Source organism: Equus caballus, chromosome 7 (assembly GCF_041296265.1).
Source record: "Equus caballus isolate H_3958 breed thoroughbred chromosome 7, TB-T2T, whole genome shotgun sequence".
Lineage (NCBI taxonomy): Eukaryota > Metazoa > Chordata > Mammalia > Perissodactyla > Equidae > Equus > Equus caballus.
This window is the reverse complement of record NC_091690.1, coordinates 32,716,773-32,788,861: the sequence shown is the minus strand read 5'-3', so window position 1 is coordinate 32,788,861 and position 72,089 is coordinate 32,716,773. Positions and strand designations below refer to the sequence as shown.

The 72,089-nt window shown below is 35.9% G+C and overlaps 3 protein-coding genes and 3 pseudogenes across 4 annotated transcripts; 4 read left to right on the top strand and 2 right to left on the bottom strand.

The window, feature by feature from the left end:
- On the top strand, positions 1,736-2,680 carry OR8B1ADP (olfactory receptor family 8 subfamily B member 1AD, pseudogene; annotated as a pseudogene).
- OR8G57P (olfactory receptor family 8 subfamily G member 57, pseudogene) lies at positions 19,698-20,580 on the bottom strand (annotated as a pseudogene).
- Positions 23,898-26,318, bottom strand: OR8G54 (olfactory receptor family 8 subfamily G member 54). Of its 2 annotated transcripts, XM_070272198.1 has the most exons (2): positions 26,309-26,318; positions 23,898-24,823 (listed from the first exon to the last, which is right to left on the bottom strand). In XM_070272198.1, the coding sequence occupies exons 1-2, from the start codon at positions 26,316-26,318 to the stop codon at positions 23,898-23,900; spliced, it is 936 nt and encodes a 311-aa protein (XP_070128299.1). The 2 variants fall into 2 exon arrangements, with proteins under 2 accessions (XP_070128299.1, NP_001378471.1); NM_001391542.1 differs by lacking the exon at positions 26,309-26,318 and having other exon boundaries at positions 23,898-24,833.
- Positions 26,319-41,466: 15,148 nt separating this feature from the next.
- On the top strand, positions 41,467-42,423 carry OR8B1Z (olfactory receptor family 8 subfamily B member 1Z). Its single transcript, NM_001391541.1, has one exon. It carries the CDS (start codon positions 41,467-41,469, stop codon positions 42,421-42,423), a length of 957 nt encoding a protein of 318 aa, NP_001378470.1.
- Positions 56,064-57,001, top strand: OR8B97P (olfactory receptor family 8 subfamily B member 97, pseudogene; annotated as a pseudogene).
- On the top strand, positions 64,518-65,450 carry OR8B1Y (olfactory receptor family 8 subfamily B member 1Y). The gene has a single exon (NM_001391539.1). The coding sequence runs from the start codon at positions 64,518-64,520 to the stop codon at positions 65,448-65,450; it is 933 nt and encodes a 310-aa protein (NP_001378468.1).
- The last annotated feature ends 6,639 nt before the right edge of the window (positions 65,451-72,089 follow it).

Genomic DNA, 72,089 nt, shown 5'->3' with positions numbered 1-72,089 from the left:
TTTTTTCATTTAATCTTCAAAACAACCCAGTGAAATAAGTGCTATTATTAACATCATTATTTTAGAAATTATGAACTTCCATAGAGAGTTTAAATAACATGTCCAAGTTAGTAAATGTAGGAGTAGGAGTCAACGCATGCCCTCTAACTACATAGCCCCATTCTTTTCTAGAATGAGAAGTAATTAATTCTCTCAGTTAAGGAACTATTACATTTAAGGACCCAGCAGGATCGTCAGGTAGAAATTTCTAGCAGATATTTAGAAGTGAAAACTTTATGAGGGAAAAAGTCATTAATTTTTTTTTTTTTTTGAGATAACCCAGGAGAGACAACAACTAAATCGAGTTACTGCAATTTTTGAAAAATTTCAGGTAAAAAAATGAAAAAGACTGTAGGCAGACTCTGGAAATTTTCCATTTAGAATATGGAAAGAAACAGAGGAAGAAGATATATAATAGATTTTTCTTGAGAGATGAAGATGATAGGAAGATGGGTGTTTATTTTTGCCTCTGCCTTAGGGGATATACAAACCCTAGAGTGAAGTGTAAACTAGATTAAAACATTAAGCCCCTAAGGAACTAAAGAGAGATCATGATCCAGAGTGTAAATATAATTCCCTTGTTTCTCTTTTACACATAGAATCTAATCCCTGGGGAAGACAATGAGCAAGCTTCTGCCCCAAGCGCTCTATATTATTAAAACTTAAATTCCATCTTTTCTGTCTTATCAAGTGGCAAATATGATAATAATAAAGACTGTTTATTTTTCTCTACTCCTTGAGAGGGCTCAAAGTCAGAATCAGAAATTATGATTTGTAGTGTAGAAAGATTTCCAGGGCATATATGAAATAAATCTCTGCTGCATTCTTTTGAAAGCAGAAGAAGCAAAGCCCTGGAACCTGAAATTGCCTCTCCAGGACCATGTGGGTACACACCAAGGGTAAGAGAGCACTAGTGTTTTCTGTCCTAAGGAGAGTGAGTTTCTGAATTTTATTTATGTTAATGTCCTTCTTGTTTTGAGATGGAAGTCCAGGGATGTAAGATCTGCTATTTTCTTTCCCATTTTAAGCAGTCCTGAGATTCAAGTGAGACTGCTGGGAGAATGTGTTCAATGGAGATCAGAGAATATTCAGAGATTAGGAGGCTCAGAAAGTGCAGTGTCTCAGTCAGTAAGTTCTCTCTCCATGAACAGACTCACTCTTCTAGATTTATGACTTTTACTCTGTGACATGGGGTAGTAACTTAAATTCTCTTAGACTTTGGTCCCTTAGTTTTGGTTAGAAACAGCTTCTTGGTCCCACTCCACCAAGTCTAATCTGCATTAGAGGCCAGCACCAGGTTACTAGGGTATCTGCCTACAACTTTACTGGTGAGGGGAAGGCTTAAGTGAGTGAAGAAATTGTAAGATGAGAGAAGGATGATTATGTCCTGGTCCATCCTTCTCTCTTATCCCTTGGTTTTCCAGCAGTTACATTTTCAGACGGCAACGATAGCCTTCCCCCAATAAGATAATTTTGTCTTGCCCTTTGCCATATTTAGCCTATGAAGACTCTAGTAAGGGAAAGTCCATGTCACTCAGTATCATGATGGTAACAACATATTCTATGGGTCCAAGTTGGGCTAGTCTGAGGCATACCCAGTGTATACACCCTTGTAGGACAAGATATTGTGTGAAGAGCTGAATTCTTCTTTAATGTAATCTTTTTCTCCTGTGTCCACAGATTCCCTTGGAGAAGAATGGCTCCTGGAAATGGTTCCATGGTGACTGAATTCATTCTGGTGGGATTAACAGACTGATCAGATCTCCAGATTCCCTTGTTCTTCCTGTTTCTAGCAGTGTATAAGGTCACTGTGTGGGGAAATTTGGGCTTGATAACTCTAATTGGGCTGAATTCACACCTGCACACTCCCATGTATTTTTTCCTCTTTAACTTGTCCTTCATAGACCTCTGTTATTCTTCAGTATTTACACCAAAAATGCTGATACATTTCTTATCAAAGAAGAATGTTATCTCTTACATGGGGTGCATGACTCAGCTCTACTTTTTCTGTTTTTTTGGCATTTCTGAAGGCTATATGCTTACATCAATGGCCTATGATCGCTATGTGGCCATCTGTAAACCACTTCTCTATAACATTGCCATGTCCCATAAAGTGTGTTCCAGCCTCATGCTTGGTTCATACTTGATGGCATTTTCTGGTGCTATGGCCCACACAGGATGCATGCTGAGACTGACTTTCTGTGATGCAAACATCATCAACCACTATTTGTGTGACATACTTCCTGTATTCCAGCTCTCCTGCACGAGCACCTATGTCAATGAGCTGGTTGTTTTCATTGTGGTGGGCATCAACATCATTGTGCCCAGTCTCACTATCTTTGTCTCTTATGGTTTCATCCTCTCCAGCATCCTCCACATCAGTTCCACAGAAGGCAGGTCCAAAGCTTTCAGCACCTGCAGTTCCCACATTATTGCTATTTCTCTATTCTTTGGATCAGGTGTGATTATGTACCTCAAACCATCTTCTGCTGGGTCTATGGATGAGGGAAAAATCTCTTCTGTCTTTTATACCAATGTGATTCCCATGATGAACCCTTTAATCTACAGTTTGAGGAACAAAGATGTTAAACTTGCTCTGAGAAAAACCTTGAGCAGGAGAAAGTTTTCATTAGAATCATTGTCTCTGTGCAGGTAGACATAGTACAGGGAGATTCCATGTGTTTATTTACAAATTTTTTAGTAGCAGCCTTCTTAGCCTATTTTTTTTTTCTCACAATGGTATAGGAAATTTGATGCTTCTCTCAATCATTTTCTGCTTTCTTTAGAGTAGTCTGCTTCCTTTCCTCACAATTTCTTCTCCTTTTTCTCATTTTTCTATTTAAAAGTAGCATGAAGGAAGAAATTTATCTGTTTTCTTTCTATTTTCATTATCCACATTCTTTATTTCCCCTAGAAAAAGATGAATCATTCTGCTAATGATCAATAAAGTAACACTAGTGTGACGTCTTTCATTGGGCAATATCATAATTGCTACTTGGAACTTGCCTTTGGAAGCATGAATCAGATAATCTGTACCTACTCTTTTTTTTGCATCCTGTAGTGGACAGGAATATGACCCCTTCAAATGCCGGGGTTTCACAATTATAGCAGATTCCATAATGACCTTCAAATATATCCCACTTTGCAGAGGTAAACACTATGCATTAAACTTCTTTCATTTTACTTGAGAGATTTTATAGTTACCTTTCTACATTCAGAGTAGTACATAATAGATTGTCAATATATATTTGTTACATGGATAGAATAATGACACTCAGACAGGTTAATGATTTACTTAAAATCACAAAGCTTGTTTATGAAAAAATCTAAAATAGAATATTAGACTCCTGATTTCAAGTCTACTACTCTTCTTTTTTTTTTAATTTTCATTGAGGAAGATTGGCCCTGAGCTAACATCTGTGCCAATATTCCTCTAATTTTTGTATATGGGCTTCCTCAACCGCATGGCTTGATGAGCGGTGTGTAGGTCCATGCTCAGGATGTGAACCCCTGAACCCCAGGCCACCAAAGCAGAGCTTGTGACCTTAACTGCTACGCAATTGGGCTGGCCCCATCAAGTTTATTGCTCTTTAGAATATACTTCCTTTCTACTTAGTTTTATTTTTATTTTAGTAAACATGAAATATGAGAAAACATTTCTATTCTGAAAGAACTTTTTCCACACACACACAAAAGAACCTGAAATGTTTTCAGGGCCTTATAATTCAGAGAATGAGAAATGGGAGGAATAATTTCCCAGGGACAAGTTATTAGTTCATGACCCATGGAGACATGTGGCCAATAAAGAAAAGTTCCCTCAGTAGGGGATAAGCAATGAGATTTAAAAAAACACATTTCATTCTGAATTTTTATCCTGTTCTATAGAGTACTGTAACTATCTTTCTGTCTATAAAGTACTGTACTTATCCTCTACTGTTCTTAAAACTTTCATTAAATCTTATAATACATAATGACCACATATTAATAGTGGTTTGAGAATGAAGACCGTTGGTTATGGTCACATTTGTGTGGAAACAGAGACGGGACAATATCTTAAGGAGGTTATATAGTGAGTGGAAGAAGGAATAGAAAATAAATTAATGAGAAAAGAAAGCCCTTTCCATGTCTCTCTTCTCCTTTCTGAAAAAAATCCTACCAATATTATAGAAGTCAACCTTCCAGATAGGATGAAAGCCTAAGTTATTTGATATTAAAAAGTTTTACAGCATTGGTGGACCTGGGAACAACTAAATTATTCCTGTTTTTCATGGCTTCCATATGCTACTCCCATATGGATTTTAAAGTACAAAAACCTCAAATTGGTGCTGGGAGAGCAATGACAATTTGAAAGAAATAGTTGGTGAATAAATTAAATTTAGACAATTTCTTTTCTAGAATTTGATGTTGGATTACTTTTCTTTTGAGAAAACAAGTAGAAAGATAACCACAAAAAGATCCTCAATATGATGTATCATGATAATTTAAACATGATCTAACATAACTGTAATAACATTTACTATTTTACTGTTTTTCTAATCTCCACTCAATATTTAGGTATTTTTCAATTTAGCATAGTTGGATTGTTGGCTTTTGTTCATTTTTTTTGTTTTTTAGATGTTCAGCATTGCTTAAATCTTTGACTTACGGTTTTAAATGACCGCTCATACCTTAGCCCTTAACTCCAATACTAATATTTGAATGTACTATGTGTGACAATGGCTCTTAGAAGTCGTGCTGCAGTTTTCTCTGACTGTCACATCTGTCCCTCTATGTGTTCCTCAGGGAGGAACTTTGAGATAAATGGAGAAGGGGATCCTGGTTCCCATTTCATAAATGATGAAACTAACACACAGAGATTTTCATGACTTGTTCCAAATCACAATTTATAAGTGCTAGAGCTGAGATTAGGACTTGAGTGTTTAGATTCTAAAATATCAGGTTCTTAAAAATTATAGAAAATTTTCCATACATTTAAAAATCAGTGAAACATGAACAATGGTTTCAATGAATAAAAATACCTCTGAACACAAACAAAAGCAAAATTTTCAAATAGGGCAAATGTTCCTAAAGGATATTTCATGTTTCATTGACAACCATTGCCTAATTTAGAATAGATGAATATATTACTGGATATATTCTTATTTCATACTTCTATATACAATGAATGGAAACACATAAGTTTAGTCTATAATGATCATTACTGTTAATAGGTGCTTACTAAGTGCCAGAGTCAACAGTAAATTCTTACTCTCAAGATTGCATTGAATTTTCACATCAATGATATTGGTAGGCAGCAATATGATTAGCCCATTCTGGCAGATTGCTAGCTATTCACCTCTTCTTCCACAGCACACATTTCCCAGTCATTCTTGCAGAAAGATGTAACATGTGACTGAGATTTAGACATTATGAACATCATTCCATGGACATGGTGTGCCCTTTCTACATTCTCTTTGTGCTGGATGCAGATGACCATGAGACCCTACTTAGGTGTAAAGCTCTAAAGAAAAGCCAGAGAGGGAATGCAATAGAGTTAAGAGAGGGAATGGAAGAACAAATGGAACTAGCATCAAGTAGGGGCACTTAGAGTGCTGTGGATGCTGGCAGTAATCTATTTATAGATCTGCATGGTGATTATAAGCTTTTCATTTTATAATAGACATTTGAAGTGTATATTTATAGACTTTTACATATGTATTTATGCTGTTTCACAATAAATTAAAGTTACAGAACTTTGATTATACTTCTACTTAAACTGAGCATTAAACTAATCCATAAGCAAAGACTCAGAATAACAATTCAAGTCTTTGGGAACAGCCTTCCTAGCAGATTGGCTCACACAGAAGCCAGCAGAGGTGGAGTAACATGTGCAAAGTAATCTAGACCTGTCCAGGGCAGAGAGAATCCCTTTACTGCACTCAGTGAAGAATTTCTTCCAGTGTCTGTGAGAGGAGGAAAAAGAATGTAAAATCCTACTTTATAGATTTGTGGTAGGTATAAAACATTATATTTAGTTTAATGGTATAGTAGAGAGGGTGTAGTTCTTATTCCATATAATTTTATTTTCTTAACCCTTTCTGCTTTCTTTATAGAGTCTTTCACTAAAGAGCTTCTGCAGGCATTATTTTTAATAGGTCCATGATAAGAAGAATTTGGAGATATAGAAATATTTAGACATAGAGAAAAGACTGTTCTTCAATCTCCAGAGTGTTATAAAACATAATGATTGAATCAGAGCCTGGTATCACAATTGTAATTGAAGTTTAGGGATGATTCAGCAGTAAGTAACTTTGTGTCAAGTTCCAGAATATTGGGTTAAAGCACTTTATATTTCACCTACGTCTCTGGATAAGCATTGTTCCTGGATAAGAAGACAGGCCTGAATCTGAATACGGAACTCAGGTTGTCTCTGTTTAGTAAAGCAGAGAGTGAATAAGTAGTTGGCCCTTGGTCTTTGCATGTTTGTACTCGTAATGCAATCGTCATGGTTATTAACTTTTCATAAACTGGTTAGAACATGGAGCTTGCTTTTGATTCCAAGTAAATGATTTTTTTTTTAAGATTTTCTTTTTTTCATTTTTCTCCCAAAGCCCCCCCCGGTACATAGTTGTATATTCTTCATTGTGGGTTCTTCTACTTGTGGCGTGTTGGACGCTGCCTCAGCGTGCTTTGATGAGCAGTGCCATGTCCGCACCCAGCATTCGAACCAATGAAACACTGGGCCACCTGCAACAGAACGCATGAACTTAACCACTCAACCACAGGGCCAGCCCCCCAAGTAAATGATTTTGTTTATAAAAGTGATGGTAAAATATCATGATGACATAGTGCTGAAAATAAACATTTTGTTAGCTGTTGCTAGGAATTATAAAGATAAAAGAAACAAAAAACATTAAAAGTAGAAAGGAACTATTATATAAAATAAGGGCCAAAGAAAAAGTTCACTTATCACTAACAATGGGAATAGGAAATGTGAAAAGATTAAGAATACTTTGACAGAATTCTGGCTTGAATCTTTGGATTGGAACTCTCCAACTAGTATAGTCTGCTGAGGCAGAATATATTCTGCTATTCTTAACTTGGACTTGCATTTCACAGGCAAGAACCTTCTGATACCCTCTCACTGAAAAAAAAGAAAAAAGGCTTTTAATTGTTCCCTGTTTCTTTTATATTTTAAACAATTTTATTGAGGTGTGATTGACATGTAAAAAGGTGTACATATTTAATATTATCAACTTGATGAGTTTGGAGATAAGTATTTACTTGTGAAAATATAATCACTATTAAGGCCAAAGACATAGACATTACCTCCAAAAGTTTCCTCCCACCTTTTAATTAGTATTTTATTTTGTAATAAGAGCAATTAAATTTTACTCACTTGACAAATTTTAAGTATGCAATACAGTACTGTTAGCTATAGGCATTATGTTGTATTGTAGATCACCAAAACTTATTGTTGTATAACTGAAACATCGCACCTTTTGACCATCACCTCTCTGCTTTCTTCTCCCCAAAGCCCCGGCAATCACCATCCTGCCTTTACATCAGTGAGTTTGACTATTTTAGATTCTTCATGTAAGTGAGGTCATACAGTATTTGTCTTTCTGTGTGTGGCTTATTTCACTCAGTGTAATCTCCTCTAGTTCCATACATATTGCTACAAATCACATAATTTCTTTTTTAAGGCTGAAAAATACTCCATTGTACGTATATACCACATTTTCTTTATCCATTTATCTGTCAAAGGGCATTTAAGTTATTTCCATACCTTGGATATTGTGAATAATGTTTCAGTGAATATAATTGTGCAAATATCTCTTTGAGATACAGATTTAACTTCCTTGGATATATACCCAGAAGTGGTATTGCTGCTTCATTTTTAATTTTTTGATAAATCTCAATACATTCTTGCATAATGGCTATATGAATTTTACACTCCCATGAACACTGTACAAGCATTCCCTGTCCTGCATATTCTCACCAACAGTTATTATCCTTTGTCATTTTGATTATAACCATTCTAACAAGCATGGGGTGATATCTGATAGTGATTTTGATTTATATTTCCTTGATGATTAATGATATTGAGTATTTTTTCATGTACCTGTTCATCATTTGTGTATCTTTTTGGGAAAATGTCTATTTAGTTCCTCTGCCCAGTTTTTAATTCTGTTTGTTTTCTTGTTATTGAGTTGTATGAGTTCTTCATATATTTATGGTATTAACTCAGTATCAGATATACGGGTTGCAAATATTTTCTCTCATTTTGTAGGTTGCCTTTTCATTTTGTTGATTGTCTCTTTTGCTGTGCAGAAGCTTTTTAGGTTTATGTAGTCCCACTTGTTGATTTTGGCTTTTGTTGCTTGTTCTTTTGGTGTCATTTTCAAAAAATCATGGCTAAGACCAATGTCACAGTTTATTCTCTATCTTTTCTTCTAGGAGTTTTATAGTCTCAAGGTTTATGTTTAAATCTCTAATCCATTTTGAGTTGATTTTTGCATGTGGTGTAATATGAGGGTCCAATTTCATTCTTTTGTATGTCAATATCCAGTTTTCCCAGTACCATTTATTGAAGAGTCTATTATTTCCTCACTTTATATTCTTAATTACTTTATTGTTTAGTTGACCATATATGAATAGATTTATTTGTACGCTCTTTATTCTGTTCCACTGTGTCTGTTTTTAAGCCAGGATCATACTTCTTTTTTTAAAGATTTTTTTTTTTAATTTTTTCCTTTTTCTCCCCAAAGCCCCCTGGTACATAGTTGTATATTCTTCGTTGTGGGTCCTTCTAGTTGTGGCATGTGGGATGCCGCCTCAGCGTGGCCTGATGAGTAGTGCCATGTCCGCGCCCAGGATTCGAACCAACGAAACAGTGGGCCGCCTGCAGCGGAGAGCGCGAACCTAACCACTCAGCCACCGGGCCAGCCCCAAGGATCATACTTCTTTGATTACTCTATCTTTGTAATATACTGTGAAATCAGGAAGTGTGGTTCCTCTAGCGTTGTTGTTCTATCCCAAGTCACTTCAACAATTTTAGGTCTTTTGTGGTACAGTATGAATTCTAGGATTATTTTTCTGTGTCTGTGAAAAATGCCATTGGAATTTTGATAGTAATTGCAAAGGATCTCTTGTTCACTTTGGGTAATATGGAGATTTTTAACAATTTAATTCTTCCTATCCATTTTTCTGTATCTTCTTCCAATTCTTTCACCAATGTTCTATAGGTTTTACTGTACAGATCTTTCAGCTCCTTGGTGAAAATTATTCCTTAGTATTTTACTTTTTTACCTAATATAAATGAGATACTATTACAAATGTTTTCTTAGTTTTTTTCAAACAATTCACTGTTAGTCTAATCTAATTTTCATATGTTGATTTTGTATCTTGCTACTTTACTGAATTCTTTTATTAGTTCTAACATTTCTGGTAGAGTTTTTAGGATTTTCTCTATATAAAGATCATGCCATCTGTAAACAGAGACACATTTACTTCTTCCTTCCTCATTTGGATGCCATTTATATCTTTATTATTCCTAATTGCTCTGGCTAGAATATCCAGTACCATGTTGAATAGAAGTGGCAAGGATGTCTTGAATCAGATCTTAGAGGAAGAGCTTTCAATTTTTCATCATAGAGTAAGATGATAGCTTTGTACTTGTCATAGATGGCTTCATTATGTTGAGGTACATTTCTTTCATACATAATTTGTTGTGAGTTTTTATCACAAATAGATTTTGAATTTTGTCAAATGCTTTTTCTGCATCTGTTGAGATACTCATATGATTTTTTCTCTTTTCAGCGTCACGATTTTCTTTTAGTTTCTTTTAAAGATTTCCATCTTTTTATTGATATTTCCATGTTGTTTACATATTGTTTTTTTAGACTTTGTCCAGATCTTCATTCAGTTCATTCACCCTCTTTAAGACAGATGTTTTAAACTCTTTATCTAGTAGATTTACCATCATGTGTTTTTTCCTGAGACAGTTTCTGTTGATTTATTTTTATTTGAATGGGCCATACTTTGATGTGTTTTTCTATGCCTTGAGGGTTTTTTGTTGAATTTTGGGCATTTTAGTCTAATAATGTGGTGACTCTGGAAATCAGATTCTCCTCCTTCAGAGATTGTTGTCGTGGTGAGGTCAGGGAGTCATAATGAGTCACAAGAATTATGTGTGTGATGTGAGTTCACTAGAGCTTAAATATTGTGACTTCATGATTTAGTGCTTCCAGATTATATTTTCTTTGTACCTTAGAATTATTTGTGAGCACAAGGTATTGGTATTCATCAGATTTTAAAAAGTTATTTGCTAAATATCAGAATATATTAATTATTCAAATACAAATTCTTAGAATCTATGAAATTAAAAGTAAAATAATTAAGCTTTTGAAATAATTTTTACTTAAACACCGCTAAATTTAGCTATATCTATTTTTACCAATTACCTGAGTTTCCATACCTAGGTACTTTCTTCCCTTCCCCTTCCACTCGAATTTGACTTAGTCCTCTTTAAGGTCAGATATGTATTGGCATTTAGAATCTTTATTTTATTCTATTTAACTTTCTGAGTTACACAATATTACAAGCAACTTTATCAAAATGAAGAAGTATTTGAACAGGAAATTTAAAGAAAATCAACCACATTGAAAATCAACTTACACATTACATGAGGAGGAAAATATTGGAGTGTCAGATACCAGGAGATGTGTTTTGTCCCTCCCTGAAGACAACCAGCTAAGGAAGAACTTATATTTTCAAATCTATACAGTGGTTTATTTTCATAAAATCAAGTATTACATTTTTTGTAGGATGAGGGATTTGTTCTTTTTTAAATAAACTATTAATTTAATTTTTTTTCTCTTTCTAAGCATTTCTTTTTTTAACTGAAGTAACATTGCTTTATAACATTATATAAATTTCATTTATATACATCATTATCTTTTGATTTCTGTGTAGCCTACATCATGTTAAATACCCAAAGACTAATCTCCATCAATGACCATAGACCTGTGCCTGGTCATGCCTGCCCCTTCCTCCCACCCTGCTTCCCCTCTGGTAACCACCAATCTATTCACTTTATTTTTGTGTTTTTTTGTTGTTGTTGTTGTTTTAATCTCCTATTTATGAGTGAGATCATATGGTATTTGATGTTTTTTCCCTCTGACTTATTTCACTTAGCATAGCACCCTCGTGGTCCCTCAATGTTTTTGCAAATGACAAGATATCATTCTTTTATAGCTGAGTAGTATTCCATTGGACATACATACCACATCTTCTTTATCTATTCTCCTTTTGATGGGCACTTAGGTTGTTTCCAAGTCTTGGCTATTATGAATAATGCTGCAGTGAACACAAGGGTGCATATATCTTACGCACATGTGTTTTCCTGTTCTTTGGATAAATACCCAGCAGTAGAATAGCTGACTCATATGGTAGTTCTATTCTTAAATTTTTGAGGAATCTCTATACTGTTTCCATAGTGGCTACACCAGTTTGCATTCCCAACAGTGGTACATGAGAACTTCCTTTTCTCTACATCCTCTCTGACAATTGCTATTTCTTGTCTAATTAATTATACCCATTCTGATGGGCATATAGTGTTATCTCATTTAGTTTTGATTTGCATTTCCCTAATAATTAGTGAAGTGGAACATGTTTTCATATGCCAGTTGGCCATCTGTATATCTTCTTTGGAAAACTACAAAACATTATTGAAAGAAATTGAAGAAGACACAAAGAAATAGAAAGATATTTTGTGCTCTTGGATTGGCAGGATTGATATAATTAAAATGTCCATACTTCCTAAAGCAATCTACGGATTCAATGCAATCCTTAGCAAAGTTCCAATGATATTCTTCAGTGACAGAACAAATAATCCTAAAATTAATATGGAACAATAAAAATCCCTGGATAATGAAAGGAATCCTGAGAAAAATAACAAAGCTAGAGGTATCACACTTCCAGACTTCAAAATAGACTACAAGGGTATAGTAATCAACACAGCATAGAAATGGCACAAAAACACACACAGGTCAAGGGAACAGAATCAAGAATGCAATAAACTCACATATCTGTGGACAGCTAATTTTCTACAAGGGGGCCAAGAACATACAATGGAGAAAGGAAAGTCTCTTCAATAAACGGTGTTGGGAAAACTGGACAGCCACATGCACAAGAATAAAAGTAGACCATTATCTTACATCATACACAAAAAGTAACTCAAAATGGATTAAAGACTTGAATATAAGACCTGGAACCATTAAACTTTTAGAATAAAATATAGGCAGTACACTCTTCAACATCGGTCTTAGCAGCATATTTTCAAAAAGTATGTATGACCAGACAAGGGAAAGAAAAGAAAAAATAAACAAATGGGACTACATCAAACTAAAATCTTCTTCACAGCAAAGGAAACCATAAACAAAGCAAAAAGATAACCTAACAATTTGGAGAAGATGTTTGCAAACAATATATCTAATAAGGGATTAATATCCAAAATACACAAAGAACTTATACATCTCAACAACAAAAAAACAAACAGCCCAATTAAAAAACAGGCAAAGGATCTGAACAGACATTTCTGTAAAGAATTTATACAGATCGCCAATAGGCACATGAAAAGATATTCAACATCATTAATTATCAGGGAAATGCAAATCAAAACTATAATGAGATATCACCTCACTCCCTTCGGAATGGCTGTAATTAAAAAGACAGGAAACAATAAGTGTTGGAGAGGATGTGGAGAGAAAGGAACCCTCGTACACTGCTGGTGGGAGTGCAAATTGGTGCAGCCACTGTGGAAAACATTGTGGAGATTCCTCAAAAAATTAAGAATAGATCTATCACATGATCCAGATATTCCACCACTGGGTATTTATCCAAAGAACACAAATGTTTAAAGAAATATGCACCCCTATGTTCATCACAGCATTATTCACAATAGCCAAGACTTGGAAGCAACCTAGATGCGCATGAAGGGAAGAGTGGATGAAGAAGATGTGGTATATATACACAATGGAGTATCACTCAGACGTAAGAAACTATGAAATCTATGGATAGACCTAGACGGTATTATGCTAAGTGAAATAAGAGGGAGAAAGTCAAATACTGTATGATCTTACTCATAGGTACAAGATAAAAAGAATGACAAACACAGAAAAACAGAGATTGGACTGCTGGTTACCAGAAGGGAAGAGGTGGGAGGAAGGTGAAAGGGGTGATTAGGCACATGTGTGTGGTGATGGATTTTACTTAATCTTTGGGTGGTGAACATGATTTAATCTACACAGAACTTGAAATATATAATGATATACTGCTGAAATTTATATAATCTTATAAACCAGTGTTACCGCAATAAAAAAAGAAAAGAAAAGAAAGTTGCCTAAAATTTGTAAAAGAAGGGCCAGCCCAGTAGTGCAGCGGTTAAGTTCAGACATCCCATTTTGGCTGCCCAAAATTTGCTGGTTCGGATCCAGGGTGCAGACCTATGCACCACTTGTCAAGCCATGCTATGGCAGGTGTCCCAGATATAAAGTAGAGGAAGAAGGGGATAGATGTTAGCTCAGGGCCAGCCTTCCTCAGCAAAAAGAGGAGGATTGGCAGCAGATGTTAACTCAGGGCTAATCTTCCTTAAAAAAAAAAAAGAAAAAAAATTTGAAACAGGAGAATGGAGTCAAGAAGTCACATCAGGATGGCAAGCAGCATGAATTAAGACAGGAGCACAGGAATGAACCCAGCATTGTTGAAATATTATAGGAACTACCCTACCCATCATGACATACTGCTTTTTAGCAAATACTATGTTATTAAAATATTACTATATTTTATTTATGCATTATACATTTTATTTTAATCACATTTTGCATTGTTTTTCTTCTTATATACAATGCTGCATTCAAATGTTAAACTCCAGAGAGAGCAACACGGAGTTATCTATGACTAATACAAATATTTGAAAAAGGGGAAGAAATTGCTAATAATTCCTGATTTTCATTCTCCCTTCCTTCCTCAATGATAAATGCCCTGAATCTTAGTCTGGCACAAGACTATATAGATAACCAAGGTATTTAATAGACTCTCTTACAGCTAGGTTTGGCTATATGGCTAAGTCTTTACCAACGGTAAATAGGTGGAGATGAGATCTGGCACTTCTAGGTAGTGTTCTTCAAGTTCAGAGACGTTCCTTTCTTCTTCCCTATATTTATTTATGATGATTGGGTGGTGGAGATGAAGGAAGGATCTGGAGCTATTACCTGAGATCAATAGATAGAATCTACATGTTGTAGTCAGCAGAGCAACAATTTAAAAGATATTTATGTTCCTGATGAACAACTCTTTCAGCCCTGAATCATCTCCTGCTTTAGGTACTATAGTCCATGGAAATATCTACACAGCTGTCTGTGTGTGTGTGAGATGCACAGACAAAAATAATTACAACTAAATTAGAAGATAAAAAATGATTCTTTCTAAAGTTCACTCTAATGGCATACTGAGGATTCTTGAAAATACTAATTGTACATGAAAAACTGTTTTCTTTTAGAAATTAATATATGTTTGTATCAGATTTAATGAAGACAAAGTCTGTATTGGATTATCATCTGAGTGCATCATAGAGCCTAGTGTTAGAACACATTACTCTAGCATGCTCTTTTCAACTACTAAAACATTTGATGGAATGTTTCCTTTTGTAATGGTACTTAAGAAATCCTACATTTATTAGTCAGATATTTGTTAATTGTTTTCTCATTTGTAGTAGGTCTCCTTCCTCAAGGTCCGTTATCACTTTTTGTTGTGGTAGAGCTCCTCTCCACTTGGAAATATACCTGAAATATGTTTTAATATTTTCCAGTTTTATTGAGATATAATTCACATACAGCACTGTATAAGTTTGGAGTATATAGCATACTGATTTAATTTACATATATTGTGAAATGATCACCAAAAGAAGTTTAGTTAACATCCATCGTCTCATATAGATTTGAAAAAAAAGAAAAAGAAAGTTTTTTTTTTTCCTTCAGAAGACAATTCTGAGAATTTACTCTCTTATCAACTTCCAAAGACAGTTATGCACCACATAACAACGACTTGGTCAATGACGGACTACATATATAACAGTGGTCCCAAAAGATTAGGACCCTATAGCCTAGGTATGTAGTAGGCTATACCATCTACGCTTCTGTAAGTACACTCAGTGATGTTCACACGATGATGAAATCACCTAACGATCCATATTTTAAGAATGCATCCCCATCGTTAAGTGACACATGACTGTATACCATACAGTAATGTTCAAAATAGTCATCATATTATACATTACACCCACAGTACTTATTTATCCTATAAGTGGAAGTTTGTACCTTTTGGCCAGTTTTGTGAATTTCCCCTTCCCCCATCCCCCAAATCTGGTAACCAAAAATCTGACTTCATTTTCTATGTTTGTTTTTTTATTCCACACAAAAGTGAGATCATACAGCATTTGTTTTACTCTGTCCGACTTATTTCACTTAGCATAATGGTCTCAAGTTCCATCCATGCTATCACAAATAGCAGGATTATTTTTCAGTTTTATGGCTAAATAATATTTCATTGTATGTATACCACAACTTCTTTTTCATTCACCCATCAATGGAGACTTAGGTTGTTTTTATGTCCTGGTTATGGTAAATAATGCTGCAATGAACATGGGAGTACAAACATCTATTTGACATCGTATTGTTTTCTTCAGATAAATACCCAGAAGTGGAACTGCTGGGTGATGTGGTAGTTCTGTTTTTAGTTTTATGAAGAACTTCCACTCTATTTTCCATAGTGGCTATATCACTTGACAATCCCACCAACAGTGAATAAATGTTCTCTTTTCTGCATATTATCATCAATATTTTATTACAAAATTTTTATTAAAATATTCTAACATTTTAATAGTATGTCCTCCACCAGTTTTCAGAATCACTGGAAACATTATAGACATTTTGAAAAATCTTTCTTAACACTTAACAGTTTTTATACACAAATGCTTGGAAACACAAAAAATTATCATAAATAGTTATTTGTGTCTATCACTCAGTGTGAAAATAATTTACTAGATGTTTGTTTAATACTTAGGGTAACAAAATAAAAATTACACACATAGAGTTTCCAGTTCAAGATGATGATGTAAGAAGATTATAGAAGCACATCCTCCCATGGACATACGAAAGCTACAGCTACATATGGAAAAATTTACTCTAAAAAAGAACCCAAAACTCACTGAGTAACTCCTACATATTGGGTGAATGAGGACATACCCACATTGAAGTCAGTAGAAGAGGATGAGACACCAGCTCAACATTAACTCCATCTGGTTACAGTGACCCACAATCAGTAGGAAACTCAAGACCCTGAGAGATGAAATATTTGAAGCCCATATCTACCATGCCAACTTTTAAGACCTGCATCTGAGAGAAGAGCTCCCAAAACATCCAGCATTGAAAGCAAATGGAGCTTACATCCAAGGCTATAGTGAATTGAGGAAGAGTTCTTAATGGACTCCCATGCACAGACTCATGCACCCCAGGGCTCAGCACAGAAGCAGTTGACTGAAAAGCACCTTGACTTTCTTTGAAGGAGGCTTATTTGCTTATCCTAAAACATTGACCTGAAAGGCAGGCATCTAATTATATACAAGTCGGGGACTATTGAAATATTCTTTGTGGACAGAGGCTGGGAGTTGCTACCATTGTGCAATCCTTCTGCCTCACTCTAGCCAGCTGGTATGTCCTGGGAATGAGCTTGTACACTTGTCTGGCACCCCAATTTTTGCAACTCCTGCCCAGAGGACACTTCTAGTCATCTGGCTCTGATGGACAGTGGGGCTTACATTTGTAGGTACTACAGGACTGTAACCAACAGAGAAACAGTTTTTAACTGGTTACCACCCCCAGGACACAACAAGAGGCAACAGACTGGGGCACCTAGTCTTTTTGTGAAGAAGTCTATTAGTTTACATTCATAGAGGCCGTCTGAGTAGCAGGCTTCTGGTTTGACACACAGCTAGGTGCCTTCTGAAGTGCTCTCCAGGGACAGAGATTTGTGGAAGTCATCTTAGCACACTCCCTCTGCCTCACTCCAACTCACCAGTGTCTCCTGGAAAGGAGCTTGACTCATCTGGCACAAGGGTTTTTGCAGCTGACACCCACGGATCACTTCTAGATCACCTGGCTCTGATGACCAGTAAGACTTGTGCTCATAGTCCCACAGGATTATATAATTTGCATATGTTAAAGGTGCTGCCTGAAAGTCTGGCTCCCAATAAGCATGCAGCTAGTTGGTAATGGAGATCCTCCCCTTTGGGAAACTGACAGGTCTTAGCACAGCCTTAACTACTGGGAGTCACTAAAAATAAAGTAGGTTGCTTGGACAATCACAAAGGTTTGAGAGACAACCAAGAGTTAGGGCAGGATTGTATTAGAAGATTCATCTTCTACACAAGGCCACTCCTTGAAGACTGAGAGAGGTGGTGATATAGAACCTGAAGTGAGTTTGCTCACCCATTGCACAGCAGGCTAATCTCTGACATCGGGTATAATGGAAGAAAGTAGGAATTTTATTATTGTACAGCTCTGAGCAAGGAGAAAGGGCAACAAATGCTGAAATCCCAGACTCCCTGAAAAGCTAAAAGGAAGGGTTTTTATTTAGGGTTTTAGGTAGAGGAAGGGGAACATATGGCCTTGCTGGACAGAGCTTTCCCACCAGCCTGTGTTTGGCCTTGAAACTACTTTCAGAGAGGAGGGAGTCCATGACCTTGCTTGTCAGCAGCTTTTCCACCAGACTGTATCTCTTTGTGGGGAGGGGATAATGAATCCAGGTGCTTGTCCTTGGCTGTGTTTGTCTCCATGGAGGATAGTGGATTCTGGAGCTAGGAAGCCAGGGAGTAAGCAGGGAGTGAATGTTTTGGTTTAATTCCATGTATGCTGGGTTTAATGTGGGGGAACTGATAACAGGGTTGGTATCAGTGGCTTTTTTATTTAATGCATAGATATCAACAAAAAGAATCAAGGAAAAGGAAGAATATGTTCCAAACAAAACAACAAAAAACAAAACCTCAAAAAAGTTAAATGGAGATAAGTGATTTACCTGATAAAGAGTTCAGAAATAATGACAATGATGATCACTGAGCTTGAGAGAAGAATGGATGAACAAAGTGAGAATTTCAACAAAGACATGAAAATATAAGGAGGTACAAAATAGAAGTCACAGAGCTGAAGAATACAATATCTAAAATGAAAAAGGCACTAGAAGAGTTCAACAGCAGACTAGCTGAAGCAGAACAAAGGACCAGAGAACTCAAAGACAGGACAATAGAATTCACTCAACCAGAGCAGCATAAAGAAAAAAGAATGAAAAAGACTGAAGATTACTTAAGGCACTTATGCTACAACATCAACAGGATGGTAAGGTACAATAAAGACATATTATATATTTTCTCCTATATTTGTAAACTGTATAAAACACTACAAGTTACCTTGCAGGTAAATAATACAGGAAACCATCCAAGAATATTGATCAGACAATAATGAATAGGATGGTTTGAACTTGGAGAGACAAAAGGCAATTAAGTACTTAATACATCATGTAAATTCACAGATACAAGATGTTAAATGCCAAGAAGCAGAAAAGCAATAAAATGGGATAAGTGAAGAGATGTTTGAAAGATCAAATTGACATGAATTGATAACTATTTGTAAAATATGGGGCAAAAAAGCATGAACTACATGAAAGTGATACAACTTCTCAGGAATTTTGACTTCCATGAGCAGTTGCCTTATAAATAGCCGTAGAATTACTGGTATAATGATAAGACGGTATTTTGGGGCTGCTTTTATATAAATTGTTTCTATCAAGTATAATAATTTGGGTCTCCATATTGAGAGTATAATTAACATCTAGCTCTGCTCTATTTGCTTTGATTAGCGCATTTGAAGAATTTTGATGATTTCTGTTATATAAAATTAAATAAAGTTGAAATACCATGGAAGATATCCAGAGCATAGCAACACAGTCATAAAATAATTGAAGATATATTATATGTAGAAAGGAATTTTCAGGAAGTCTTTAGACCCACCCACAATTACCTGGGGCTCAAATACCATTTTCAGTGAAATCATGGCTTCAGGTGTCAATAGACTTGATCACTTGTTATGTTTTGGACCCTAAACATTTACTCAAACTAAGTAAAACTTCAATTACTTCATTTTCAAAAAGGGAATAATTTAGGGCTTGCCAGGAAGGAATACATTAAATATGAAATAAAATGACCTGTTTAAAGTTCTTGGCAAAGTGCTTGCTATTTTAGAAAATCTCAGTAACATATGTTGCCACTATCATCTTCATCAAAATCATTATCACGGTTCTTATCGTTATTTGGACTATTATTAAAAAAATAAAATAGAGCTCCTATAAGTCTCAGGAGTCTTTGATTTTATTCTTAGTATTTGTTTCTCCATGTATAGTAATTGTAACATAGGTTCAAAGGAAGTGGGCTGGAGAGGGATTTTGGAGGTGTGTTATATGGAAAAACGTCACTGAATTTCCAAAAAAATTCACATAAAAACAAATAAATTACATATTTCAGCAAACCAAAGTTCTGTTTCTGATATGACCTCATGACCTTAATTCTATCATGAATGTATTCTACTGTCCAGAATTTTCTTGAGGGCAAATTTGACATCGTTATTCCACAGACTGTAGATCACAGGGTTCAACTAGGTATAAAACACAGAGGACACTTTCCCTTGATCCATGGAACTCACAGATGATGGCTGCAGGTACATGAAAGCAGCAGATCCAAAGAAAAGGGGAACAGCTGAGTTGTTGGAACTATATGTGCTGAAGGCTTTGCACATGCCATCAGTGGAGCGAATGTGGAGAATGCTAGAGAGGATGGAGATGTAAGAGGCAAGGATAGTTAAAGCAAGAATCAGGATGTTAAATGCACGCAAGCTCAGAACCAATAATTCATTGATAGTTGCTGGAAGAGGATAGTTCCAAGACTGGAAAGAGATTGCAGAAATTATGGTTAACCACTTTCGTTTTGCAGAAAAGGAGTATGAACATGAAGGCTTTATGGACTGTAAATCAATGATGCCCAAAATATAAACCCCCAATGTGAGGCAGAAGCAGATCTAATAAGACATGATGACGTTGTAAAGCAAGGGGTTACAGATGGCAACATACTGGTCGTATGCTGTTGCAGACAACATGTGACACTCTGCCATATCCAAAATAAGGAAGAAATAGAGCTGAATGATATTCACCAGCATTTTGGGGGTAATGACATAGGACTAGCAGAAATTGATGAAGGGCAAGCTGCTGAGGAAATAGTACATGGGGGGTGTGCAGGTAATAACTGAGCCCAATGAGTGTGGTCATGCCCAGGTTTCCCACCACCATGACTGCGTAAATTCCTAGGAAGAGGAGGTAGAGTGGTAGTTGGAATTCAGCATGTTCTGTTAGCCCAGTGAGGGTGAACTCAGTTACTATGGAATGCTTTCTAGGGTCCATTATCCTCTCATAGAGTTCTAAGTATAAAAAAGAGAAAATGAATGTATTTGAGTGTGTATATGCACATGTGAATGTGTGTGTGAAAGGGAGAGAGAGTAACTCTTTGGAGATCATTATTTTATCCCTCATCAGAGGGGACTCATAATGCAGGTATATCTTGAGTGTCTTCCACTACTCTAGGGCAATCACGCCAGGTGACCCGAGAAGGAATCATAAATTCAAGAAACTTATCATTAAGATATTTCTATTTTTTTAAACACAAATTTATGGATTCTTGAGTCAGTTAATAGGAAAGCTATTACTGTTATTTCTGAAGACTCTGTTTTTTTCATATATTCTATATGTATATGTTCATATCCTGCCTGTCAAATGAGACAATGATTAAATTTTCATCTGACTCAGAAGAAGAGAGCAGCAAACACTTTCTACAATTAATAAACAAAGGATTCATAAATTTGTGAAAAAATTATTTTGGTCTGTGCTATTTTCCTTACTAGAGTTCCTTCTCAAAATACTTGAAGGACTGGGCAACTATCAGTGTTGTTTCACCTGAAATTCTACTCTTCTGTATGTCCTGTGTTCCATTACCCAGCCCTACTACAACACAAGGCAAGAATATAACATACTTATATCTCAACAGCTTTTCCAAGAGTAAAGTATTGTCTTCTTTTGTTTCTTATTTAAATAATCTCAGGGGAGTAACACAATGACTTAAATTTAGGTCATGTATTCCACCACTGTGGCCAGACAAGAAGTAGACTATGAATGGTTTATATTGATTGGACTGCATGGTTACAGTGGTGGAGGTCAGAAAACTACTCTTTTTCTCATAATATGAGAAAGGTTGTGGAACAAAAACACTAGGTGTCTTCTTATCATGTATTTTGTATGTACTGTCTATAACATTTAAAGATGATGAAGATATGGATTAGTAAACACATGCAAATACAATTAGTCAACAATGTGATCTGTTTTCCTAAAAAGACTAATCTATATTTCACTTATATTTGCAAAGAAAATGAGTAGATTCTAGAAAATGGAAATTTGTATCCTTAATTAACACTCAAGCAATAGTTGGATTAGTGTTTTCAATTTGGAGTATGGTACTTTATGTGATATAGAATAACTAGATAATTCAGAAAAATTATCTAGAAATCTTATTGTGAAGAATGGCTGAAATAACTCAGGATATTTAATTAGCAAAGCAAAAAATCATGTGGCACATGACAGTTGTTACCAAATGTCAAGCATATTGCTATGTTTAAGAAGTCTTGGACTCGTATATGTCTTCTTGAGAGTGAAGTAAAACAAACTGCTGGAAAGTATAGGGAGAAATATCTGGTTTTTCATCAAAGAACATCCTAGCAGTCAGACATATCATGATCCTACAGTCATAAATGTTAGAATACAGCCCGAATAGCGACTTAGCAGACATTGTTCAAGGATCTAAGCCCTAGATGGGTGGCTGCATTAAATCATCTTTAATAACACTCCAATTCCAATATTTCATGATTTCATAATTCTAATAGCTCCTGATTTTAAGTTGGTCATGGATTTTAACCTTAACTCCATACTTGCTCCAATCCTCTGAAAAGTGGAAATGTTAATTCTATGTAACATAAAAATTAAATTAAATGATGCCTGCAAGATGCTGACTAGTTCCTGGCTTTTGGTAAGAACTTAATGAATGTCAGTGTTGCTTTAACTGTAATCTATTGAGTTTCTTTCTGTTATATATTTTATTTTCCCAACATTTTCATTCCCAGAATGGCAATCAGAGTTTTAATTTGTTTTCCTCAGTATATCTTATTCTTGTTCCTCTCCATTAATACCCACAATAATACAGAGATTTAGAACTTTTTACTTAATATTAATATCTTATCAATATTTTCCATGGTATCCAAATAAAGTCCAAACCAATTTCTTCATCACTGAACATTTAAATCTGGCAAAAAAGAAAAGTATGCTTCTTTATGTCCCAAAGGGGACATAGGATTCATATGATTTAGCTATTACACAAAAGAGTATTTGGTAGACTCAGTTTTGACTCATCATATTCCCTTAGCTTTTCTCTTCTTCCATTCTGTCTTCTATAAAATCTATTTAATAGTTAAGATCCTTTAATTAAAGACTTTAATAGTGAGAGCCTCAGTTAACAAGATCGTTTTCTATGTGTCCTTGAATATGTTTCTTGTATTCACATTAAGCAATTAATACTGTATTAATTATTTTGAGTTGCTTCTTATTTTTTCTTCTATACTAGACTGTGAATCCAACACAGTGTTTGGCATAGTGCCTTGTATATAGTGAGCCTCAATAAATATGTGTTTAATAAAGTCATTGAAGGAAAGTTAGAGATAAGTTAACAAGGACTCAATACAAGTGAACAAAGCTCTCAGTCTGCCTGAGTTGAAATGAATGAACAAAAGATGTTTGCCATATTTTTATATTACACAGGACAGGGAGATAATAAAGGAACCTGTACTCATCAGGGAGTGTGAAATTAGAATGAGGACAGTTGAAGATGGATAAAGAGCTATGTGCATCTTTATGTGTACTGGGAGGACCTAGAGTAGCAGAACTAGGATTTTAACAGTCAAGGACTGAGATTCAGACATACCTCTCCCTATTCCCAGAGAGTTCAGCATTGTGTTTTTTCTTCTACATTCCTCTGAAGGAAAATACAAACCTGAAAATGCTTAGGGATAGTTCTGAGTACTAACCTTGCAGGCCTCCTTCATGCTAACAGGGTCAAAGACTAAAAGTCTCCTTTGGCAATTATTTTGAGTCACTGATCTTGATCTCATGTGAAGCCAATGATCAAAGCCAGCTAGTCCTCTGCAAAGGTTGGTTGATATGATATGATGATTTTATTAGTAAACAAGGCCAGGGGCACAAAGTATGGAGAATATCAAAGAATACTGACGAGATGGATTTATTTCCTGATTTAAGATAGATGTCTTACTGAAAAAAGTGCCATATTTCATGCATATAAAATATAATAACCCACATGGAGGCCTTTGAACATTTTTTTACAAATGTTTAGAGGTAATATGGAAGGCAGCTGTGCTCACCACTATACCGCTAACACTAGAGGTAGCATGGGTTATTATGGGTAGATAGACTCTGGGCCTTCCCAGAAATGATGCGGTTCTCCATGTGACTGACACTATGAATGCTTTGATATTTTTCTTCCAAGTAATCAAGTAGTAGCAAAAATCTCATTACTTGTGGACATACATTGCTGTCTCTGGACTGTTTCCTTATCAAAACTTCTCGAGGAATTATAAATTTTTGCTAACATAAAATATCTTCTTTCAAAGGAAACTTCTTTTTTCAAGGATTTTATTTAGGACTATCCTGACATCTTTATTCCTCAGGCTGTAGATCAAAGGGTTCAGCATGGCCACCATCACGGTGTAAAACACTGAAGACACTTTCCCTTGGTCCATAGAACTGACTGATGATGGCTGTAAGTACATGAATGCCGCAGAGCCAAAGAAGATAGCAACGGCTGAGATGTGGGAGCTGCATGTGCCAAAGGCTTTGGATCTTCCCTCAGTTGAGTGGATGCGGAGGATGCTGGCAATGATGAAGACATAAGAGACAAGGATGGCCACAGTTGGGGTAAGGATATTAAAGGCACTGAAACACAAAACTACCACCTCATTGATGTAAGTACTGGAGCAGGAGAGCTCCAGTAGTGGAAAAATGTCACAGAAGTAATGGTTAATTATATCAGCCTTGCAGAAAAGTACTCTTAGCATGAAGCCCGTGTGAGCTGTGGCACCCGTCAAGCCAATGATATACACCCCAACTGCCATCCTGAAGCAGATCTGATTAGACATGGTGACATTGTAAAGCAATGGGTTACAGATGGCTACATAGCAATTGTGTGCCATTACAGCCAACATATGACATTCTGATATAACAAAAACAAGAAAGAAATAGAGTTGAGTCATGCATGCAGGGTAAGAGATAACATTCCTCTCTGTTACAAAGTTCACCAGCATTTTGGGTGTGACGATGGAGGACTGGCAAAAATCTATTAAAGACAAGCTGCTGAGGAAATAGTACATGGGGGTGTGCAGGTGAGAACTTAGTCTTATCAGTGTGATCATGCCCAGGTTCCCCACCACCGTGACCACATATATTCCTAGGAAGAGGAAGAAAAGGGGCAACTGGAGTTCCGGCTGTTCTGTTAGTCCAGCGAGGATGAACTCAGTCACTGTGGAATGATTTCCTGCTACCATCTTCCTCTGGGAATTTTACATAGGAAGAGAAGAAGAAAAATTATGGTAGGTATTTATTTTCTCACCACACAATGTAGTGTGAAGCAGAATTCAAGTCTTCAACCAGGTAGCTCCAGTTCTCTGTCTGTCCCTGATCTATGTCAGTGGCCAAAGACCCTGAGATCTCACTAATATTGGACATGCAAATAAATATCAGGTAGAACTATTCCTTTCTTATTCTACACTATTAGAGTGGATCTTAGTAGTGCCCAGTCTGTGACCATCCAAAGAACTTTTCTGTTGACTTTGAGTGTTATAAGAACTTTCCATGACTTGTGTATGTTCCTCTCAACTGTTCTGCGGAGGAAATACTATCATGCTTATTTTACATATTAGTTAACTGAGGCTTAGAGTGGTTGGATATTTGTCCATAGTTAAGCATGTAATAAGGAAACAATCAAGGATATGAGATGAGACCCGTCTATTTCATCTTCCATCTCTTATTTTAGCTCCTCATGTCTGCCCTCCTATCTTTGTCTCTTGTCATGTAAGAATAGACAATAGTGTATCAACAACCAATCCAGAATGGGTTCCCTTGTAGTGAGTATGTTCACTAGTGGTACCTCTTCAAAAATGCAGAAATAGTGGTTCTGGAAATTAACCGGATGGCTAACAATAAGTCTGTCATTCAACTTGAACTCCACATCCAGGAAGGAAATGAGTTTCCTAATGAAGATTCATAAGTGTGAAATATTAAAGTGCAAATTCATTCATTTCAAAAACACTTATGGAGTACTCACCATGTGCCAAGTACTTTGTATGACCTGATGTGGTCTGTGACACTCAGGACTTATGTTCTGATGTTTAAAATAGTTGTAATAAAGTACAATAGATGAACTTTCAAAAAAAATTAGTGATTAAGTGCATTTAATTTCAAAATTATATGCATAAGATAGTACAAGTACGATGTAGCATAGAAATATTCAAAGAAATATTAATGATTGTTTTTATCATTTCAGATCATATAGTAGAACTTGAGTTTTTGCCTTGTATATTTAATTTCTAGTATATAAAAACCATTTAGTGTTTTTTCACAAATAAATTTTAAATGACAAAACATACTTTCCATAAATTAATAAATTATTAACATTTTAGATGTTTTTTTCAGAAAAGATATTAAAAATCTTACAGTAGTTTAGAAGTACAAAGTTCTGAACTCAAGGATAAAATAAGCATAAAAACTAGGATAAATATCTGTCTTAAAAATATGACTGGAGCACATTTTGTATTTTAAACAGTGTACTCAAAATATCCAGAAGTTATATTTAATTATTAGTCCAAATTAATACCTTCCAAATTTCAAAATGATTTTTAGCTATGTTTAGTATAAACATAGCTCATGTGTCTCCAGTGCAGATGATATCCTCAGCCATATTTTCAAAATGCTCAAATTAAACAGGTCAAATGTCATCCCATATATTTGCAGAATTTCACACTTATGCTCATTCACCACATGGGCCATCATTCTTGAAACTGTTTTGGGAAACGGATGTTGTCTTACATCCTCTCCTGTGTTAGTTCACACTGCAGCCTGCCTCTCTGCTCTCATGCTATAATAAGATATCGCCTCATACACATTAGGGTGACTATTATCAAAAAGACAATAACAAGTGTTGGCAAGGATCTGGAAAAATTGGAATGCTCACACAGTGCTGGTGGGAGTTCAAAATGATACAACCACTTAGAAAATCAGTTCAGCAATTCCTCAATGTTAAACATAAAGTTACTTTTGATCCAGGAATTCTACTCCAATGTACATACAAGAATTGAAAAAAAGTCCATATAAAAACTTGTACATGAATCTTTAGAGCAGCAATATTATTCATAACAGTCAAAAGAGTAAAAGCCATCCAAATGTCCATCAAGTGGTGAATGGATAAACAAAGGGTGGTATATCCATATAACAGAATATTATTCTCCAATAAAAATTAATGGACTATTGAGACACGCTGCAGCATAGGTGAACCTGAAAACATTATGCTGAGTAAAGAAACAGACACAAAAGACCATCTATTTTATAATTCCATATATATGAAGTGTCCAGAAAAGGTAAATTCATGGAGAGATAAAGTAGCTTACACTCTTCCAGGGGCAAGGGCAGGGTAGAAAGGGAAGAGACTGTTAATAGGTATAGGGCTTTTTTGGGGGGGAGGGGGGAGGAGTGATGAAACTCTTCTAAAATTAGGATGTGGTAATGATTGTGCAACTCTATGAATATACTAAAAAACACTGATTTGTATACATTTCACAGGTGAGTTTTATGGTATGTGAGCTGCATCTCAAGAAAGCTGTTATAAAAAAGTAAAACAACAAAACCAAAATAATAGTGATAATGTACTGACCATACAAAAAATTCCACCACGATTTGCTAATTCGTCATTGTTCTCTAAGCCTTCCTCATCTAGGCTCTGCCTGGTGTATGCATCTTTATTTGTGCCAAATATGCCAATTAAGTTTTTCTTCAAACAATAAGATCTTTTCCTGCCCACAAATTTGTACTGTATCCACTCAAAAATTAAAACTATCTTTTATAATTTTATTTTTCTAACACATATACAAGAAAAATATAAGCCTTAGTCATGAATTGTTAATAAGTTCCAAACAGAAGGCAGACATATACTCTATTTAAAGCTTTTCTCCTTTGTCGTCAGCAGAGAAAAAAATCAACGCATACAAAAAAAGTAAAGCAAGCAAAGTAAAAGAGACCTGAAATTGCAGTGTCAGAAAATATCCAGCAGACTTAAGCGCAGTGTCTAGTAATTAGCAACTTGCTATCTGATGTCTGCTTCTCTCTTACCCTGGATAATCAGTAAGTTTTTGCCATCTCCTGCAGAAACTAACCACCCCTGCATCTCAGTCAATTCTACACTTTACTATGAGAAATTTAAGAACGTCTAATGTACAAAATTGTCAACTCATTATGAAACCAAACTTGTTGCCAATTTTATAAATCCACAATGGTAGTTTCCCAGTTATGTTTTACAAAATCCTAGTTATTTCTTTTAATTCATCCCCTAATTTTGCCTCACTTGATATTTAACGGGCTGAGTTGCTGTATCCTTCCATATTTCTGACTCTTTACAGTGGCTAACAGACTGTTTTTCCTCTACTTCTGGCGTCTCACAAGACTGACCCACCAAATAATTGTGCCCATAACAAAAGCTCCCTTATCTCTTGCCCAGTCTTTGCAATTTTGATGGCAGGTGTTGGGCTCTTAATCATCACTTGTGACCAGCTCTCCCTGAAATCTGATTCTAACATATGCTCCTAGTTTTTATTACTTCCTGTTCTACCTGGGTGATACAACCTGTCTGTTTGAACACCAGTGAAGTTACATGTGGAGAACTCCAACATGCATCAATGGTTTTATCTTTGTTTGTTCTATCTAAGAGAAGAATGAATCCTGAGAAAAATATCAAAATAGTTTTAAGAAATAAAAAAAGTTTTGCCCTCTTATAAAAGAAATGTTATGATTTATAGGTGGTATAAGATCATTAAAGTATCTCTAGAGTTTTTCCTTTTTTAGTTTTACTAGATGAATAGAGTAAAAGAATGATAAGGCCTAGGTTATCCTGATTTTAATAAAGTATTGGCTGCTTTTCTTGTGATAATCTGTGAACATGATAAAGTTATGTGTGGTAAGTTAAAGCACACAACAATATAGTTATATGAATTCAAGGAACATATAAAGATTAATCATAAAGTGAAAAATGAGTTATTATCTCATAAAACAGTATACTTGGGGGCAAGCCCCATGGCCAAATGGTTAAGTTTGCATGCTTCGCTTTGGTGGCCTAGGGTTTTGCCAGGTCTGATCTTGGATGCAGACCTAGCACCACTCATGAAGCCATGCTGAGGCAACTTCCCACATAGTAGAACTAGAAGGACCTACAAACAGAATACACATCTATATACTTGGGGCTTTGGGGAGAAGAAGGGACAGTAAACAAGTTTGGCAACAGATGTCAGCTCAGGGCCAATCTTTAAAAAAAAAAAAAGATTGGCAAAAATGTTAGCTCAGTGGCAATCTTTAAAAAGAAAAGAAAAGAAACAGTATACTTAGTCTTATCTTGAGAAACATTCTATCAATAAACTGGATGATGCCATAGAAGAAACTATTATGAAATTCATACATAATCTTAACTTAGAAAAGAGTAATGAACATTTGTCTCATGACGAGGATTCAAGAAGATTTTAGTAGGCTCTGAATCTGCACTGATATTAAATAGGAGAATGTAACAGTTGTAAGCATAAAGTTTGTTGTGAGCACTCAGCATAGAGAGATGAATAAGACAAGGCCCTGCTTTTCAGTGTGTTACAATCTAGAAAGAGTGGGGAGGTAGACTAGACAATGTGATAAACATATGTTGTCCAGGTCCTCCAGGAACATGGTGACTAGGATGCTAAACTAGAATAGGGGTCAATGAAGGCTTCCAAAAGAGAACTGAATCTGGAATGATAAGTAGTAATCAGCCAGGTTTACAAAATGTTCAAGACTGAGAAGCATGGGCTTAAGAGCGCTTCACCTTCAAAGGATCTGGAACAAGAGAAAATCACGTAAAAATGCCAATCAATTCATCAAAAAGAACTTAAAATCCGTAATTAGGGGAGCGATAATTGTACAAGAAAAACTGTTTCTGGTGAATTGTGCTTAGTTCTAGGGGCTGCGTTTTAGGATGGCGATTTTCAAATTATAATTATCCAAGAAAACAAGATTTAAATCAAAATAATATACTTTGAGTAGTTATGTGACTAATAACACAAACTGGAATTAGATTTATTGTATGTTACCTCAAAGGATAGAGCTATGGCCAATGAGATACCTGTTTCAGCATCAAAAATCTCTCTAACCATTAAATGTGTCTGAAAATAGTGTGCGTTGACTTGTGAAAAAGATAATTTTCTGAGTTCAAATGTGTTACAGCAAAATATGAGTGATCATTTTCAGATAGATTTAGGAAATCAATGTAATATTGTGAGGAAGCTAGACTTCTTTAATATTCTGAGATTTAAAAATTCTAAAATAGATGGAATTTAGATACTCACCCTTCACTTGGAAACCTTAGCCTGGGTTGTATATACACTTTATACCAAGTACTCTCTAAGGGAAATAGCTCTTGATGATGACGGTAGAGGCTGTTCAAAATAGAAAATCCTGGACTCTCTCTTACTTAGGGGATCAAATGCAGATCTCAATTCCTGAGTCGTTCACATAGATATTATGAATCAAAATCCATGATTTCCTATTGCAGCCTCCTCATAATGCTACCAGAGGCACTTGCCAAAGTGACATTTTTTATCTAGGATTTCAATATACAAGAGGTATCATGAAAACAATATAGATGGAAGCTCCCTCAAGATTTCCTTTCACCAGGGATGAGCTATGGGGGCTTACAAGCAATTACAATTTGCTTTTCTGTTCTTTGTTGATACTCTCGTCATTCCCTTGTGTGCAATATTCTCTCTCAGTGTTGACAGAGGAGACACTCATTAGGTCAACGACTTGAAATTCAAGCCTGGCAGACATTGTTCTAGAAAGTCTTTGTGACAACAACTTCTTATCTGAGTATAGTTTCTGGAATATTTGAAGCCACGATTGCAATTGTTTCTGTTTATTTATGGTTTGAGGAAATAGTTGCTTATATTTAATTATTATTAGTAGTTGTTCTTTATAGTTTTCAAAATGCTTTGTTTTTACGTGTATAAATCATCGTATATAATGATAATAGCCAGGATTTATTGAACACATACCATGTGCCACATGTAATTTTAATCATGTTATATTTACTAACTTATTTAATTCTCACAACATGTTAACGTGGAAGATAATATTAGGTTGAATAGGGTAGCAATTTTGCATGATTCAGCTTAATATTAACATATTTAGTTTAAAAAACAAGGGACACTTGTCTTTGAGGTTCCTCAAGAAACATCTGAGACACTAAAGGTTAAGTAACTTGCCCAAGCTTACCAAGATATTAAGTTGCAGATTAGCTTGTTAATAAAATGATTACATTTGAAATGTTAAATATGTTTTAAAGCATTCAGTCATTTACTCATTCAATAGACATGCAATATATTATATTATGTTTTCATAAAAACTCAGAAATGTAAACTCTATGTTTTTAAATAATGTCTACAGTTGAACTTAATGCATACACCGTTAATAGTCATCAAGACTTACTTTGTGTCAAATAGTTATTTAAGCACTCTCCTGCTTTATACTTATATGGTCATATATACTAGAAGTGTCTTCATTGTACAGATGAGATAATTGAAGCACAGAAAGGTTCATGAAGACATTATAAATGATTAAAACAACAGCAAGTATAAAAAAAGTTTGTGTCTGGCAAACTGAGGTTTGTGGTCACTCTACTTAGAAAAAGCTAAATTTCTGCTATGGCCCAAGATGGGGTAAAATCATTCATTCATTCACTTTCTCATTCAAAATTCCTTCTCTTCCTGTTATGAATAAAGCTTTGTGCTGGGTACTTGGGTTATAATGGTGAGCAAATTAAATAGAGAAGGATTACTGTCTTCTCCTCAGTGTTGTAGCCACTGTCCCTGTGTGGCCATTCACCATCTCTGTTACACTGACATATTTCAAGTAAACAATAGCCACATGTAGCTAATGGCTACTGTATTGGAGAAGGCAGAAATAGAGCATTACCACCATTTCCAAAAATCCTATTGGATAGTGTTGGTTCAGTGGAAGTGGAAGTAAATATGAAAAAAATTCATCAAAAGTAAAATTGTAAAAGTGGTAATTGCTAAGGAATACAGGCCCATTGTGCTATGAGACTCTGTCTTTCATGGTGTCAAGCATCTAAGCATTTTGGATACTTACAGGTGACCACTCTGGTAATAGTCCTGAACCTAGAGGTCATTTCCAAGGTCATGTTAGATCCATCTTGACAGTGAAGTGGAAGAGGTGTGGGGAACTTCTGGTATTCCACACCACTAAACTAAAATATCTTCTTTCACCAAATATTTCTTGTGTATCATTTGATGTAATATTGCTCGAGCCCTCTACATTCTGGTCATTTATGTGGTCCCAAACTTCACCATCTTGGCAATCTCCCCTTTAAAATGTGCTGTCCATTCTGGGAAGATGGTGGCAGAGGAAGACTCTGAACTCACCTCCTCCAATGAACACAAGAAATATGCAACTACCTGCAGAACGATTTCCTCTGAAAGAGGTCAAGGCAACTGGATGAAAAGAACCCCCACAACAAGGGGCAACACTGATAAGATTGGAAGAGGTATAAATATACCCCTGCTGAGGAAAAAAAAATAGCCTAGCCACTGCTCTTCATGAGTGGGAGTAATCTCAAAGGTACAAAGTTTTTCCCAGAGGAGCAGAGGAATCTGAGCAAGGGATCTATACCGCAATAAGCATCCCAGCCTTTAGATTCAGTACAACCTAGAGGAGATCCCATTATATGTGGCTTTGCTAGATTTGAAAACCAACAGCAAATACTCCCAGAAAAACTGCTGTAGTTTAGAGAAAGAAAAATCTGCTCTTAAAAGGCCCACACAGAGATACACTCATTCCAGTCACCAACATAAAAACACCAGAAGGAAATGTGTATCATCCATTGCTAACCTACTAAGCTCTGAGTGGATCTCAGAGAAACAGGAGGTAGCTGGACCCATCCCCCCAGGGACTGAGACTTTGGTGGTGGCCACTATTGTGACCTAGTTCAGTGGTGCTGACACAGACACTGGCAGATGCCATTGGAGTCTTTCCCCTAGCTTGTTAGTGCAGGAAGTTGACTACTCCACTACATCCCTGAATCAGTCAAGCATAGCCAGGGCAGGCAGACCACCCAAGGTACTGGCCCCATCCACCAGTAAGCACATAGGGAAATAGAGGCCCATGTAGGAGGCGTGTGTGAGATCTCTTCAGCAGTGCATGTGGGTCCACCTTGGTGGGGTGTGCATTCAGGGCAGGCCTGCATTGGCAGGGTGGGTGGGTCCACAATGTTAGAACATGTTGGCCACAGCACACTTGTGCTTCTGACTATCTCAAACAGCCAGACAAGGGATCTGCCTCACTTTCCTATGCCTAAAATGATGTGTGTTGCATGCCTGGGACTGGCCCAACCCATCTTCAGTTCTGAGAGAGCCAACAGCAATTATGTGCCACAGGGGCTGCAACAGAGTTCTGTAGCAATTGTGAGATCTAGAACCTAGCAACCAGCTCTGCTGGAGGCCTGAGTCATTTAATAGCAAAATAGCAGTAAGTCTGTGCTATCAGATCTTGCAGCAAACTGTGCTGGGGTTTTGCCCCGACCGAAAGAATGACATTAGAAGCTACACATTGTCAAGCCTTGCAACCAGCCTGCCTGGGGGCAAGTTGACTCTACCCATGTGCTTGCAGCAAGAATAGCCCTACCAAAACAGAAGGGCACACACAGCCTACATGAGGGACACCCCTTTAGAATTTGGAAGAGATGAATCACATTGCAGGGCCTCACAAGGCCTCTCTTGCATAGGCCACATTTCCAAGTTTGAGAGATGTAGCTGATCTACCTAATACATAGCTATAAGCACAGAGAAGTATGAAAAATGATCAGACAAAGGAATATGTTCCAAATAAGGGAAGAGGACAAATCCTAAAAAAAAATCTAAGTGAAAAAGAGGTAAATATTCTACCTGATGAAGAGTGCAAACCAATGCACATAAAGATGCTCAATGACCTTGGGAGAATAATAGATGAACACAGTGTGAACTTAAACAAAGAACTGGAAAATATATATATAAAAAAGAACAATCAGTACTGAAGAATACAATAATAGAAATGAAAAATTCACTAGAGTGTATCAATAGCAGAGTAGGTCATATACAAGAATGGATCAGTGAGCTGAATGAAAGACTAGAGGAAATCACTCAAGCGGAACAGAATAAAAAGAAAAGAATTTAAAAGAATGTGGAAAGCTTAAGGGACAGCTGGGACAAAATCAAGAGTACTAACATCTGTATAATAGGTGTCCCAGAAAGAGAAGAGGAAGGAAAAGGCACAGAAAACCTATTTAAGGAAATAATAGCTGAAAAGTTCCCTAACCTAAGGAAGGAAACAGACATCTGGACACAGGAAGCACAGACAGAACCAAACAAGATGAACCCAAAGAGGCTCACATCAAAACATTCCATAATAAAATATCCAGAATTAAACATAAAGAGATAATCCTAAAAGCTGCAAGAGAAAGGATATGAGTTATCCACAAAGGAAAACCCACAAGCCTATCTGGTGATTTTTCAGCAGAAAGCTTAAAGACTGGAAGGGAGTGGCATAATATATTCAAAGTGCTGAAAAGAAAAAAACCTACAGCCAAGAATATGCTACTTGGCAAGATTATCATTCAGAATGGATGGTGAAATAAAGAGGTTTTCAAAATAGCAACAACTAAAGCAGATCATCACCACTAAACCAGTCTTAGAAGAAATGTTAAAGGGATTTATTTAAGTGGAAAAGAAAAGTCAACAAATAGAAATATGAAAATTATCAAAGAAAAAATATCAGGGGCAAAGGCAAATATACAGGAAAGGTAGATCAACCACCAATAAAGCTAGTAAGAAGTTCAAAAGACAAAAGTACTAAAATTATCCATATATTTGATAAAAGATAAAGGGATACACAAAAATGAAATAGGTAAAATATATCAAAAACATAAAACCTGGTCAGCAGAATACAAGCCTAGAGCTGTTAGTAAGAAGTCAAATTTAAGAGACCATCAACTAAATGGAGATTGCTATTTATATGAGCTATTATATTTGAACCTTATGGTAACCACAAAGAAAAAAACCTATAATAAATAGAAAGAAATAAAGAGAAAGAAATCCAAACATTACATTAATAAAAGCCATCAAACCATAAGGGATCAGTGCAAGAGAAGAAAGGAACAGAGAGGAATTATAAAGACATCCCCGAAAAAAGTAACAAAATGGCAATAAGTATGTATTTATTGATAGATACTTTAAATACGAAAGTACTAAATGCTCCATCAAAAGACACAGGGTTGCCCAATGAATTAAAAAACCAAAGAACCCCAAGACCCATATATATGCTGCAAACAAGAGACACACTTAAGACAAAATGACACTCACAAACTGAAAGTGAAAGGATAGAATAAGATATTCTATGCAAATGGCAATACAAAGAAAGCTGGGGTAGTGATACTTACATCAGAAAAACATCAACTTTAAAACAAAAGCTATAACAAGAGACAAAGAAGGGTATTATATAATGATAAAGGCAATAATTAAAACAGAGTAGTAATAAAGCAATTATCAACAGACACGAAAGGAAAAATTGACAGTAACATAATAATTGTAGGTGACTTTAACACTCTACTTGGACCAACGGATAGATCATCAAAATGGAAAATCAGTTAGGAAACATTGGCCTTAAATGACGCATTAGATCAGATGGACTCAATAGGTACACACAGAACATTTCATTCAAAAACTGCATAGATCATATTTGTTTCATATGCACATGGAATATTGACAGGGATAGATTACATACTAGGCCACAAAAATGCCTCCATAAATTTAAGAAGATTGATAAATTATAGTATCTTTTCTGACCACAATAGTATGAAACTAGAAATCAATTACAAGATGAAAACACACAAAGATGGAGATTAAACATACTGCTACTGAACACCTATTAGGTCAATGAAGAAATCAAAGGAGAAAAACAAAACCCAGAGACAAATAAAAATGAAAATACCACATACCAATATTTATGGGATACAGCAAAAGTGGTACTAAAAGGGAAGTATGTAGCATTACAGGCCTACCTCATAAAAACAAGAAAAATCTCAACTAAACAATCTAACTGTACACCAAAAGGAACTGGAAAAAGAACAAACAAAGGCCCAAATCAGTAGTAAGAAGGAAATTACAAAAACCAGAGTGAAAAGTAAATGAAATAGAGACTAAAGACAATAGAAGAAAATGAACGAAACTAAGAGCTGGTTCTTTGAAAAGATAAACAAAATTGACAAACCTTTAGCTAGATTAACATGAAAAACAGAGAGAAGACTCAAATAAAATGACAAATGATAGAGGAGACATTACAATGGAAACCACAGAAATACAAAGGGGATATAAGAGAATACCACAAAAAACTATACACCAACAAATTGGATAATCCAGAAGAAATGGATAAATTCTTAGAATCATACAACCTTCCAAAATTGAGTCAAGAAAAGAATAGAGAATCTGAATAGATCAATCACTAGTAATGAGATCAAAACTGCTATCAAAAACCTACCCCCCCCAAAAAATCCTGGACCAAATGGATTCACCTGTGAATTCTACCAAACATTCAAAGAATGTTTACTGGCTATCCTTCTCAAACTCTTCCAAAAAATTCAAGAGGAAGGGATACTTCCTAACTCATCCTATGAGAGCAACATTACCGAGATACCAAAATCAGAAAAGGATAATACACACACCCACACATTACAGGCCAATATCACAGATGAACATAGCTGTAAATATCCTAAACAAAATAGTATCAAATAGAATACAACAATACATCAAGAAGATCATACAACATGATCAAGTGTGATTTATTCCATAGGTGTAGGCCATATATGACTAACCCACAGCTAACATCATAATCATTGGTGAAAAACTGAAAGCTATACCTTTAAGAACAGGATAAAGACAAGAATCCTCACTTTGTTCACTCTGACTTTACATAGTATTGGGAGTCCTTGTCAGAGCAATCAGGCAAGAAAAGAAATAAAAGTAATCAAAATTGGAAACAAAATTGTCACTATTGGCACTTGACATGATATTATATATAGAACCCCAAAGAATATATAAAACATTATTAGAAAAAGTAAATGAATACAGTAACGTAGCAGGATGCAAAAGCAACATAGAAAAATCTGTTGTGTTTCTATACAGTAACAAAAAATACCAGAAACAGAAATTAAGAAAACAATCTCATTTTTTATAAAAACAAAAGGAATACAATATGTAGGAATAAATTTAACCAAGGAGATGAAAGACATATATACTGAAAACTATAAAACATTATTGAAAGAAATTCAAGAAGATATAAAGGGATGGAAAGATATTCCATGCTCATGGATTGGAAGAATTAACATAGTTAAAATGTCCTTACTTCCTAAAGCAATCTACAGGTTCAGTGCAATCCCTATCACAGTCCCAATGACATTTCTCACAGATATAGCAAAGAATCCTAAAATTGATATGAAACTACAAAAGAACTTGGATAGCAGAAGCGATTGTGAGAGAAAAGAACAAAGCTGGATGTATCACACTCTCAGTTTTCAAAATAGACTACAAAGCTATAGTAATCAAAACAGCATGGTACTAGCACAAAAACAGACACAGATCAATGGAACAGAATCAAGAACCCAGAAATAAACCGACTCAACTATGGACAGCTAATTTTTGGCAAGGGATCCAACAACATACAATGGAGAAAGGAGCATCTCTTCAGTAAATGGTCTTGGGAAGACCGGACAGTCACATAAGAAAGAGTGAAAATAGACCATTATTTTATGCCATAAAAAATAAATCAAAAGGGATTAGAGGATTGAATGTAAGACCTAAATAATAAAACTTCCAGAAGAAAACATAGGCAGTGCGCTCTTTGAAATTTGTCTTGGCAATACCCTTTTGAATATCCAGGATAGGAAAAATAAACAATTGGACTAGGTCAAACTAAAAGGCTTCTTTACAGCAAAGGAAACCATCAACAACAGCAAAAAAGGCAACCTGACAAGTGGGAGACAATATTTTCAAATCATATATCCAACATGGGGTTAATATCCAAAATATAGAAAGAACTCATACGTCTCAACAGCAACAAAGAAAACAATTTGAACAGACTTTTCACCAAAGATGATATACAAATGGCTAACAGACACATGAAAAGATGTTCGTCACTAATTATTAGGGAATTGAAAATCAAAACTACAATGAGATATCACCACATACATCAGAATGGCTATAATTGAGAAGACAAGAAATAACAAGCATTGGAGAGGATGTTGAGAAAAGGGAACCATCACACACTGCTGGTAGGAATTTTAACTGGTGCAGCCACTATAGAAAAAAATATGAAGAGTCCTCAAAAAATTAACAATAGAACTATCATATGATCCAGCTATTCCACTTCTCAGTATATATCCAAAGAACATGAAAATATGAATGTGTAAAGATATATGCATCTCTATGTTCATTACAGCATTATTCACAATAGCAAGACTTAGAAACAAACTAAGTGCCCATTGACGTATGAATGGATAAAGATGTGGTACACATATGTGACAGAATACTAGTCAACCATAAAAAAGACGAAATCTTGCCATTTGCAACAACATGGATGGATCTTGATATTACGCTAAGCAAAATAAATCACATAGAGAAATCAAACAGTATATGATTTCACTAATAAGTTGGAGATAAAAACTACAACAACAATGACAATAAGCAAACACATAAACACATAGACCAGAGGCAAAGAGGGCAGGGAGGAGGGTGAAGGAGAAAGAGGTCATATATATAAGTTGATGGATGGCAATTAGTATTTGGGTGGGGAATATCATGTAGTCTATACAGAAATCAAAATATAATGACATTCACCTGAAATTTACATAATGTTTTAAACTAATGTTACCTTAACGGAAAAAAAAGAAATATGGAAATATTTAGGAATAGAGAAAAACTGTGCTTCAATGATCAGAGGTATTATAAAACATAATGATTGAATCAAAACCAGGTATCAAAATTGTAATTCCAGTTTAGAGAAGATGCAGCAACAAGTAACATTGTGTTGAGTTCCATAATATTGGGTTAGAGTATCTTATTTCACCTTCCTGGATAAGCATTGTTCCTGCAAATCTGGATAGACCTGAGTCTGAAGATGGAAGTTGGGCTGTCTCATATAAGTAAAGTGGAGAGTGAATAAGTAGTTGACTACAAAGTAGTCTTTGCATGTATATATTCATAGTACAATTATTTTTGGATTTGTCTTTCTATAAATAGGTCACAGTAATAGGAAGTTGCCGTGATTTGGAAGTTTTTCAGCCTTTGTTTTCTTTGAATATTTCTGTTCTTTTCTCATTCTCTTTTACAACTTGAGTTTCTATAATCTAGATATTGATCCACTTGATAGTGTCCAATAAGGCTCTTAAGTTTTACTCATCATTTTTCTTTCTTTTCTTTGTTTTGCCTCTCTGATTGAACAATTTTCAGTGAACTTTTTTCAAATTCAATGATCCTTTCTTGTGTTAGATACTGTTTTCTGTTGAGCCCCTCTACTAAATTTTTGAGTTCAGTTTTTGTATTCTTCAGCGCCATGGTCCCTATTTACTATTTTTAAGTTTTCTGTCTCTTTGTTGACATTTTCACTTGGTTGTTGTATTGTTCTCTGAGTGCAACGAGCATCAATATGATAGTTGATTTGAGTTCTCTCTCAAGTAAATCACTTATTTCCATTGCATTATGGTCACTTTGTGGAGATCTCTCTTGTTCCTTTTTAGAAAATATTTTGGTGTGTCTTTTTTGTCATGAACTTTGCATTGGTGTCTGCACATTAGACAAGACAGCCAAATGTCCTAATATTCATGGAATGACCTTGTGCTGGATCAGACCCCCAACAGCAACCCTGGCTAGAGACTCTGGAGGCCTCTCAACTTTGTGTTAGTCCAAACCGCTTTCTTTGTTGTTAGTGGCTCCCCGAGGCATCCAGAGTGTACCAGGTCCCATCAGTGCTCTAAAATAAGCAAGACTAAAACCAGTTCCTCAGGCAGCCCCGATGTAAGTTGGGTCGTTTGTGCCTGGTGTACCTTTCTCTTTCACTAGGGAGAAGCTGGAAGAAAGGAGTTTTCAACTGCCAGCTCTGTGCAGAGTCAGGAGGTGGGACTATGATGACTTCCAGTCCAACCACCATCTTGGTTCTGCCTCACACTAGGCAGATAAAATATGATGTATCTTGTGTCCTTCAGCTTTCTGAGATAGGCTATCCTATAGCCAGTCTTCTGGACATCCCCTCAAAATGTTGGGTCATTAGACATATGGTGCAACTCTTTTCTTTCCCAGGGAGAAGCTAGGAAATGAATGGCTTTGTTCCAATCAGAAGGTGCTGTGCAAGGATATGTATTAAGACCACAGGATGTCTTCAGTTTGTCTAACAATTTCAAAATGATGGGTTCATGCTTGAACTGAATACAAAATCCCCTTAACTAATATCTGGATTTATTACAAAGGGAATCTGTACATGAATCATTTTTGAATCAGTGTGTTTATGAGAGTAGGAGAGTCTAGGGCTTCCTCTTGTGCCATATTGCTGAAGAGGAAATTTGAGTTTAGTTTTAGCTCTTCCTTGGGGTATGTATAATCCCTACAGTGAAGGGGAAAGGTAGGTAAAATTTTGGGTCCCTAAGGAACTAAAGACAGGTTGTAATCCTGTATGTAATCACAGTCCCCTAGTGCCCTATTACACCTAGAAACTGTTCCTGGGGGAAGAGACTGAGCAAGTTTTTGCTCCATTTATGACTGAGTGTATTATATCATTACACCCACATTCAATCTTGTGTCTTTCCAAGAAGCAAAAATGATAATGATAAAGATTTTTTATTTTTGTCTGCTGCTTGAGAGGACTGAAAGTCATAATCATAAATTGTAATCTGTAGTTCTGAAAGATTTCCAGGGTAAGTCAGAAATAAAGTGTGGGCTGCATCCTTTTAGAATCAAGGGAACCAAACCCAAGAGCCTGAAGCTAGCCTTCCAGGACCACAGGAGTAAAACAACGAAAAGGAAGCACCAAGTTTTTATGGCCTAAGAAGGGTGAATTTTTGAATTCCATTTATGTTAAGGTGATTCTTTTTGAGATGGAAGATCAAGGATCTAAACATGCTACTTTCTTTCCCGTTTTTGCAGTCCTGAGACTCAAGTGAAATTGGTAAAAGTATTTCTCCAGGGGGCGCAGGGGTGATCCAGAAAGATAGGGAGTCTCAAGGGATGCCTTATATCAGTCAGTAAGTTCCCTCTCCATGGATGGAACACTCATCCTACTAGATTTATGATTTTTACTCTGTTGAATGGGGAAATAACTTAACCTCTCTTAGACTCTGGTCCTGTAGTTTTGGATTAGAAAGATTGCTTTCACTTTTACCCCATCAAGTTTAACCTGTGTTAGAGGGCAGCACCAGGTATCTAGGGTTGTTGCCTCCAATTTTACTGGAGGAGAGGATTCAAGTGAATGAAGAAATGTTGACACAAGAGAAGGATGATTATGACCAAGTAGAAACTTCTCCCCTTTCCTTTGGTTTTCCCAACAGTCATTATTGTATGGAAGCAGAAGCCTGCATGCTCTAGGCCAAGTTTTGGTGTACTTTGATTTATTTAGTTTGTAAATATTCTGATAAGGGAAAGTCTTTCTAACTCATTCTCATGACAATGGTAAAGCAAATTCTGTGGCTCAATGTTGAACTATTCTCATACCCTCCACTCTTGTGATAGGAGATATTGTGAGAGGCATTGATTTGTTCTCTATGTGACTTTTTCCTCTTGTGCCCACAGCTTCCTTTAGAGAAGAATGGCTTCTGGAAATCGTTCCTTCATGACAGAATTCACTCTATTGGGATTAACAGATCAACCATATCTTCAACTTCCCCTGTTCTTCCTGTTTCTAGTAATGTATATATTCACTGCATTGGGAAACTTGGGTATGATGATTTTAATTGGGCTGAATTCAAACCTACACACCCCAATGTACTTTTTCCTTTTTAATTTGTCCTTCATAGATTTCTTTTATTCATCTGTTTTTACACCCAAAATGCTAGTTAACTTCATATCTAAGGAGAATATTATCTCCTACATGGGGTGCATGACACAGCTTTACTTTTTCTGCTTTTTTGGTATTTCTGAATGCTATGTGCTGACATCAATGGCCTATGATCGCTATGTGGCCATCCGTAAACCACTTTTGTATAGCGTTGTCATGTCCCATAAAGTGTGTTCCAGCCTTATGCTTGGTTCATACTTGATGGCATTTTCTGGTGCCATGGCCCACATTGGATGTATGCTGACACTGACGTTCTGTGATGCAAATACCATCAACCATTATTTCTGTGACATCTTCCCTCTGCTCCAGCTCTCGTGCACGAGCACCTACGTCAATGAGCTGGAAGTTTTCATTGTGGTGGGCATCAATGTCATTGTGCCCAGTGTCACCATTTTTGTCTCTTATGGTTTCATCCTCTCCAGCATCCTTCACATCAGTTCCACAGAGGGCAGGTCCAAAGCATTCGGTACCTGCAGTTCCCACATAATTGCCATTTCTATCTTCTTTGGATCAGGTGCATTTATGTATCTCAAGCCATCTTCTGCTGCATCTATGAATGAAGGAAAAATATCTTCTGTCTTTTATACCAATACGGTTCCCTTGATGAATCCGTTAATTTATAGCCTGAGAAATAAAGATGTTAAACTTGCTCTGAGAAAGACTCAGGATAAAGTTTTGATCAGATTCAGTATCTGTCTTTGCACGTAGTTACAGGACAGAGAGATTCTGTATGTTTGATTAAAATATTTTTAGCGGATGCATTTTTATCCTACCATTCCTTTAAGATGTTAAAGCAAATTTGAGTCTTCTCTCATAGTTTATAAAGTAGATCTTTTTTTTCTCCTCACCATTTCCATAATATCCTCTCCACCTTTCTTCCTGTTTAGTAATGACATTAAGTAAGAATAAATTGTTTCCTTTTTTTTTCATTGTGACTTTGAACTTCATTTTTCTGTAGAAAAAGATGAAAGGTATTCAATTTATCAAAATTACGTCACACTAGAGCAACATTGTATCATTGAGAGTGTGCTTATCTGTGTCATTGGGGGTGTGCTTATCTGCTGCTTTCTATTAGAAGCATGGATCAGGGGCCGGCCCTGTGGCTGAGTGGTTAAGTTTATGCGCTCTGCTTCTGTGTCCCAGAGCTTTGCCGGTTCGGATCCTGGGCAGGGACATGGCACTGCTCATTAGGCCATGTTGAGGCGGAACCCCACATACCACAACTAGAAGGACCCACAACTAAAATATACAGCTATGTACTAGGGGGATTTGGGGAGAAAAAGCAGAAAAAAAAGAAGATTGGCAACAGTTGTTAGCTCAGGTGCCAATCGTTAAAAGAAAACAAAAGAAGCATGAATCAGATACTCTGTTTCTAATTCTTTCTTTCTATTCCCCAACTGGCAAGAATACGTCTTCTTTAAATGCCAGGGATTGAAGATTCTGTAAACACTATCAAATATAATCCATTTTGTTACCCTAGACATTATGTATCATTCTTCTTTTAGAAAAGAGTTGTCTTTTTTATCTTTGTACAGTCAAATCAGCACATAAATGGTTGTCAATATATATTATTGTATGGATAGGAAAGTGAAACTCGGAGTGGTTAATTATTTAAAGTCACACAGCTTCAGAAACAAAAAATAAAAAATCATATCCTTTCGTTTTCAAGTAAACTACTCTTCGTAGTATACTTTGTGTCTGCTTTATTCTATTACTTTTGTTTCAGTAATCACAGAATGTTAGAAAACATTGCTAATTTGAAAGTTGATTTTGCTTTGTTCCAGAATGATACATGAATTTCTCCCAGGGTGGGCATCACTTTTTTTTGTTTTTTGTTTAGGAAAACAGTTTAAGAGTTCTTTTTGTTGGGAAAGTGGAGGCCTTTGGGCTAGTATATTTGGCAGATTATTGGATCAAATAAAGAGGTTAATTTTTCTGCAAAAATGTTCGTTATTCAGAGAACAGGGCATGGGAGAGAAAGGAGCTCAGAAACATGTCATTCAGTAGGACTCAACAGACACCTAAATAATAAATAAGAGGTCTCTGTGTGGGGAGTGGTCTTTAAGGTTAGAAACCACATTTCAATCTGAATTTCTATCTTGTTCTATAGAGTATTGTAAATATATCCCCTGATCTTTAAACTTTGAAAAAACTATGATACGCAACATCTGTACATCAGTAGTGTTCTGGTGAATGAATGTAGAAAACTTGTAGCCACATTTGGGGAGCCAGGTAGAGAGAAGGCAGCAGCTACAGCAGATAAAATAGTGAGGGGTAATTGGAACTCAAGTTAAAAGAAGGAATTTAGAAGGGAAAATCAACAATAATGAAAGTCTTTGCCTATGACTCTCCTTTCTGGAAGATCCTAGAAATATTACGTAAATCACGGAATTTCTCTAGATAATGAAAGCATAATTTATTTGATATTAAAAAAGTTAAACAATAGGGCTGGAGGAGCTTGGAACAATTAAATCACTCCTGTTTTTGTTGACTTCCATATGCTACTCTCATATGGATTTTTGAGGGACAAAACCCTCAAATTACAGCTGGTAAAGCAATGGCAACTAAAGGAAACATTTGGTGAATAAACTAAATTGTGAGAATATCTTTTCTGGAAAGGATGTTTTATTATTACCTTTTTGGAAAATAAGGCCAAAACAAGTTACTCTAAAAAATCTCAATTTGATGTATCAAGTAACAATTAAATATTGTCTAAGATGCCTTTAATAGTATTAACTATTAATGCTTTTCCTGGTCTCCACTCAATATTTAGCTATTTTCAAATATAGTATAACTGGTTTCTTGGCTTCTTTGTTTGTCTTTTAGTTGTTTGACACCCCTTAATCTTTGTATTAGGGTTTTAATTGATCACACTTATTCTATCTCCTGACTGAAACGTCAACATGCTTCATTTTAACTTTACAAGTTCTGCTTATAGAAAATAGTTGATATTGGTTGGAGTATTCCTTTATTTATTTATTAATTACTTATTTATTTTTGGTGAGGATAGTTGACCCTGAGCTAACATCCGTTGCCAATATTCCTTTCACTTGAAGAAGATTGTCACTGAGACAACATCTGTGCCAATCTTCCTCTATTTTTATTGTAGGCTCCACAGCATGGCTTGATAAGCAGTGTGTAGGTCTGCACCTGGGATCTGAAACTGCAAATCCCAGGCCACTGATGCAGAGCATGTGAACTTCCTATGCCACTGGGCCAGCCCCATATTATTTTTTGGTTTTCTCTTACTTGCTCTTCCTCTTGAAAAGGTAGTCTTCCTTATTGAAATAAATATGTGGATACCAGTAAAGAAATAAATAGTATCTGTGCTATTTAGAATTCTTTGTATACCTTGCAGAGCTGCGCCCACTCTATTATATATTTTATCACAACATGAAGTGTCCCAAAGAGTGGCTTACATCTGCTCACTAATCTTTCATTTCATGAGCCTCAACATTCAAATGAAATATCTTTCATTTACAGAGAAGATAAATTTTCTTTAAAATTAATTGCTGTCTTCAGTTAACTAGAAAAAGTTAAGAAAAATAGATTAAATACAGTTTGTAATAATTAAGACTGATAACATTTTAAAAGAGGCAACCTAGCTGATAGTTTAAGCAAATTAAGCACTTTTTAATCAGCAATAAGCACTATGTGTCCACCTTTTAAAATTTTTTCAAAAGGTAAGGAATCAATTCAAGATATTTTATATGCACAGTATATTTATCCTTGGTAGGTTTTTTCTTTTGTGTTATGTGAATGGCATTCACATGTTATGAGGCTAATTATGATTCCGCTAAAACTGTCGCAGCTGAGAGTGAAGCAGGTGAGTGTCGGTTTGGCCTGTGCCTGTACAGAGCTGCTTCTAAGTCAGAATGAAATCTTCAAGTTTCTGGGCTTAACAGAAAGCAGTCCTCCTAGTTAAGGCCCAGAAAAAAAGTTCTTTGATTACAGCCTGAATTTGTGTAATGTAAACTTTCTCTGAGGGAGCTGCTGTTGTTGCTTAGGATCAGATTTGGAATGAGCATGATCAGGGTGCACCGTGGTTCAGGACTCATGATAACTAGAAGCATAGGGGTCTTGAGTTCTATATCTCTTTCATTTCTGGACCCCAAACTTTATTGAATCATATTCCCCACTCCTATTTACACTGCCTCCTTCCACAGACACACACACATGCACACACACAGTGAGTTCGTGTCTTATATTTTATAAAATCCTTGCCTAACATCAATTACATGGTATTCAATCCACTTTTCATCTTTGCCAGAACAATCAGGTAGGTTGTTCCTGGTTGCAGCCTCCAAAGAGGCAGGGCTGTGAAGAAAGTACTCTCTGAATCTGACCAGAGAATATGGCTATTGCTTCACTCATTCATTTTCTTATGTTAAAAAAAAATACTTTTCTTTTCTTTTTTTTTTAACCTGTTAAGTCCCTGGCAATGTGTGGCAATGTGATGTATATGAAAAACAAAAATGGCAGTGTAAGAGACTGATATAATGGTAGATTTTCAAAGGGAACATAATAGAATTACATCCTGTATGTGGATAGATTCTAAAATTGGTCCTATAATGTCACATTACTCCTGAAAATTGCCTATGTCAGCAAATGTCCATGCTGGGTACAGATATGGTATTTTTCCCAAAGCATGGGAGACAGTTGATTTTTCTCTCAAAGATTAGGAATTTCACTGTGTATTCCTCTGAGCACCAGATGAAGTAGTTGGTTTACATGCAGAATTTGTCACATAAATATCCACTACAGACAGTAGAGTCTCAGTGAGTGTGGGAAGACTTAAATTCTGAGACAGAGACTCCCAGCATCTCAGTGAGTGGGAGGGGTGGTGAAATCATCTGGGGTGTTTAAAGTCTTTCTGTGACATCAAGTTGAAAAGATCCACGTAAAAAATCGAGACACGCACAGGATTTTACCTTAACTCTTAGGATGAGTGTTGTGTTGCAGTTTTCTCTGCACTGTCACACCTATCCCTCTACGTGTTCCTCAGGGAAGAACTGAGCGGTACATGAGGAAGGGGATCTTAAGTCCCATCTCATAGATGATGAAATTAATGCTCAGTGATGTTCGTGCTTTGTTTCAAATCACAATTTATAAATTATTGAGCTGAAACTAGAACTTGGGTGTTTTAATTCTAAACCTGTTAGCATTTTCAAAAATATATTATTATGCAAATTCCCCATACTGTGAAAAATCAGTGAAATTTGAACAATCGTTCAAGTGAATGAAAAAGTCTTAAAACCCAAATAAGAGCAAAATACTCAAATAAGAAAAGTGTCCAGAACGTTTCTTTCAAATTCACATTTGACAGATCTATTGCCTAATTTTGAATGTGTGAATAGATTCTTATTTGATACAGGCCTAAATGAGAAATGGAAACACATAAGGGTAGTCTATAGTAATCAGTATTATTAGATGTTTACTAAGTCTCAGGTTCAGCAGTAAGTTCTCACATTCAATATCTTATTTAATGTTCACATCCAAGAAATTTCATAGGCACAAATACAGACATACCTCAGAGATATTGCAGGTTCAGTTTCAGATCATTTCAGTAAAGCAAATAATACAATAAGGGGAGTAACACAAATTTTTTGGTTTCCCAGGGCACTTAAAAGTAATGTTTACAGTATACCGTAGTCTATCAAGTGTGCAATAGTATTATGTCTAAAAAAGAACAATGTAACATACTTTAATTTGAAAATGCTTTATGGGTCGGCCCCGTGGCACAGCAGTTAAGTTCACACATTCCACTTCTCAGCAGCCTGGGGTCCACCGGTTCGGATCCCGGGTGTGGACATTGCACTGCTTAACAAAAAGCCATGCTGTGGTAGGCGTCCCACATATAAAACAGAGAAAGATGGGCATGGATATTAGCTCAAGGCCAGTCTTCCTCAGCAAAAACAGGAGGATTGGCAGTAGTTATTTCAGAGCTAATCTTCCACCAAAAAAATAAAAATAAAAAAATAATAAAAAACTAAAAATGCTTTGCTGCTAAAAAATAATAACCATCCTCTGAGCCTTCAGTAAGTAGTAATCTTTTCACTGGTGGAGGGTCTTGCTTTGATTTTGATGGTTTCTGATTGATCAGGGTAGTGATGCTAAAAGTTGGGGTGGCTGTGCCAAATTCTTATAAAAAGACACTGACGAAGTTTACCCCATTGATTAATTTTTCCAGTCATGAATGATTTCTGTGTTGCATGTGGTGCTGTTTGATACCATTTTACCCGCAGTAGAACTTCTTTGAAAATTGGAATCAGTCCTCTTAAACATGTTACTGCTTTATCAATAAGTTTTTGTAATATTCCAGATTGTTTGTTGTCATTTAAACACCCTTCACAGCATCTTCACCAGGAGTAGATTCCATCTGAAGAAACCACTTTCTTTTCTCTTTCGTAAGAAGGAAACCCTCATTCATTAAATTTTTATCATGAGATTGTGGCAATTCAGTGAGATCTTCAGGATCCACTTCTAATTCTAGTTTGCCTGCTACTTCCACCACATATGCAGTTACGTCCTCCACTGAAGTCTTGAACCGCTCAAAGTCATACTTGAGGGCTGGAATCAACTTCTTCCAAATGCCTGTTAATGTTGATATTTTGAACTTTCCCCATGAATCATGACTGTTCTTAATGGCATCCTATGGTGAATCCTTTCCAGAAGGTTTTCATCTTACTTTTCCCAGATCCATCAGAGGAATCACTATCTATGGCAACTATAGTCTTATGAAATGTATTTCTTAAATAGTAAGAGTTGAAAATCGAAAGTAAGCCATGATCCATGGTTTGCAGAATGAATGGTGTGTTAGCAGGCATGAAAAGAATAATCGCATTGTGCATTTCCATCAGAGCTCATTGGTGGCTATGTGCATTGACAATAAGCAGTGATATTTTGAAAGGAATTCTTTTTTTCTGAGCAGTGTTTCCTAGCAGTGGGCATTAAAATATTCATTAAGATATGTTGTAAACAGATATGCTGTCATCTCTGCTTTGTTTTCCCACCTATAGAGAAGAAGCAGGGTAAATTTAGCAAAATTCTTAAAGGTCCTAGGATTTTCAGAAAGGCAAGAGAGCACTGGCTTCCACTTCAAGTCATCAACTGCCTTAGCCCCTAAGAAGAGAGTCTACCTGTCCTTTGAAGCTTTGAAGCCAGGCATTGAATTCTTCTCTCTGGCTATGAAAGTCCTCGATGGTGTCTTCTTCCAATGTAAGGCTGTTTCATCTACATTGAAAATCTGCTCCTTGGTATAGCCACATTCATTGATTATTTTAACTAGATCTCCTGGATAACTTGCTGTAGCTTCTACAGCAGCATTTCAGTGCTTCACCTTACACTTTTATGTTATGGAGATGGCTTCTTTCTTTAAACTTCATCACAACCTCTCCTAACTTCAAACCTTTCTTCTGCAGCTTCCTCACCTCTCTTAGCCTGCATAAAATTTCAGAGAATTAGAGCTTTGCCTTGGATTAGGCTTTGGCTTAAGGGAATGTTGCTGCCCATTTGATCTTCTATCCAGGCCACTAAAACTTTCTCCACATCAGAAATTAGGCTGTTTCACTTTCTTATCATTTGTATGTTCACTAGAGTAGCACTTTTAATTTCCTTCAAGAAGTTTTCCTTTGCATTCACAGCTTGGCTAATTTTTTGGCACAAGAGAACTAGCTTTCAGCCAATCTCAGCTTTCAACACATCTTATTCGCTAAGCTTAATCATTTCTAGCCTTTGATTTAAAATGAGTGACTTGTGACTCTTTCTTAACACTAAAAGGAATGTAGTGTTATTAAGTGGCCTGATTTCAATATTTTTGTATCTCGGAAAAGGAAGGCCCAAGGAGAGGGAGAGAGACGGGAGATGAATGGTTGATGGCAGAGTCAGTACACACACAATACTTATTGATTAAGTTCACTATCTTTTATGGGAATGTTTTGTAGGGCCCAATATTACAATACAACATTACAATAGTAACATGAAAAATCACTGATCACAGGTCACCATAACAAATATAATAATAATAAAAAACGTTTGAATTATTGTGACACAGATGTGTCACAGAGACACAACATGAGCAAATGCTGTTAAAAAGAAATGATGATCATAGACTTGCTCTACACAGGGGTGCCACAAACCTTTAATTTGTAAAAATCACAATTATCTGTGAAGCACAATACAGCAAAACACAATAAAATGAGTATGCCTGTATGATTAGCTCATTGTGGTAGAGATTGCTGTCTGTTCACCTATTATTCCAGAGCATACATTTCCTAGTCTTTCTTGCAATGAGGCACAGCATGTGTTCGAATTCTAGACATGATGGACACCATTCCAGTGTACTTTTAATTCCACTCAAAGAACTCCTTTTAGCATCTCTTGTAAGGGAGTTCTACTGGGGATGAATTCCCTAAGTTTTTGGTTGTTAGGGAAATTCTTTGTATTGCCTTCATTTCTGAAGAACAGCTTTGCTATCTATAGAATTTTTGGTTGACAGTTTTTTTCTTTCAATATTTTGAATATATCCTGTATTGCCTTTATTTCTGAGGAACAGCTTTGCTATTATAGAATTTGGAGTTGACAGTTTTTTTCTTTCAATATTTTGAATATATCCTCCCATTCTCTCTCACCTTGAAAATTTTCTGTGGAGAAATCTGAGCATTGTCTCATGGGGGTTCCCTTAATTGTAACTTGTCTCTTTTTTCTTGCTACTTTCAATATTCTTTCTTTGACTTTTGACGATTTAATTATAATGTGTCTTGATATAACCCTGTTTGACCTCAATCTATTTGAGGTCTTTTGGGCTCATGGATCTGGATGTCCATTTCTTTCCCAAGGTTTGGGAAGTTTTCATCTATTATTGCTTTTAATATACTTTATGTCCCTTTCTCATTCTCTTTTCCTTCTGGCATTCCCATAATGTAGATATTGTTTCTTTTGATTGTGTCCATAATTCTTATAGGCTTTTTTAACCCATCTTTATTCTTTTTTGTTTCTTTGTTTCTCTGCTTCAATAATTTCAAATATTCTGTTTCCTAGAATACTGTTTCTTTCTCCCGCATGGTCAAGTCTTCTGTTGAAGCTCTATATTGAATTATTCCGTTCAGTTCAGTCATTGTATTTTTCAGCTCTAGAATTTTCATGTGTTTTGTTTTTAAGGTTTCTTTTACTTTGTTGAGCATCTCATTGCTTTTTTTTATATGCTGTTTTGTAATTTTATTTAGTTTTCTGACTGTGTGTTCTTGTATTTCATTAAACTTCTTTAAGAGGATTATTCTGAATTATTTGTCTTACACTTCATAGATCTCCATTTCTTTAGGGTCAATTATTGTAGCTTTATTAGTTATTTTTGGTGGTGTCATGTTTGCACGATTTTTTGTGATCCTTGATTGCTTACATTGATGTCTGTGCAGTAGAATAAAAGTCTCCTTTTCCAGATTTTACAGGTTTGCTTTGGCAGACACAGTTATTCACAATTCCACTCAGTTTGGGGTTCTAGATGTCCCAGCTGGTAATGTCCTTGGGCAAGTAGGCTTGCTACTATGGTCTATTTTGGGATGAGGGCACTGCCTGAGCAATGAGGTTGTGTTGGGGTGGGTGCTTCTGGCTGAGAAGAGATGGATAGGACTGCTGGCTCAGTCCCTGCCAAAGAGAGATTATAGGATGACTTCTGCAGCTTCTTGGGTTCTCTGGTCAGGCTTTTTAGGTGATGGGTACTGGGTACTATACTTAGCAGTAGGTGGAACTATGAATAAGCTCAGTTGTCCTGGCGGGGCAACAGAACAGGCTCCAAAGCCTGAACAGCTTGTTGCTTGGTACCCAAATCAGGAAAGACTATGCACTGAATTCTCTGGTCAGATGGGGGGTCTCTGGTTTTGCTCTGCAGACAGACAAAGCCATGGGCTGTGCTCTCCCTTCAAGTGCCACTGTAAGCAGGGCTGTAGGATGGACTATGAAGATTCCTGTGTTCTCTGGTTAGGTTTGCTGGTTTGAGCAGGTTGATGGCTGTATTCAGCTGTGGGTCGGGCTACAAATTAGTCTCCTCATCCAGGAGGGAACCCCATATAGACCACAAAGCTGGCAAGGCTGTTGTTTGGGGATAAAATTAGGCAGATCTGTGCACCAAACTCTTTGGCCAAATGAGGTCACTGGCTTGTCTCCATAGGCTGAGCATTTTGCTCAAGTGCTGCTGGGCCAAGCAGTTTCCTTGGTGCTTCAGCCAGGTTTCCTGGTTGGGCAGGGCCAAGAGTTGTGCCCAGCAATGGATGGGAATATAGATTAGCTCCCATGCCTGAATGGAGTGGGAGAATCAGCTCTAAGGACCAAAAGGCTATTTTTTTGTAGCATTGACTCAAGCCAACCTGTGCTCCAAGTTCCCTGGTCTAACAGGCCATGGTCTTTGCTCTGTTGATGATCACTTCTGTCTCCTGGGCTCTCTGCTTGAGTATTTTTTGGCTATAACTTTCCAGGTGTTCTAGCCAGATGTTCTGTTTGACAGGGCCAAGAGCTACACTTACTTATGAGCAGGATTATGATTTAACTCCCCTGCCTGGGCAGAGTGCAGACCAGGTTCCAGGCATTTTGTTTGAAGCTACAAATCAAACAGATCTGCACTCCCCCAATTTCGCTGTCCATACTGTACTGTCTTTGCTCTGCAGATGAGCATAGCTGCTGATTGGGATTACTACTTGGGCACTGAAGGGAGTAATTCAGACTGCCAACATCCAAGTGCTGGTTATTGCATGTCCCTCCCCGCTTCTCTATCGCAATCAGATACCCACTGGTAAAGCCCACAGATTCCACTGAATACCTTCTTTTTCTTTTATATAAGTTCTATAGAAATTTTCTTTGGGGTTACCATGAGGCTTATACAAAATATTTTATAGTTATAACAATCTCTCTTAAGTTGTTAACAAATTTATTTGCTTATAAAATCTCTATGCTTTTATTTTCCTCTATACTTTACTATTTTTATCACAATTACATCCATTTGTATTCTGTATCATTACATATTTTAGTTATAGTTATTTTTAATATTTTTATCTTTTGATTTTTATTAGCACTGAAAGACAGTTACCCATCACAATTACAATTATATAGTATTCTGTACTTTTATATGTGTTTACTTTTATCAACTCATTTTATGCTTTGCTAAGCTAATATGTTATTGTTTAGTATCCCTCTATTTTCAACTGAAGCAGTCCCTTTAGCTGTTTTGGAAGGCAAGTGTAACAAAGATGAAGTCCTTTAGTTTTCTTTTTTTTGTCTAAAATAATCCTTATTTATCCATTTTTGCAGGACAGTTTTGCCAGTTATGATAGTTTTGGTTGACCATTTTTTCCCCACACTTTGAATATATCATCCCACTCTTTTCTGGCCTGCAAAATTTCTGCTGAAAAATCCACTGACATTCTCATGGTGGTTCCATTTGAGTAATAAGTTGCTTTTCTTTTGCTGCTTTAGAAATTGTCTTTGATTTTGGTAATTTCTTTATAATGTGTCTCACTGTGGATTTCTTTGGGGTGATCTTATCTAGAATCTGTTTTTTTTTAATTGGCATCTGAGCCAACAACTGTTGCCAATCTTCTTTTTTTTCTGCTTTTTCTCCCCAAATCCCCCCAGTTCATAGTTGTATATTTCAGTTGTGAGTCCTTCTAGTTGTGGCATGAGGGATGCCACCTCAGCATGGCCTGATGAGCAGTGCCATGTCTGTGCCCAGAATCTGAAGCAGTGAAACCCTGGGCCACCAAAATGGAGTGTGCGAACCCAACCACTGGGCCATGGGGCTGGCCCCTAGAATCTATTTTGCTTCCTGGATCTGTATGTCCATTTCCTTCCACAGATTTGGGAATTGCTCAGTTTTTGTTCTTTGAATAAGCTTTCTGTTCCATTCTCACTCCCTTCTCTATTGGGACTCTTAACGTGAATATAGTGATCCACCATCATGTCCAATGAGTCCTTTAGGCTTTCTTCACTATTTTTTATTTTTTTATATAGTGCTCCTCCTACTGAATAATTTTCAATGAACCTTCTTCAAATTATATGAGTCTTTCTTTTGTTTGATCTAGTCTGCTGTTGATCCACTCTAGTGATTTTTTTCCTTTCAATTGTATTCTTCAGATCCATAAACTTTGTTTTAATATTTTAAGCTTTCTGTCCATTTGTTGAAATTTGCACTTTGTTCATATATTTTTCTCTGACTACAATGGGCATTTTTATGACAGTTAATTAAAATTTTCTGTCAAGGAAATTATATATTTCATATCAATAGGGTCTGTTTGTGGAGATTTAAGAATTACATTTTAGAAATTATTTCCCTATTTCTTCATTTTTCTTGATCCTTTGTGATGTTGCCTGCACATTATACAAAACACCTGTTCTAATATTCATATTGTATTGGGGAATACTCACACCTGTAAGTCTGGCCAGAGACTGTGAGGGCCTCTCAACCTTTGTATTAGTCCAATCTTTTTTTTTTTATTCTTAGTGCCCCTGAGACATGCAGAGCACACAAGACCCCATTATTGCCCAAAACAAGTAGACTGAAACCAGTTCCTCAGGCAGGCTAAGTTAGGTCATTGCATGCATGGTGTAACTTTTCCCCTGATATTGGAATAAAGTGGAATAAGTAAGGAGAAGTGGGAAGAAATATGTTGTTAAGTGCTAGCTCTCTTCTGAGCCAGGGGGAGAAATGTGGTGACCTCCATCCCAAACCACCATAATGGTTCTCTCTCACCTTGGGCAGCTAAAGTATCCCATGTCCTGTGTCCCATCAGCTTTCTGAGACAGGCCATAAGAAGCCAGTCTTCTGGACAGTCCCAAGAAAATTTGGATCATTGGATGAATTGTGCGCCCACATCTCTCCCCAAGGAGAAGCTAGAATTGGGGAGTATTGTGCCATTTGTCAGTATTTGTGCAAGGATATGTATTATGCAAGAGGCTATCTTAAATTTCCCTAACAGCTTAAATTTTATGAGTTTCATGCTTAAATTGGGTGCAAGACCCTCTTAACTTATATCTGGGTATCTTACAAAAGGAATATGTACATGAATTATTTTTAAATCAGTGTGTTTATGAAGGGTAGAAGAGTCTAGGATCTCCTCTTTTGCCATCTTCCAGAATGGAAAATGGAGTCTTCCTTGAGGTATGTATAATCTCTCCAGTGAAGAGAAAGCTAAAGTAAAAAAGAAAAAAACAGTCTCTAAGGAACCAAAGAAAGATTATGGCTTGCGTGTAAATAAACCTCCCTTAGTTCCCCTAAAAACTATCCCTTCAGGAAGAGACTGAGCAAGCTTCTATCCTGTTTATAACTGAGTACAATATATTATTAAACTCACATTAAATCTTCTGTGACTTACCAAGTGGCAAAAATTATAAGAATAAAACTTTACTTTTCTCTGTTTCTTGAGGAGGCTGAAGTCATAATCAGAAATTCTGATTTGTAGTTCTGAAAGATTTCTGGTGCATACCCAAAATTAAATGTGGGATGCATCTTCTTAGAATTAAATGAACCAAAGCCTCAGAGTCTGAAATTGCCCTTGTGGAACAAATTGCAGAAATTGCCCTATCAGAACAGTTATAAGGAAGCACCAAAATTTTCTGGCCTATGGCGGGTGAGTTTCTGAATTCCATTTATATTAACCCCCTGGATGTTTGAGATGAAAGTCCAAGCATCTAAGACATGCCACTTTCTTTACCATTTTTGAGTCCTGATATTCATGTAAAATTGGCAGCAGAATCTGTTAAGAGTGTGCAGGGAAAATTCAGAGACCTTATTGGGCTCAAAGAATGCATTATATCAGTCAGTTCCATCACAGTACTCTGACTCTTCTACATTTATAACTTTCACTCTGTGGCTTGAAGCAGTAACTTAGCCTCCCTTAGGCTCTACTCCCTTAGTTTTGGATTAGAAACAATGTTTTACTTCCCACCTCAACAAGTCTAATGTGCATTTAGAGGCCAGCATCAGGTAGTTACTGTCGCTGTCTCCAATTTCACTGGTGATGAGAGGGTTCAAGTAAATGAGAAATATTGACATGAGAGAAGGACCATTCTGTCCCAGCTCATATTTCTTCTTATCCTTTGGTATTCCATAAGTCCTTGTTTTCATATAGAATCAATGACCTTCACACTGTAGACTAAGTTTTGATGCTTTTTGCTAAATTTAGCTTGTAAAGACTCTCTGTCTCAATCAGTTTCAAGATAATAGTAGAGGAGATTCAACGGGTCAAAACTGGGGTAGTCTCAGACTTTCCCAGGGCATATTCCACCTCTATGTATGTAGGAAAACCTGAGTTGTCCTCTATGTAACTTTTTTCTCTTGTGTCCACAGATTCCCTTAGAGAAGAATGTCTCCTGAAAGTGGTTCCTTCATGACTGAATTCATTCTGTTGGGATTAACAGAACAACTAAATTTCCAATGGCCCCAGTTCTTCCTATTTCTAATAGAGGATATAGTCACTGTGTTGGGAAAGTTAGGCTTGACAACTGATTGTGTTGAATTCACACATACACACCCTCATGTAATTTATCCTGTTTAATTTGTCTTTCATAGATTATTATTCTTCTGTTTTTACACACAAAGTGCTGATTAACTTCATATCGAGGAAGAATATTATCTCTTACACGGGGTGCATGACAAAGCTTACTTTTTGTGTGTTGTTGTGGGGTTTTTGGGTATTTTTGAATGCTATCTCCTGACACCAATTGCTTATGATCATTATGTGGTCATCTTTACTTTACTTTTGCATAAAATATCTGTGACTCTAAGGTGTGTTCCAGTTTCATTCTTTGCTCACATTTGATGACATTTTCTTGTGCCACAACTCACAACAATTGCATGCTGAGGTTAAGTTTTTGTTATGCAAACACCATTAACCATTATGATCACCCCTATGCTGCAGTGCTCCTGCATGAGCACCTTCGTCAATGAGCTTGATGTTTTCATTGTGGTGGGTATCATCGTGCCCAGTCTCACCACATTTATCTCTCATGTTTTTATCCTCTCCAGTATCTTATCTTCCATCTCAGCTCCACTGAGGTATGTCCAAAGCATCCAGCATCTGCAGATAGAACATAATTGCTATTTCTCTGTTCTCTGGTTCAGATATAATTATGTTTCTCAAAGCATCTTCTTCTGTGTCTATGGATGAGGGAAAAGTCTCTTCTGTGTTACACATCAGTACAGTTCCCTTGAAACCACTCAATTTATAGCTTGAGGAACAAAGACATTAAACTCATGTGGAGAAACACACTAAATAGGAGTCAGTTTTTTTTTCAGAAATAGTATATAGCTATGCATGTACTTTTATATCTCACCCACCTGAATAAGCATTGCTCCTAGAAATGAGGATAGATCTGAGTCTCAAGGTGGAAGTCAGCTCTACTCAATAAAGTGGAGAGGGATGAAGTAGTTGACCATTATTTATAATGCAATGGTTATGGGTTTTATGTGTGTCTATATAGGTCACATACTTGGGCAGTTGCCACGAATTCAGAATAAATTATTTTATGTATTAAAGTGATGATGAAATGTGATGATGAAAATGTAATGAAAATGAACAGTTTGGCAGTTATTGCAAGGAATTATAAAGATAACAGAAACAAAAATTACTAGAAATATAAATAGATAATTCTATAAAGTAAGGGCCAAGGACAAGTGTTCACTCACCACTGATATTAGAATTAGGAAACGCATAAAGATGAACATTAATTTGTCAGAGTTCTTACTTGAATCTATGGATTGAATTTCCATATTAGTAAAGACTACTGAGCCAGTGATTCAATGGTATTTTTACATTTGTTCTGGCATTATTCAGGCAAGGAACTTCTGTTATCCAGTCACTAAAATAAATAAATAAATAAATAAACATTTAACTAGTCTCTAAATTTCTAAAACCCTCCCTACTATCCAAGGAGAGCTCATGTTATAGGTATTTTCATCAATGAATTCATCTTTGATTATCAAAACTGAAGTTTGGAATTGTAGCTCATTATAGAAACTGTTAGGGGTGATATAGTTCTAAGTACTAGGTAAGCAACTGTGGATTGAATGTACAGAGGAAAATATTGTCTTTCACAACTCAGAATATTTGTTTTGAAGTAGATAATATTTTGAGCTTTGAGCCATTAAATTTATCCTGCTTGGAATTACTACCTCCTATTTTTCCCTATCTTATTACCTACTGGCCTCACCTTCTCAAGAGCTTTTTTTATTTTGTCTCCTTAAGCCTTAGTAAGTGTTCCCTTCTCTGGCTTGCATTCCATTGGCGTTTGTTTTTTACTATATCAGGTATCAAGTTGTATTATAAGTTCTTTTTACATTCATTTGTCAATCTAGTAGTAAAATGAGACTGGAAGTGGATTTTTTTCCCTTAAAAATTAGTGGATCTTTGCATAGAGTACAGACTCAAAATGTGTGGGTAAGACAAAACCATTAGTTTTAATGCCACCAACTGTGTTTCAGGCATAAAGAAGAAAATGGAGCTAAGTAAAACTTCACACTTCCTCATCACTCTAAGAAGGGTAAATATATGCTGACTGAGGAGGTGAGTGTACCGACCTAGCAAACTAAGAGTCTCAAGAAACTGGCCTTTTGTTGTCTCTTCAGAGAGAAAACCTACTGCTATCAGCTAGTCCTGAAAGATACAAGAATTGCTGTCTTAGATACCTTGGAGGCTGATGTCCACTTTGATTCTTATGGGGCCAGCTAGATAAGTTCTGACCCATGTGCAGAGTTGCCAAACATTCAGGTGATAACATGACCATGCACAAGCTGTATATATATATATATATATATATACACACACACACACACACATATGCACAAAACCAATTGGTATGCTTATATTTCAAAAATAATATTTTTATCTAAAATCAAACTAATCAATTATAATATAAATGTTTATCCAGTTTTATATTCAAGTCACATGAGCTTCCATAAATTTGTATTTGATTGAAGAGCCATAGGCTTCGTTTTGAAGAATGTTTGGGACATCTCTACTTAGCAAACATTGGTATATCATACTGAAGTATAAAATCTTTAAGGATACATCATTACTTTGGTTAGTTGTTATATTCTCAGTTTCTAGTACCTCATGGGTGCACAGCTAATATTATTTGAATAAATTGGTGGCTGAGCTATATGTATGCTGCTGCTATGTAGTCACAGCGTGTCACAGGAGTCTCTTGGATGGGATTAGTTTAGCTCAGGTTTAATATGGTGGCATTCTGATTTAGTCATTTCAGATTATTTTTCTTTTCACCATAGAATTATTTGAGAGCTTTAAGTAGGTACTGAGATTCATTGGATCTAAAACAGGAGTTCTTCCCTTAAAATTAGAATATACTGTTTTATTCAACTAGATAAGCATTAGTAAAAACCTTAGAAGCTATGCAATAAAAATATTTTTAAAAATAACTTTTGAATTTAGAGTTTTACTCCAACACCACTAAATTTTGCTATATCTTTTTTACCACTAAAATGAATGTCCAACTATACATGAATATTTAATTTTACACTTCTCTCCCTACTCAGCTTTGATTTAGAACTATTGTTAGTATTTTAGTGAATAAACTTATGACCAGATCTGTATTCACATTAAGAATCTTTTTTTTTAAATTTAACTTTTAGAAACACAAACTTAGAAGTAACTTCATCAAAATTGATAGGAAATTGAACAAGAAATTAAAAATAATTTAATCATACTTTCCTTTCTTCTTCTTCTTAAATCTGCAGTGGAGTCTCATGTAAAAACTGTAGTAGAAAAATAAATTGTTACATCAAGTGAACCCCTGTAAGAGTATCAATAGATTTTTCAGGAGAAATTTTTCAGATGAGAATGGAGTGACATGATGTATTCAAAGTGCTTAAATAAACAAGAAAAACCTCACATTAAACATCCGTTTATGACAAAAAACCTCAATAAAGTGAGTCGAGAGGGAACACACTATGACATAACACATACCTATGTGACAAACCTACTGCTGAAATTGTACTCAACAGTTAAAGCCTCAAAGTTTTTCCTCTATAATCAGGAATAGGACAAGAACACCCATTCTTGTCACTTTTATTCAACAGAGGTAGAAGTCATAGCCACAAAAATTAGGCAAGACAAAGGAAAGGAGGAAGTAAAACTGTCATCATTCATAGGTGACATGATATTATATATAGAAAACCCTAAAGACTCCACAAGAAAACCTTTCAGGAATAAATGAATTTCGTAACTTTAAGATATAAAATTAATCTAAGGAAATTGGTCATATTTCTATACACTAATAATGAATTAACAGAAAGAGAATTTAAGAAAACAATCTCAACGAGATTTCTAGGAAGATGGTGGCATAGGACGACTCTGAGCTCACCTCCTTCCACAGACAAAACAAATTTACAACTATCCTTGGGAAAATTAACCCTGAGAGAGAACCAGAAACTGGATAAAAGGAACTCAAGCTTAACAGAAAAAAAAAGAATTACAAAGAATGAAGACAGTCTAAGGTACCTCTAGCACTACATCAAGCTTACTAACATCTGTATTACAGGTGTCTCAGAAGGATAAGACAGAGACAATGGGGCAGAGATTCTATTTGAAGAAATAATACCTGACAACTTTCCTAACTTAAGGAAGGAAACAGACACCCAATTACAGGAAGCACAGAGAACACCAAACAAGACAAACACAAAGAGGGCAACATCAAGACACACCCTAATTAAAAAGTAAAGAATTAAAGAGAGAATCTAAATGTTGCCAGAGAAATGCTACAAGTTACGTACAAAGGAAGCCCTATAAAGTTATCAGCTGTCTTCTCAGCGGAAACTTTAAAGGCTAGAAGGGAGTAGCACAATATATTTAAAGTGCTGAAAGGAAAAAGACTTACAGCCAAGGATACTCTACCCAGCAAGGTTATCATTTAGAATGGAAGGAGAGATAAAAAGTTATCCAGACAAGCAAAAACTAGAGTTTATCATTAATAAACCACCCTTATAAGAAATGATAAAACTACTGATTTAAGTTGAAAAGCCTACAAATAGGAATAACAAAATTATCAAAAGCAACACTGATACAGGCAAAGGTAGCGTATTCAACCACCTATGAAGCTAATATGAAGGTCAAAAGAAAAAAGTGCTAAAATTATGTATTTCCATGATAAGAAATTAGCAGATACATGCAAACACAAAAAGATGTTAAATATGATATCAAAAACAAAACACAGGGGAAGGGGATTCAAAGAGTAGAGCTTTTGGCAAGATGCCAAATTTAGGAGAACATCAATTTAATATAAATTGCTATTTACATAAGTTATTGCATATCAACCTCATGGTAATCCTAACCCAGAAACCCATAATAAGTAACCCCAAAATTGAGATACTGGAACCCAAACATAGTACTAAAGAAAGCCATCAAACCTCAGGGAAGAGAGCAAGGGAAAAAGAAAGGAACAGAGAAGAACTACTAAAATTCCCAGAAAAAAAGTAACAAAATAGTCATAAGTACATATTCATAGCTACTTTAAATGTCAATGTACTAAATGCTCCAATCAAAAGACATAGGGTGACTAACTGGATAAAAAAAAATAAGACCCATATAAATGCTGCATACAAGAGGCACACCTCAAAACTAAAGACACTCACAAACTGAAAGTGAAGGGATAGAGAAAGATATTCCATGCAAATGGGAATGAAAAGAAAGCTGAGGTAGCAATACTTGTATCAGATGAAATAGACTTTAAAACATAAACTTTAACAAGAGACAAAGAAGGGCACTACATAATGATAAAGGGAACAATCCCATGAGAGGCTATAATGCTTGTAAATATCTATGCACCCAACATAGTAGCTCTGAAATATATAAAGCAATTATTAACAGATAGGAAAGGAGAAATAGATAGTAACAAAGCAATAGTAGGGGATTTAGCACTCACTTTATATCAATGGATAGATTATCCAAACAGAAGATAAATAAGGAAACATTGGCCTTAAATGACATATGAGATAAGATGGACTTAGTAGATATATACAGAACATTCTATCCAAAAGCAGCAGAATACACGTTCTTTTTGAATGCACATGGAGCATTCATTCCAGGATATATCACATATTAGGCCATAAAACAAGTCTTAATAAATTTAAGAAGATTGAAATAATACCACGCAACTTTTCCTACCACAACAGTATGAAACTAGAAATCAACTACAGGAAAAAAACTGCAAAAACCACAAATATGGGAAGATTAAGCAAAATGTTACTTAATAACTATTGGGTCAATGAAGAATTTCAAGGAGAAACAAGAAAAAATTCCTGGAGACAAATGAAAATACGACATGCCAAAATTTATAGAATACAGCAAAAGAAGGACTAAGAGAGAAGTTTATAGCATTACATGCCTCCCTCAACAAACAAGAAAAGTCTCAAAGAAACAATCTAAAAATGTACCTAAAGGAACTGGAAGAATAAGAACAAACAAAGCCTCAAATCAGTAGGAAGAAGGAAATGATAAAAATCAGAGTGGAAATAAATGAAATAGAGACTTAAAAAATGGAAAAAATAAATGAAATGAATGAAATGAAGAGCTGGTTCTTGGAAAAGATAAAGTTGAAGAACCTTTAGCTAGACTCACTAAGAGAAAAAGAGAGAAAGATCAAATAAATAAAATCAGAAATGAAAGAGGAGAAATTACAATGAAATTTCCAAAAATGCAGTTGTTCATTGCCTTTACACAGAGTATTTTCATGGCTTTGATTTTTTCAGAAATTTCAAATTATAACAAATTTCAAGGAAAGGAAAGAGCAGCTCTTAAACATGGCCACTTGGTTTTGAGCAAAGGATGGGAGTTAAATGCAATGGTCACATAAGTCATGGTTTGGCAGGCCCTCTGTTTCTCTCTTTACTCAGATCCCAGGAGAAAAATACAATCAAGCTAGCCAATTCTTAATCATAACTCTCATTTGAAGCCTTATAGTCAGACTTTCTTTAAAATGGGAAACTTTGGCTTTTACAGAATGCCCATGAGAGAGCCTAATGTCTCTTTTTTAATATCACAAGCGCTTGTGGAGTTTTCTTGAGGGCTTTCTAACCTCAATTCATGTAATTAACTATTTTCTCTTCACCTTGGATCCTTTTCCAAAATGCTGCATCCTAAATTTCCCTTTTTCTAACCAATTTTATGAGTACAGCAGTTTCAATATCACATGTGATATACTGGGAAGATATTAAATACAGATCTTAGGTATAGATCTTAAACCAAAGATATAGAGAGTGAAGAAAAAGTTGCAAAGTGAAACCTAAAATTAAAATTTCAGAAGGCATTATCTTTGAGTGCCTGCTATAATCTATATGTTTGTGTCCTCCTCAAAGTCATGTGTTGAAACCTAATCCTCAATGTGTTAGTAGATGAGGACATTGGAAGTTGATTAGGTCATGAGAGTGAAGCCCTCATTAGTAGGATCAGTGTCCTAACTATAGAGTTCCCTTGTCTCTTCCGCCATGTAAGGACATAGCAAAAATATGGCAGTCTATGCACAAGGGCACTGAATCTTTCAGTGCCTTGAAACGGGACTTTGTTTTTGTCTCTTCCTTGGGGGACGCACAATCCCAACAGTGAAGAGAAAACTTGGGTAAAATTTTGGGTCCCTAAGGTACTGAAAACAGTTTCTGGTCCTGAACGTAAATACAATCCCCTTAGTTCCCTATTACACCTAGAAACTGGTCCTTTGGGAAGAGAATGAGTAAACTTCTGCCCTGTTGATAACTGAGTGATTATATCATTATTCACACATTAAATCTTCCGTGACTAACCAAGTGTCACAAATAGTTACAATAAAAACTGTTTCTTTTTCTCTGCTCTTTGAGAGAACTGAAAGTCATAATCAGAAATTATGATTTGTAGTTCTGAAAGATTTCCAAGGCATATAAGAAATTAAGTCTGGATGTATCCTCTTAGAATCAAAAGAATCAAAGCCTCAGAGCCTGAAATTGTCCTTCCAAGACAACATAGGTCATAATAGTGACGAGCAAACACTGACGTTTTCTGGCTTAAGGAGGGTGAGTTTCTGAATTCCACTTATATCGATGTCTTCCCTGTTTGAGATGGAATACTGAACATCTAAGATATGCCATTTTCTCACCCATTTTTGCAGTCCTGAGACTCAAGTGAAGCTGGCAGAAAAATCTATTAGAGAGGAGGAGCAGGAAATGGTCAGAGACATTAAGAGGCTCAGAGGGTACAATTCTTCAGTCAGTAGGTTTATTCTCCAATGGAACTCTCACTTTTGTAAATTTATGGCTCTTACTCTGTCACGTGGGGAAGTAATCTCTCATAGAATCTTGTCCCTTAGTTTTGGATTAGAAACAATGTTCTTGGTTCCCACCCCATCAAGTCTAGTCTGCATTTGAGGCCAATATCAGTAGCTAATGTCTTGATCTCTAATTTTACTAGCAAAAGGAGGGGTCAAGAGAATGAAAAAATGTTGAGGTGAGAGAAAAATGATTCCCTCTAGATCCATCTTTCTTTTCTTTTATCCTTTGGTTCTTACAACAGTTACATTTGCATATGGCAGAAGTTCCCTTCACTCTGTAGGCCAAGTGTTGATTTTCTTTGCTACCCAGGTAATAAGGACTCCATAAAGAAAAGTCAATGTCCACTCAGTTTCATGATGATTGTAAAGCAATTCTAAGGGTGCAGGTTGGTTTAGTCTCAGACATTCCCCGTGCATACACCACACTTGTGAGAGAAGATACCGCAGAAAAGCTGTTTTTCCTCTATGTCACTTTTTTCTTCTTTGCTCACAGATACCCTTAGAGAAGAATGGCTCACGGAAATGGCTCTTTCATTACTCAATTCATTTTGGTGGGATTAACAGATCGACCAGATCTCCAACTCCCTCTGTTCTTTCTATTTCTAATAATGTATATGGTTACTGTGTTGGGAAATATGGGTTTGATAACTTTAATTGGGCTGAATTCACATTTGCACACCCCTATGTACTTTTTCCTCTTTAATTTGTCCTTCATAGATGTCTGTTACTCTTCTGTGTTTACACCCAAAATGTTGGTTAACTTCATATCAAAGAAGAATATTATCTCCTACATAGGATGCATGACCCAGCTTTACTTTTTCTGTTTTTTTATTATTTCTGAATGCTATGTGCTGACAGCAATGGCCTATGATCGCTATGTGGCCATCTGTAAACCACTTTTGTATAACGTTGCCATGTCCCCTAAAGTGTGTTCCAACCTCATGCTTGGTTCATACTTTATGGCATTTTCTGGTGCCATGGCCCACACTGGATGCATGCTAAGAGTGACCTTCTGTGATGCAAACACCATCAACCATTATTTGTGTGACATCTTCCCTCTGCTCCAGCTCTCCTGCACGAGCACCTACATCAATGAGCTGGAAGTTTTCATTGTGGTGGGCATCAACATCATTGTGCCCAGTGTCACTATCTTTGTCTCTTACGGTTTCATCCTCTCCAGCATCCTCCACATCAGTTCCACAGAGGGCAAGTCCAAAGCATTTGGTACCTGCAGTTCCCACATTATTGCTGTTTCTCTCTTCTTTGGATCAGCTGCATTTATGTATCTCAAACCATCTTCTGCTGTGTCTATGGATGAGGGAAAAGTCTCTTCTGTCTTTTACACCAATACAGTTCCCTTGATGAATCCCTTAATTTATAGTTTGAGGAACAAAGATGTTAAAATTGCTCTGAGAAAAACTCTCAGCATGAGAAATTTTTGATCAGAAACTGTACCTGTCTGTGAATTTAGTTATAAGACAGGGAGATTCTGTGTGTTTAAAATATTTTTAGTGACAGACTTCTTATCTTTTTCTTTCTTAGCATTGTGATGGAAATTTGAGTCTTTATATCTAAGTCTTCTTTTTTCTTCACCAATTGCACAGTATCTTCTCTACCTTTTCCTTATTTATTAACAACACTAAGTAAGAAATACGTTGCCTCTGTCTTTTTGTTGTCAGGTTGATCTTTTTCCACTGGGAAAAGATGAATGGCCTCCAAATGACTGAATTAGGTAAGACTAGAATGAAATTGTATTATTAGGCAGGTTCTTATCTGCTGCTTTCTATTAGAAGCATGAATCAGATACTCTGTTTCTCCTGTTATCTTTCCATTCTCTGATTGGCAAGAAAATGTCCTTTAAATGTCAGAGATTAAAAGTTAGTAATGACTATCAGTTATAATTCATTCTGTACCTATAAACACTTTGTATCAGCGTTTTTGCTAAATGCCTTTTTATATCAAAGTGGCAGATAACAGATTCTCAAAATATATGCTTTGCATGGATGGAAATTTGAATGTCAGAGTGGTTAATGATTTACATAAAGTCACACAGCTTCAAAAGACAAAGTTTAGTTTAGACTAAACTCTTAGCCTCAAATAGAGAGGTTACTTTTTCTGCAAAATGAAAAAACTGATTTGGAATGTTTGCAAGTATTTGTATTTTATAGAACAGAGCGTGAGAGATAAGGAGTCCACAAACATGCCATTAAATCAGGACTCCAGAAGACATATGGTCAATAAATAAGATATCCTCATGTAGGAAGTGATCATGATGATTAGGAACTTCATTTAATACTGAAATTGTATCCTCTTCTGTAGAGTATTATGAATATATTTCACTGTCCTTAAATCTTTGATAAAACTGTATGCACAAGGATCATACATTAGTAGTGATTTTGAGAATGAAGGTGAAAAAACTGTGGCCCCATTTGAGGAACTGGGTAGAGAGAGAGCAGCAGCTAAAAGAGATAGAATAGTGAGAGGTAATTGAAACTCAAATTAGGAAGAATTTATGAAATAAGTGGTTGGATATTGAAAGCCCCTTCTTATGACTGTCTACTTTCTGAAAGGCTCTAGAAATGTTGTGAAGTTCACAGAATTTCTCCAGAAAGACTGAAAGTTTAAGTTATTTGATGTTGAAAAAAGTTAAACTGACAGGCTGAGGACAGGCTGAGAACAATTAAATCAATCCTGGTTTTGTTGGCTTCCATATGCTACTTGCGTACAGATTTTTAGGTACAAAATCTACAAATTGCAGCTGGGAGAGCAACGACAGCTTCAAAGAAATATTTGGTGAGTGAATCAAATTGTGGCATATCTTTACTGGAAAGGATGTTGGATTTTTTTTATATAAACAAAAAATGGTATTCAAAATTCTCACTGTTATGTATCTGTGACAGTGTGAATTTTTTCTAAGATACCTGCAATAATATTCATTATTTAATACTTTCCTAATCTCTACTCAGTATTTAGCTATTTTGAAATCTATCGGAGTGGTTTTTGGCTTATTTTGTCTTTTTTAGATGTTTCACATTACTAAATCCTTGACTTATGGTTTTAAAAGATTAAATATATTTCATCCTTTAACATCAATATTAGCATGTTTCTTTTTAACTTTACATGTTCTATTTATATATATTATATAAAATAGTTGATCTTGGTTGCAGTTTCCTTTGCTTTGTTTTGCTTTTTTTACTTACTATTACTTTCAATAAACTTGTATTCCTCATGTGAAGAACTGTATGTCTAAACAAGTAAATATATCTGAGCCATTTGGAAACCTATGTAGACATTGTAGAGGTGCATCCACTGTGTTATGAATTTTATCAAGATTTGAAGTCTCCCAGGAGTGGGTTAAACTTGGTCACTAGTTTTTCATTTCATGACCCTAAAAATTCACATGAAATCTCTTCATTTTCAGAAAAGATAAACTGTCTTTAAAATAATTTTTTATCTTTGACTAATTTGAAAAAAGTAATAAAAATTGTTTAAATACAATTATAATAATTAAGAATTGTAACTTTTCAAAAGTGACAAACTGGGGCCGGCTGGTGGCCCAGCAGTTAGGTTCACACATTCTGCTTCTCAGCGGCCCAGGGTTCGCCAGTTTGGATCCCGGGTGCAGGCACTGCTTGGCAAAAGCCATGCTGTGGTAGGCATCCCATTTATAAAGGAGAGGAAGATGGGCATGGATGTTAGCTCAGGGTCAGTCTTCCTCAGCAAAAAGAGGAGGATTGGCAGTAGTTAGCTGAGGGCTAATCTTCCTCAAAAATAAAAAAATAAAAGAGGCAAACTAGTTTAGCAGCTTAAGCACTTTTTACTTAGCAATAAACACTACATATCTATCTATTTTGACTTCTTTCAAAATGAGCAATCAAGTCGGGGTACTTTACATGCACAGCAAGGTTATCCTTAGTAGTTTTGTTCTTTTGTGTTATGTGAATGACACTGACAAGTTTTGAGAGAAAGTATGATTCTGTTAAAATTATCACAGCTGAAAGTCAAGTAGGTAAACCAAGGGAGTCATCTATTCCTGGGTACTGGGACAGAGCTGGTTCTAAGTCAACATGAAAGCTTCTAGTTTCTAGGCTTAACAGAAAACGGTCTTTTTAGTTAAGGCCCAGAAAACAAGTTCCCTTATTACATCATGCATTTGTTTAGTGTAAACTTTCTCTGAAGGAGCTGCAACTGTTGCTCAGGATCAGGTTTGGAATGAGCATGATCAGGATGCACTGTGTTTAAGGACTGAGGAACGCCAGAAGTAAAAGTGGTTTTGGTTCTATATCTCTTTAATTCCCAAACTCCCAACTTTACTGAACTCCGTCCTCTACTCTCTCTTACATTGCCTCCCTACACACACAAAAATGCCCACACACAGTGTGTCCAGTCTTGTGACTTATGAGATCATTGGCTAACATCGATTGCATGGCATGTGACCCAGTTTGAATCTTTGCAAGTATACACAGGTAGATAGTTCCTGGTTCCTGCTCCAGAGTAACAGGGCTGAAGTGGAAATACTTACTAAATCTAGCAAGAGGAAATGACTGTTCCTTCAATTATTCATTTTTTTATGTAAAAAAAATACTTCTTTTTACTCATTAAGTTCTTGGCAGTGTGTGGCAATGTTCTGTATGTGAGAAACATACATATTTAAGAGACTGATGACAACGTAGATTTTCATAACGCAACATAGAAGAGTTGCATCATTCACACGGATAGATTCTAAAATTGGTTTTGTATAGTAACATTACTCCTGAAAATTGGTTATGTCAGGACTTGTCCACATTGGGAACAGACATGGTATTTTTCCCTATGTCTGGCACAATTAGTTTTTCTCTTGAGCATTGGGGCACTTCACTGTATACTCAGCCCGGCATTACATGAATTCCTTTAAAAACAAGAACTATTATAAAACATAGTTATTGAATAAGAACCAGGTATCACAATTATAATAGAAGTTCATAGATGATACAGCACTAAATAATTATCTGTTAATTCCTGGAATACTAGGATAGGACATTTTGTATCTTACGTTCCTGGATAAGCATTGCTCCTGAAGATCAGGATAGATCTGAGTCTGAAGCAATATTTGGTTAAGTAAAGTGGAGCGTGGATAAATAGTTCACTCTTGGCCTTTGTATGTATGTACTCATAATGCACTTATTATAGGTGTTGTCTTTCTGTAAATAGATAACAATATTGGAAAGCAACCATGAATTCAGAATAAATTATTTGGTTTATAAAAGTGACGGTGAAATGTGATGATGAAAACATGGTGAAAATGAAAATTTGGTAGTTTTTGCTAGGAATGATAAAAGTAAAAGAAACACAAAATACTGGAACTAGAAAGGGACAATTATATAAAATAGTGGACAAAGAAAAAAGCTTACTTGCCACTGACATGGTGATGAGAAAATGTGAAGAAATTACCTTTACTTTGATAGAATTCAGTCCGGAATCTATGGATTGAAGTTTCCCACTGGTAAAGCTTGGTGAAGCTGATTCAACGGTATTTTTTAATTTGCTCTTGCATTATTCACACAATAACCTTCTAATATCCTCTGAACAAAAACAACAAAACAGCACTTATCCTCTAAATTTTTAAAACCCTGCCTAATCTCAAAAGAAAACTCACATTATAGATATTTTCATCAATAAATTGTGATCTTTCTTATTGAAATTCAAGTGTAGTATTTTATCTTATTAATAAAGTTGTTAAATGTGATAGAATTCAAAGTGCTTTATAATCAACTGTGGGTTAAACTGTAGAGAGTGAAAAAATGTCTTTCATATCTCAGAAAATTGGTTTTGTATTTGATGTAATTTTGATATTTTACCCATTTTTTTCTCCTGCCTTGATCCACTACCTTCTCATTTTCCCTACCTATTACCCACTCATCTCACCTTCTCAGAAGCATTTTCTGATTTCCAAAGATTTGGCAAGGGTTTCCTTCTTTGCCTTGCATGCTGTTGGTGTTTATAGCATGTATCATATTTATTTATAAATGCTTTTTATGTTTGCCAATCTCAATAAAGAAGTGAAAGTAGAAGCAGTTTTGTTCCCTGGTAAAATGAGTCAGTTTTTGCATAGAGCACAATCGAAAAGTATGGATAAAACAAAACCATGTTTTAATGCCACCCCCTGTGTTCTAGGCATAGGGAAGAAAATGGAATTAAGACTTTACACCTTCTCTTCACTGTAAGCGATGTAGATATATGCTCACTGAGCATGGTAAGTGGAGTTGACCTAGCAGTCTGAGGGGCTCAAGGAACTGGTATTTTCTTGTCTGTTCAGGGAGGAAATCTACTGAAAACTACTATAAGCAAGTCTTGGCAGATTTGAATCTTATTATCTTCGATACCCTGGAGATATATGTCCAATTTGACTCTTATGGGACCAGCTAGATATAGCCCTGACCCTTGCAGAGAGTTGCCAGACATTTGGGGGCTCACATCTCCGTTCATGAGTCATATATACATATATACATATATATATATATATATATATATATATATATGCATATACAAGAGTCCCACCTAATCTGCAGTTTCACTTTCCATGATTTCTGTTACCTGTGGTCAACTGCCATCTAAAAATAGCAAATGGGAAATTCCAGAAATAAACAATTCATAAGTTTTAAATTGCAGGCTGTTCTGAGTGATGAAATCTTGCGCTGTCCTTCCCCATCTTGCCTGTAAAGTGAATCATCCCTTTGTCCAGCATATCCATATTGTGTGCATTACCCTCCCATCAGTCACTTAGTAGCTGCCTTGGTTATCAGATCAGCTGTCTTATTTGTTTTCAAGTAACCCTTATTGTACATAACAAGGGCCCCAAAGTGCAGGAGTAGTGATGCTGGCAATTCAGATATGTAAAAAAAAATCAATAAAGTGCTTCCTTTAAGTGAAAAGGTGAACATTTTTAACTTAAGAAAATAAAAAAAATATTATGCTGAAGTTGCTAAGATCTATGGTGAGAACAAATCATCTATTGTGAAATACTGAAGAAGAAAAAAGAAATTGATGCTACTTTGTCTTGTTGCACCTCAAACTGCAAAAGTTACAGCCACAGTGCGTGATAAGTGTTTAGTTAAGATAGAATTTCATACTCTGGTTTCAGTCATCCACTGGGGGTCTTCAAATATATCTCCATGGATAAGGGCGGGACTACTGTACATGCATTAATATAAATGTTTATAAAATCATTTGAATTTTAGAAACTATGCAATAAAAATCTTATCTTTTGAATTAGTTTTACTTAAATACCATTAAATTTAGAATTATCTATTTTTATCAATAAACTGAGTTTCTATATCTAGGTCATTGCTTAATTTCATCCTTTTCCCCTACTCAACTTTGACTTAGAACTTTTGGCAATATTTTAATTGATGACTTTAAGGCTAGATCTGTATCCACGTTTAGAATTTTTTAAAGGAATTTTCTGAGATACACTAGGTTACAAATGTTTTATTCAAATAAAGAGGAAAGTGAACAGGAAATTTAAAAATAAATAAATATTGGAGAGCCATGTCCCCTTAGTGGGGAATATTTCAACAGATATGTTGTGTTCATCCATGAACCTCACCAGTTTTATGACCACAAATTTTCTCTCATTTTAAAATAAAAACATTTTATTTAAATAGTAGTTCTCAAGCAAACACTTCAAATAGAATATTTTAGAGCAAATCAAGTTAAATTTGCATTTTAAGAGGCAGCCTCATAGCCATACCCTGACTCCATGGCATCTAAAAAGGAGAAGCAATCTAAAGAGAAGAAAAACACATGTCAAGAAACGTGTTAAATATTGAGCATACAAAGATAAATCAGACATGGACCCTAATTCATTGAGAAAGTCAAGTTTAAAGTGGATTTTTGCAAAAATATACTTTTATGAAAGAGTAATTGCCAGTGCAAAACCCCTAAGGTGATACTTTGGGCATGTTTGAAAAACAGTAAAGGCTACTGCACTGAAGGAAAGGAGTGAGAAAGATAGGCAAAGGAGATGAGGACAGAAATGTAACACGGAGCAAGATCATGTTGGATCTTGTAGGCCACTGTGAAATGTGGGCTTTTTCTCTTGA

Coding starts and splice junctions, on each gene's coding strand:
- OR8B1Z (NM_001391541.1), top strand. CDS start 41,467: ATGGCTTCTGGAAATCGTTCCTTCATGACAGAATTCACTCTATTGGGA.
- OR8B1Y (NM_001391539.1), top strand. CDS start 64,518: ATGGCTCACGGAAATGGCTCTTTCATTACTCAATTCATTTTGGTGGGA.